Source organism: Mytilus californianus, unplaced genomic scaffold (assembly GCF_021869535.1).
Source record: "Mytilus californianus isolate M0D057914Y unplaced genomic scaffold, xbMytCali1.0.p SCAF_7, whole genome shotgun sequence".
NCBI lineage: Eukaryota > Metazoa > Mollusca > Bivalvia > Mytilida > Mytilidae > Mytilus > Mytilus californianus.
The window spans coordinates 70,888,344-70,949,575 of record NW_026262723.1 but is presented as its reverse complement, the minus strand read 5'-3'; the positions used below and the strand labels follow the sequence as shown (position 1 = coordinate 70,949,575).

The window sequence follows — 61,232 nt, the reverse complement described above, 5'->3', positions numbered from 1 at the left end:
CACCATCTTTAAAATCGTTTGTCTCCTGTACCATCTACCACCATCTACAACATCATTTTTCAACTGTTCCGTATACCACCATCTGTAACATCGTTTGTCATCTGTAACATCTACCACCATGTGTATCATCGTTTATCATCTGTACCATCTAGCACCATCTGTAACATATTCTGTCATCTGTAACATCATTTTTCATCTGTACCATCTACCACCAGCTGTAACATCGTTTATCATTTGTAACATCTACCACCATGTGTATCATCGTTTGTCAACTGTACCATTTACCACCATCTGTAACATATTCTGTCATCTGTACCATCTACCACAATCTGTATCATTGTTTGTCATCTGTACCATCTACCACCGTCTGTATCATCGTTTGTCAACTGTACCATCTACCACCATCTGTCACATCTTCTGCCATCTGTACCATTTACCAACGTCTGTAACATTGTTTGTCATCTGTACCATCTACTACCATCTGTAACATCGTTTGTCATCTCTACCATCTTCCACCGTCTGTATCATCGTTTGTCAACTGTACCATCTACCACCATCTGTATCATCGTTTGTCAACTGTACCATCTACCACCATCTGTCACATCTTCTGCCATATGTATCGTCTACCACCGTCTGTATCATCGTTTGTCGTCTGTACCATCTACCACCATGTGTATCATCGTTTGTCAACTGTACCATCTACCACCATCTGTCACATCTTCTGCCATCTGTATCATCTACCACCGTCTGTATCATCGTTTGTCGTCTGTACCATCTACCACCATGTGTATCATCGTTTGTCATCTGTACCATCTACCACCGTCTGTATCATCGTTTGTCATCTGTACCATCTACCATCATCTGTAACATCGTTTGTCATCTGTACCATCTACAACAGTCTGTATCATCGTTTGTCATCTGTAACATCGTTTATCATCTGTACCATCTACCACCATCAGAAACATCGTTTTTCATCTGTACCATCGTTTGTCTTCTCCACCATCTACCACCATCTGTATCATCTACCAAGATCTGTATCATCGGTTGTCAACTGTACCATCTACCACCATCAGTCACATCTTCTGCCATCTGTATCATCTACCACCGTCTGTATCATCGTTTGTCGTCTGTACCGTCTACCACCATGTGTATCATCGTTTGTCATCTGTATCATCTACCATCATGTGTATCATCGTTTGTCAACTGTACCATTTACCACCATGTGTAACATCATTTGTCATCTGTACCGTCTACCACCATCTGTAACATCGTTTGTCAACTGTACCACCTTCCACCATCTGTATCATCGTTTGTCATCTGTACAATCTACCACCATCTGTAACATCGTTTGTCAACTGTACCATTTACCACCATGTATATCATCGTTTGTCAACTGTACCATCTACCACCATCTGTGACATCGTTTGTCAACTGTACCATCTACCACCATCTGTGACATTGTTTGTCAACTGTATCATCTACCACCATCTGTGACATCGTTTGTCAACTGGACCATCTACCACCATCTGAAACATCATTTGTCATCTGTACCGTCTACCACCATCTGTATCATCGTTTGTCAACTGTATCATCTACCACCATCTGTGACATCGTTTGTCATCTGTACTATCTACCACCGTCTGTAACATCGTTTGTCATCTGTACCATCTACCACCATCTGTAACATCGTTTGTCATCTGTACCATCTACCACCGTCTGTATCATCGTTTGTCATCTGTACCATCTACCACCATGTTTATCATCGTTTGTCATCTGTACCATCTACCACCGTCTGTATCATCGTTTGTCATCTGTACCATCTACCATCATCTGTACCATCTACCACCATCTGTAACATCGTTTTTCATCTGTACCATCGTTTTTCATCTGTACCATCGTTTGTCTTCTGCACCATCTACCACCATCTGTATCATCGTTTGTCAACTGTATCATCTACCCTCTGTATCATCGTTTGTCAACTGTACCATCTACCACCATCTGTCACATCTTCTGCCATCTGTACCATCTACCACCGTCTGTAACATCGTTTGTCTTCTGTACCATCTACCACCGTCTGTATCATCGTTTGTCATCTGTACCATCTACCACCATGTATATTATCGTTTGTCATCTGTACCATCTACCACCATCTGTAACATCATTTGTCATCTGTACCGTCTACCACCATCTGTAACATCGTTTGTCATCTGTACCATCTTCCACCATGTTTATCATCGTTTGTCAACTGTACCATCTACCACCATGTGTAACATCATTTGTCATCTGTACCGTCTACCACCATCTGTAACATCGTTTGTCATCTGTACCATCTTCCACCATGTTTATCATCGTTTGTCAACTGTACCATCTACCACCATGTGTATCATCGTTTGTCAACTGTACCACCTTCCACCATCTGTATCATCGTTTGTCATCTGTACAATCTACCACCATCTGTAACATCGTTTGTCAACTGTACCATTTACCACCATGTATATCATCGTTTGTCAACTGTACCATCTACCACCATCTGTGACATCGTTTGTCAACTGTACCATCTACCACCATCTGTGACATCGTTTGTCAACTGTACCACCTTCCACCATCTGTATCATCGTTTGTCATCTGTATAATCTACCACCATCTGTAACATCGTTTGTCAACTGTACCGTCTACCACCATCTGTATCATCGTTTGTCAACTGTATCATCTACCACCATCTGTGACATCGTTTGTCATCTGTACTATCTACCACCGTCTGTAACATCGTTTGTCATCTGTACCATCTACCACCGTCTGTAACATCGTTTGTCATCTGTACCATCTACCACCATCTGTAACATCGTTTGTCATCTGTACCATCTACCACCGTCTGTATCATCGTTTGTCATCTGTACCATCTACCACCATGTTTATCATCGTTTGTCATCTGTACCATCTACCACCGTCTGTATCATCGTTTGTCATCTGTACCATCTACCATCATCTGTACCATCTACCACCATCTGTAACATCGTTTTTCATCTGTACCATAGTTTTTTATCTGTACCATCGTTTGTCTTCTGCACCTTCTACCACCATCTGTATCATCGTTTGTCAACTGTATCATCTACCCTCTGTATCATCGTTTGTCAACTGTACCATCTACCACCATCTGTCACATCTTCTGCCATCTGTACCATCTACCACCGTCTGTAACATCGTTTGTCTTCTGTACCATCTACCACCGTCTGTATCATCGTTTGTCATCTGTACCATCTACCACCATGTATATTATCGTTTGTCATCTGTACCATCTACCACCATCTGTAACATCATTTGTCATCTGTACCGTCTACCACCATCTGTAACATCGTTTGTCAACTGTACCATCTACCACCATGTTTATCATCGTTTGTCAACTGTACCATCTACCACCATGTGTAACATCATTTGTCATCTGTACCGTCTACTACCATCTGTAACATCGTTTGTCGTCTGTACCACCTACCACTATCTATAACATCGTTTGTCAACTGTACCACCTTCCACCATCTGTATCATCGTTTGCCAACTGTACCATCCACCACTATCTGTAACATCATTTGTCATCTGTACCCTCTACTACCATCTGTAGCATCATATGTCATCTGTACCATCTACCACCATGTGTAACATCGTTTGTCAACTGTTACATCTAACACCATCTGTAACATCATTTTTCAACTGTATCATCTACCGCCATCTGTATCATCGTTTTCATCTGAACCGTCTACCACCATCTGCAACATCTTCGACCATCTGTATCATCGTTTGTCAACTGTACCATCTACCACCATGTGTATCATCGTTTGTCAACTGTACCATCTACCACCATCTGTAACATCATTTGTCATCTGTACCATCTACCACCGTCTGTATCATCGTTTCCATCTACCATCATCTGTAACATCGTTTATCATCTGTACCGTCTACCACTATCTGTAACATTGTTTGTCATCTGAACCGGCTACCACCATCTGTAACATTGTTTCTCAACCGTATCATCTACCACCATCTGTAACATCGTGTTTCAACTGTAACATCTTCCACCATCTGTAACATCGTTTTTCAATTGTATTATCTACCACTATCTGTAACATCGTTTGTCATCTGTACCATCTACCACCATCTGTATCATCGTTTGTCATCTGTACCATCTACCACCATCTGTATCATCGTTTGTCAACTGTTCCATCTACCACTGTCTATCACATCGTTTGTCATCTGCATCATCGGTTGTCAACTGTACCATGTTCTACCGTCTGTCACATCGTTTGTTATCTGTAACATCGTTTGTCATCTGTACCGTCTACCACCATCTGTATCATCGTTTGTCAACTGTACCATCTACCACCGTGTGTCACATCTTCTGCTATCTGAACAATCTACCACCGTCTATAACATCGTTTCTCATCTGTACCATCCTTTTCATCTGTACCATCTACCACCATCTGTATCATCGTTTGTCAATTGTACCATCTGACACCATCTGTCACATCTTCTGCCATCTGTACCATATACCACCGTCTGTAACATCATTTGTCATCTGTACCATCGTTTGTCTTCTGCACCATCTACCACCATGTGTAACATCGTTTGTAAACTGTACCATCTACCACCATGTGTACCATCGTTTGTCAACTGTACCATCTAACACCATCTGGAACATCGTTTGTCAACTGTACCATCTAACACCATCTGGAACATCGTTTTTCAACTGTATCATCTTCCACCATCTGTAACATCATTTTTCAACTGTACCATCTACCACCATGTGTATCATCGTTTCTCAACTGTACCATCTACCACCATGTGTAACATCGTTTGTCAACTGTACCATCTACCACCGTCTGTAGATCGTTTGTCAACTGTACCGTCTACCACCATCTGAATCGTCGTTTGTCAACTGTACCATCTACCACCGTCTGTAACATCGTTTGTCATCTGTACCATCTACCACTATGTGTAACATCGTTTGTCATCTGTAACATCTACCACCATCTGTAACATCGTTTGTCATCTGTAACATATTCTGCCACCTGTAACATAATTTTTCAATTGTACCATCTGCTGCCATCTGTGAGCATTGTTTGTCATCTGTATCATCGTTTGTCAATTTTACCATCTTCCGCATCTGTAACATAGTTTGTCATCTGTACCACCTGCTGTCATCTGTAACATCGAATGTCATCTGTACTATCTACCACAATCTGTAAAATCATTTGTCAAATGTACCATCTGCTAACATCTGTAACATCGTTTGTCAGCTTTACCAATTTACACTTGCCAGCGATCTTTCATCATAGAATTCTGATTGTACCACCTGCTGATGGTTTGTCTAGTATGCCTCTTGCTGGTAGGTGTGCATTTTGTCATTAACTGCTTTCAATGTATGTGAGCTTTACTGCATGTCTTAAGCGTATCGTCTGAATATCATTTGTCATTACTGCGTTTGTCTACTTGTCCAATTGGCATTGAGCTTGGCATTTTACAATCATCTTTTTTCGTTTGTAGTCTGTTTACTTAATATATATATATAGCTACCAGCAATCATGCCATCATGTTTTAAACTGGAACACACTCATAGAAAAATCAACATTCCATCACGAATTGTGTATGTGTGCTTTCCTACGTGTGTTTTTGTACTGTGTGCTTCCTCTGTTTACTCCATTGATGTGTGTGACCAGTGTGTTTTATCTTCCATATTCTGTTTTTACATGTCTTTTATGAACCATGTGCTGTGTGTGGATTTGCTTTAAGCTTGCATGTACTATATTAATGTCTTCATATCGTAGCTTATATTTGTACCAATACAATTGTATCAGCTACTTTGATTTAAAGAAAACTAATTTCTGTTGGAAGTTTTTTTTTTGCTCACCTGACTGCATAGATGAGTCAAATGATCTATTCTCATAACTTGGTGTCCTAGTCCAATATATCTTTTTTCAAAAATCTTCTCTGAAACTGCCAGGCCAAACTTAACCACAGTCATAATTGAGTTACTTAGTTTTTAAAAAAGTGTTTAATTATACCACCTACTAGCCAACATGGCAGACATGGCTAAAATTTCAAAAATAGTAAAATGCAACCTTTGTTATTCATAGTGAAGAAATGATATGAATGTTGAGATCTACGTACTGTCCATTTGGATGACTCATTATAGGAGTAATAGCCCTTAAATAACAGTTTTCCCCAATTCTTTTTTAGGGGCCAAAGAAAACAAATGTTTGAGTACTATATCAAACTTGCACAAAATATTTGGAAATGCAAGAACTTTTAATGATTTGCACAAGACTTTTGAAGTTATAAGGTCATGCATCATATGCACTTTTTTCATGACAATGAAGAATACTGATAACATCTGCCGTTTTCTCATCATTTTTAGCTCACCTTGCCCGAAGGGGCAAGTGATCTTTTCTCATCACTTGGCATCCGTCGTCGTCCATCTTTGTTAACTTTTAAAAAAATCTTCTCCTCTGAAACTACTGGGCCAAATTTAACCAAACTTGGCCACAATCATCATTAAGGTATCTAGTTTAAAAAAATGTGTCCGATAGTCCAGCCCGCCAACCAAGATTACCGACATGGCTAAAAATAGAACATAGGGATAAAATGCAGTTTTTGGCTTATATCTCTGAAACTAAAGCATTTAGAGCAAAATGTTGGTGTTAAAATGTTTATCAAGTTGAGATTTATCCGCCTTCAAATTTTCAGACGAATCAGACAACCTGTTGTTGGGTTGCTGCCCCTGAATTGGTAATTTTAGGAAATTTTGCAGTTTTTGGTTATTATCTTGAATATTATCATAGATAGAAATAAACTGTAAATAGCAATAATGTTCTGCAAAGTAAGATCTACCAAAATTGTCAATCGACTCCTTAAGGAGTTATTGCCCTTTTTTATTAAATTTTTAACAATTTTTCATAAATTTGTAATCTTTTACAAAAATCTTCTCCTCTGAAACTACTGAGACAAATTTAACCAAACTTGGCCATAATCATTCTTAGCGTATTTAGTTTAAAAAAATGTGTCCGATGACCCTGCCTGCCAACCAACATGGCCAACATGGCTAAAAATAGAACATAGGGATAAAATGCAGTTTTTCGCTTATATCTCTGAAAGTAAAGCATTTAGAGCAAATCTGACATGGGGTAAAAATGTTCATCAGGTTTAGATCTATCTGCCCTGAAATTTTCAGACAAATCAGACAACCCGTTGTTGGGTTGCGGCCCCTGAATTGGTAATTTTAAGGAAATTTTGCAGTTTTTGGTTATTATCTTAAATATTATTATAGTATCTAATAATATATAATATCTAATAATCTAAAGTATCTAATACTATTAATTATGATTTTAACCTTATTTTACATGATTTCCAAAATAACAGTAGATACAGGTGAGTAACACAGGCTCTTGAGAGCATCTAGTTTCTTGGTGAAAAGATTGTGTGCAACCAAACAACAAACTAATTTTATAGAAGCTTTATTATAGCTATTGACATAATCTCACCAAATATAAAGTTGTTTTTGGGTGTGCACATTCTTCCATTCAGCTTCTTATTATTAGTATTAATAATACATTGAGATACAGTGATAAATAGGTTGTTCACTTTTGGCTGCTTGCATAACCTTTTGAGACCCCATGAAACCAGAATTATATCTCCTCAGAGTGATAGTATCAGGTTATGGGATTATAAAAACTAAGTCTTAACTCAACACTCATGAGGTCCAAAATCATGAGACAATATATTAATTGATAGATAGATAGTTAATTTATTCTCTCAATCCAATTGACAATGATACAGAGAGCAGAGAGGGAAGCATGAAAATTTAACATACACTAACTAATAAATTAAACAATATGCGACAAAACGATTATCTTGTCAAAGTGAGATACAATTAGTTGGGTGGTACCCAATGATACCCCTGCCTTTGAGCAGCTAATACAGTTACATGTCAATTACTTAAGATTGCAACATTGAACATTTAATTATAAACAAACTGCATAAATAATGCCAATGAATGTAGAAGTTAAAAATTTTATATAACATACACAAAGGAATGGTGGTTTTAACCAGATGAATGATAATTGATTTGAACTTTGCAATAATGAATATTAATTTGCCATATGTGAATTTGCTTGTCTTAACAGTTTTGTTAATGTATCCAAAGAGAGCTTGCCTAGAAATTTTTGAAGGAATTGTAGTTGATTTATCCACCCCTAAAATAAAGAATTCAATATGAAAATTAAACAAAAAATAGGCCAAACTTTTGGGGAAATGTAAAATATATCTGAAAAACTTTTATTTACCAATATCAGGATGTTGTCAATGTAGAATATTTTCATTTAGATATTTGTAGAATGTTGCCTTCAAATAGATTGAATTAAGGTTTTCCTTATTATGCTCTAAGGTGCCTACTGTTTTATTATGTCCTATTGATTTGCATTTTCATCATGTATGTATCCTCATCAGTGGGAGAAGCCTAGGTGGCCTTAAGTGGTCTAAGTAGTCGCACTACTGTATCACTAGCCTGTCAACACTGAAGTTGTGAGTTCAAACCAAGCACTGGGCAGGTGCACTCGACTCCAATCTTAATTGACTAGGATTGTCAGTTTTCCTACCGAAGATCGGTTGTTCTCTGCTTGCACTCTTTCTTCCTCCACCAATAAAAACTGACAGCCACCAAATAGCCCAATAATATTAAAAGTGGCGTTAAACACCAATCAATCAATCAGTGGGATTATCAGTCTTTGGATACCAAATGCATAATAAGAAGGGGTCTTTTGTTTAGTTGTAACCGGCATATTATATGAAATTTTAGCACACGGTGTCCCTTGCTAAAAAGAAATTAGTTTAATTTCAGAGGTTGTCTTCCCTCCTATCTCGAGAGCCTTCATTTCTTAACAGATTTCTTCAAATTTAGGGAGCTACCATTTGATTTTTATGATGAAATTTGAAAAAAAAGGCAGGACAGGAGTTTTGAGTAAAAAAAAAAGGCAGAATGAGACACTTTGCAAAAAAAAAAGGCAGGATGACAATTTATGTAAAAAAAAGTCAGGATAAACTTATAAAAAAAAAGGAACGAATAGAGTGAAAAATAAAAAGGCAGGACAGAGATTACAACTAAAAATAAATGCAGGACAAAATTTTTCATCCATGTCCCCCCCCCCCCCCCCCCCCCCTCCCCAAACATGGATGAGACAGATAATCAGAAATCTGGAAAGGGTCAGCACTTATAAGGAGGCAGACTTGTATAAAGTATCCCATATAAAATTGATCTCGTTACAGGGATAGTTTTTTTTTGTCACATCCTCTTAAAATTTTGATGAAGTTTTCCACTCATCCAAACCTCAGATGAGTTCCAAAATCAAAAAAAATCTGAAATGAAGTTGTATAAAGGTTTCTACCCATAAAAATCTGGAATATTCTTGATTATTTTAAGTCAGACAAAATCTGAAATGCGAATCATTGTTAAGGAGAGGATCTTTATATCAAATATTATTGCAAACCAAATACCTTTCCATAGAGTCATCTCCTATTGCTCAATCTATTTAAACTTTTGTCAATTCTATTGTCCTATTGAATAAATACAAAAAAGTTAAATAACAAAAGTACCGAACTCTGATGAAAATTCAAAACGGAAAGTCTGTAATCAAATGGCAAAATCAAAAGCTCTAACACATCAAACGAATGGATATCAATAGATATTGAATAAATACAATAGATATTGTTCTCTGTGTAGTTTATTCACTGGGACCTTTATACTTCTTCGAACAGAAATTGCACCACACATTGATTAATTTACCTGAGTAAAAATGTTATCTTCTAAAAAGATGGAAATTCATGTTTCAACTCACAAAACTGCATGTGTTGCTGTTGTTATTTAATATCAATAAAATATTTTCAATCTGTTAAATATAAACACTGATTTAATCATAAAAAGTTGATTTCTGATAAAATTTTCGGCATTATACCCATTGAATTTTTTGTTGTTGTGTGTTTGACAATGGGACAAAAGAACTGACCAATAGGAAATGACTCTGTGGGAAAGTTTCATTTGCTTAATATTGATTCTTTTCGCAATCATAGTGACTTCATTTTTGTATTACAGTTTCCACTCATTAAAACCTCAAGTTATTAGGGTTTGATAAGCAGAAATGAGGGACTGTTTTTTTTTTTCTTAGATGATTCTTGTAATAAGATCCTTTATAAATTTCTTCCAGGTAAGAGCCCTCACTTTTCATAGTTCCTCTTTGCTAGGTACATAAAGTTTTGCACTGATCATCAAATGATTTTTTTTTAGAGAGAGAAATCTTTAATTCAATCCTTTTTTGGGAGAGGACGTAAAAATATCCCATATATATGGCTTGTAACATATGTGAGCTATAAACTTACTTAAAAATCTTTCATTTAATAGAATTTGAATAATGGCTTGAAAAATTAGAAGTGAAAAAGTTTCTCAGTGCTTACAGTGATGCAATATATATGATAACACGAATTGGGAAATACACCCAAAACTTGAAATGTAAAAATAAATCCTTATTCTTTTACATTTTTTTAGAAATTTCCCTTTTTCAACTATTAGGAAATTGGCTCTGTATGATACTTACAAAAATGTATAAGTGTAAAAGTATAATGACATGTAACTGGGGGACTCATAGCCATATCACATGGATATAACATTCTGAAGTTGATTTCATTGATCAAATATCAGCTGATATCTATCTTGAGGTAATCATGTATGTCAGTAAGGTATAATTTTAATCATTGATATATAAATATAAACAATATCAGTTTGACAAGTGGATGAGCTTATATGCTGCTGGTTCTAAATGTAATGCACTTGCCATACCATCAATACCCTCATATCCTCCTGCTCACCAACTAAATCCATATTGAAGATTCTTTGTAGGAGTCCACAAATTCCAAAAGGAAAAAAAGTCTTATTTTTAATGATTAATCACTTAGGCCAACCATTTTAAATTTTATGATACTTTATAAAGACTATGCTTTCTAACTGCTGACGCATTCCAATGACTAATATTCATTTTCAGATTTTTAAAAAATATACTTTTTTCACCCAATCTAAATTTTGATTTGTGTTCCCTCTTAAATAAAGTATTATTGTTTCCCTTGAAAACCTACAAAATTCTAAATTGTCTTTTTAGTAAACAAAGGAAATGTGTCATTGTTTTACCAGTGACAGTGAAGCTGTATGACACAATGATTATTTCTGTAATCTTGTGTAATTGTATTTTGTCACACTTTATGTTAACTGCAACTCTATAAAAAACAGCCAGACAAAATTCAATATAACTTTCCTTGATACCTCATAAGGTGTAACACCACTAATTCGGGCCCGGCCTGAAAGCACATACCAGAAAGTAGTACATATTTAACACAAAATAGTTCCTACGCATGGGTGTAACTTTCAAAATATGTAGAATATTTAGGCAATTTTGATATCAAATGAAAGCTGAATGACTGGTGATCATTGTAAAACACTTTTTGACTTATAAATTGTCAGATCTGAAGTACCTATTTTGGTACATCCGAAGTTGTGGGAACCAGTTCTTTCTTATATGCCATTAAAGGTATGCTGATTTTTTCAGTACATTAAGACACCATAAAGTGTTGCTTTGACATGCAATGATTGTCACTTTATTTGAACTTAAAACAAAAGAGCTGTGCCTGCTTCAACCTTGAAATTGAGGAATTTAACATAGTAAGCAATGGGGCCATGAATTAGTGGTGTACTTCCTTTTGCAGAGAATCATCAGAAATTCAATTTTTAGAAGTTTTACCTATTCCAATGAAAATTGGTCATATTTGATGTCAGTAATCATGTTTAATCAACTTTTGTGGATGAACAATTCTGTTTATGCCAAATTTCAGCTCTTAAATTGACACAATAAGGTATTTTAGCCTTTTATGGTCATACAACATGCATGCAGTTAAGACTTGTCACCCCAAGTTCTTATTTTTGCATTATTTGGGATTTAAATCAATAAAACATGTATATTATGACTTGTTTATTGTAAAAAAATAGCTCTTGGTCAAATAATCCAACGATTTTTCAAGTTTTATTGGTTTTCTTATGGTAGCCTTTAATTTACAATCTAGGCAATTAGTATATACTCATATAAGAATTCCAAAATCTCACTGTACATGCAATTTTGAACCAGTTTTGCAAGTTATCCAGCTGAGGGATATATAAATTGCTCTTAATAATCTATATTGTACCACAGAAGTTTGGTTTATACCAAAAATGTCCCTTTTCTAATTTGCAGAAAAAAGGGGGGGGGGGGGACAATATTCTCAATTATGTCTTAGGTTTGGACTAATATATTTTTATTAAATGAACATTCTCTGACAAAAATATGACTATTGGTAAGCACATTGTTTTGGTAGTATAAATTAACAAATAGAACCACGATATTGAGAATAGAAAAATCAAACTGGCCATTGGTAATATCCCTATATGCAGTTTTTTTTGCATAACACATATGTTACTACCAGTCCAATTTGAGCTTAAAATCAGTAAAATAGTGTTTGGACTAAAGCTTTATATGTTTTTTATTGCTTAGAATAGATCATAGAATGAAATTAAGAAATGCTGAAGTCAATATAGCAAGTTTGGTTCTGTTATAGGTGTAACACCACTAATTCGGGCCCGGCCGCAAAGCACATACCAGAAAGTAGTACATATTTAACACAAAAATAGTTCCTACGCATGGGTGTAACTTTCAAAATATGTAGAATATTTAGGCAATTTTGATATCAAATGAAAGCTGAATGACTGGTGATCATTGTAAAACACTTTTTGACTTACAATTTTTAATAATAAAAAAAATTGCATGAAATTTAAAAAAGAGGGTACATTTTGCCTGTTTGTCAGATCTGAAGTACCTATTTTGGTACATCCGAGGTTTTGGGAACCAGTTCTTTCTTATATGCCATTAAAGGTATGCTGATTTTTTCAGTACATTAAGACACCATAAAGTGTTGCTTTGACATGCAATGATTGTCACTTTATTTGAACTTAAAACAAAAGAGCTGTGTCTGCTTGAAATTGAGGAATTTAACATAGCAAGCAATGGGGCCATGAATTAGTGGTGTAGTTCCTATTACAGAGAATCATCAGAAATTCAATTTTTAGAAGTTTTACCTATTCCAATGAAAATTGGTCATATTTGATGTCAGTAATCATGTTTAATCAACTTTTGTGGATGAACAATTCTGTTTATGCCAAATTTCAGCTCTTAAATTGACACAATAAGGTATTTTAGCCTTTTATGGTCATACAACATGCATGCAGTTAAGACTTGTCACCCCAAGTTCTTATTTTTGCATTATTTGGGATTTAAATCAATAAAACATGTATATTATGACTTGTTTATTGTAAAAAAATAGCTCTTGGTCGAATAATCCAATGATTTCTCAAGTTTTATTGGTTTTCTTATGGTAGCCTTTAATTTACAATCTAGGCAATTAGTATATATACTCCTATAAGAATTCCAAAATCTCACTGTACATGCAATTTTGAACCAGTTTTGCATGTTATCCAGCTGAGGGATATATAAATTGCTCTTAATAATCTATATTGTACCACAGAAGTTTGGTTTGTACCAAAAATGTCCCTTTTCTAATTTGAAGAAAAAAGGGGGGACAATATTCTCAATTATGTCTTATAATAATGATATGGTAGGAGATACACACCAAACAGGATGTGTAAATTATTATATAATAAGTATTGTGCAATAGCAAGAAATTTTCAATTGCACAGTATTGCACAATAGCAAGAAATCTTCAATTGCACAGTATTGCGCAATAGCAAGAAATCTTCAATTGCACAGTATTGCGCAATAGCAAGAAATATCCAATAGCACAATATTGCGCAATAGCAAGAAATTGTCAATTGTACAGTATTGCGCAATAGCAAGAAATATTTAATTGCACAGTATTGTGCAAAAGAAGATACTTCATATAAATTGCTTATTTCTTGACCAATTTCAATGGGGTTTTATTCTTGAATTCTTGGGGTTTTTTAATATGCTGAATCATACCGTGCATTAAGTTTTTGGATTTTGGGCCCCGTTTTTAAATTGGTCCACATTGAGGTCCAAAGGTCCAAAATTAAACTTTGTTTGATTTCATCAAAAATTGAATTATTGGGGTTCTTTGATATGCCGAATCAAACCGTGTATTTAGATTCTTAATTTTTGGTTCCGTTTTCAAATTGGTCTACATTAAGGTCCAAAGGGTCCAAAATTAAACTTAGTTTGATTTTAACAAAAATTGAATTCTTGGGGTTCTTTGATATGCTGAATCTAAACATGTATTTAGATTTTTGATTATGGGCCCAGTTTTCAAGTTGGTCCAAATTGGGGTCCAAAATTAAACTTTGTTTGATTTCAACAAAAATTGAATATATGGGGTTCTTTGATATGCTGAATCTAACCATGTATTTAGATTTTTGATTTTTGGGCCCCGTTATCAACTTTGTCCACATTGAGGTCAAAAAGGTCCAAAATTAAACTTTGTTTGATTTCAACAAAAATTGAATTCTTGGGGTTCTTTGATATGCTGAATCTAACCATGTATTTAGATTTTGGATATTGGACCATAATAGGTGAATGTCCAATTTAAAATTTTTAAGTTCTTAGACCACATTCATTCTGTGTAGAAACCTATGCTGTGTCAAATATTTAATCACAATCCAAATGCAAAGCTGTATCAAGCTTGAATGTTGTGTCCATACTTGCCCCAACTGTTCAGGGTTTGACCTCTGCGGTCGTATCAAGCTGCGCCCTGCGGAGCATTTTATTAATTCTATTATAAAATAGATTAAGTTAGCACTATGGTAAATTTAAATGGGTAATTATGGTTGCCAACTCCATTGGAAATTTGAATTGAGATTATGAACATATCTTGAGGGAAAGAATTTTTTGGGGGAAAAAAGGGGGGGGGGGATAAAAAGAAATTGTGGGGGGTCAATTTTTTCTCATTTCAGATTTCAAAAATTAAAAAGAATTATTCTTCAAATATTTTTTTTTTTTTCAAATTTCAAATAATGAAAAATTTCAAGAAGTAATCTTTAATTGCACAGTATGGCGCATTAGATTTGTAAAATCTCTGATCACATTTATTTATTTGTTATGCTGAATCTAACAGTGTATTTAGATTTTAAATTTTGGGTCCAGTTTTCAAATTGGTCTACATTAAGGTCCAAAGGGTCCAAAATTAAACTTTGTTTGATTTTAGCAAAAATTGAATATATGAGGTTCTTTGATATGCTGAATCTAAACATGTATTTAGATTTTTGATTTTTGGCCCAGTTTTCAATGAAAGTTGGTCCAAATTGGGGTCCAAAATTAAACTTTGTTTGATTTCAACAAAAATTGAATATATGGGGTTCTTTGATATGCTGAATCTAACCATGTATTTAGATTTTTTATTTGTGGACCCCGTTATCAAATTGGTTCATATTGAGGTCAAAAGGGTCCAAAATTAAACTTTGTTTGATTTCATCTAAAATTGAATTATTGGGGTTCTTTGATATTCCAAATCTAACCGTGTATTTAGATTTTTAATTTTGGGTCCTGTTTTTTAAATTGGTCTACATTAAGGTCCAAAGGGTCCAAAATTAAACTTAGTTTGATTTTAACAAAAATTGAATTCTTGGGGTTCTTTGATATGCTGAATCTAAACATGTGTTTAGATTTTTGATTATGGGCCCAGTTTTCAAGTTGGTCTAAGATAGGGACCAGTATTAAAACTTTGTTTGATTTAAACAAAAATTGAATATATGGGGTTCTTTGATATGCTGAATCTAAACATGTATTTAGATTTTTGATTATGGGCCCAGTTTTCAAGTTGGTCCAAATTGGGGTCCAAAATTAAACTTTGTTTGATTTTAACAAAAATTGAATATATGGGGTTCTTTGATATGCTGAATCTAACCATGTATTTTGATTTTGGACATTGGACCATAATAGGTAAATTAAAAAAATTCAAGTTCTTAGACCACATTCTTTCTGTGTCAGAAACCTATGCTGTGTCAAATATTTAATAACAATCCAAATTCAGAGCTGTATCAAGCTTGAATGTTGTGTACATACTTGCCCCAACTGTTCAGGGTTCGACCTCTGCGGTCGTATCAAGCTGCGCCCCAGCAAACCATTTTATTCGGTGTTGTATTTGTCAGTCAGATACCATTTTACTCGGATTTACTCATTACTTGTTGGCAATTTTTGGCATGAAGCTAGCGGTTGAACAAAATGAACATTGCTATCATGAATAATAAAGATGAAAATAAATTTTGCGATCGTTTGGGAATTTTACTCCCAAAATTGGGAAAAATGTAGGATAATTGCCATTGGGAATGGGTCGAAAACCGGACCCTGTGGAATGCTAGAAAAATCCATGGTGTTTTGGTCTGTTTTTCAATTACCATAAGCAATAGCTATAGGTCAACTATATTTGGTGTATGAAATAATTGTTAGGTGTACATGTCTGTCTGACAGGACTTATCTAACATTGACCTCATGTGATACAACCTTTATCTTTAAGAATTTTAACATAAAATCAGTGGTCAGTAAAGCAGGCGAGACATTTCAGGGTGTGTACTCTTGTCTTTAGTATTATCAGTTTTATTGCCTGTAACATTCAAATCCCATCGAGGACTGCAAAAGGGAAGTAAAAAAACAATCTGTTCAAACCTAAAATATAAGGTATAAACATGGGGAAATGTTCCTTATAATTAATTTTGTTGAGTTATTTCAATAATATTTATAAAATTGAACCAATTAACAGCCCATTTCATTCAAGAAGTGAGGAAGTAGAAAGACAAATGCAGAAATTCCTTCCTTGTGCTATATGACAGCAGTGGTGCATGATCATATCCCACAGAGTCAGACCTCAAACAAAATGATAAGGATCAGTTAAGCAGTGTGATACTGGTACATGCATTCCGAAATACTACGTTTTATTTGCTGCTGTAAAATTTTGAGGTTTTGATGAATAAGGAATATGAAAAAAAATGTACCATGATAGTGTTTTTGTCGAGCCTTCGACTTTTGTCGAAAAAGCGAGACATAGCGATCCTACATTCCGTCGGCGTCGTCGTCGTCGTCGTCGGCGGCGGCGTCCACAAATATTCACTCTGTGGTTAAAGTTTTTGAAATTTTAATAACTTTCTTAAACTATCCTGGATTTCTACCAAACTTGGACAGAAGCTTGTTTATGATCATAAGATTATATTCAGAAGTAAATTTTGTAAAAAAAAAATTCCATTTTTTCCGTATTTTACTTATAAGTGGACTTAGTTTTTCTGCCAGGAAACATTACATTCACTCTGTGGTTAAAGTTTTTGAAATTTTAATAACTTTCTTAAACTATCCTGGATTTCTACCAAACTTGGAAAGAAGCTTGTTTATGATCATAAGATAGTATCCAAAGTAAATTTTGTAAAAAAAAAATTCAATTTTTTCCGTATTTTACTTATAAATGGACTTAGTTTTTCTGCCAGTTAACATTACATTCACTCTGTGGTTAAAGTTTTTAAAATTTTAACAACTTTCTTAAACTATCCTGGATTTGTACCACATTTGGACAGAAGCTTGTTTATGATCAAAAGCTAGTATCTAGAAGAAAATTTTGATAAAATTTTGTTCCATTTTTTCTGTATTTTACTTATAAATGGACTTAGTTTTTCTTCCAGTCAACAGTACATACATTCTGCAGTTTAAGTTTTTAAAACATTTATTAGATTCATAAATTATCCTGGATTTTTACCAAACTTGGACAGAAGCTTCTTACAATCAAAAGATAGTATAGAGAGGAATATTTTTATTAATTTTTTTCCTCATTTTTGTTGAGCCTGCGATTAACACCAAAAGTAGGCGAGACACTGGGTTCCGCGGAACCCTTACGAATTTTTTATTTCACTAGATTAGAAACTGCTTACTGATGACTTTGGAAGATACTAACTCCTTAAAATGGATTGTCAGAAAAACACCAATGCATGTTCATGTACCTGTAAATCTGTGACCTAGCTCTGCATGAAAAAGAAATAAAAAAAAAAAAAAAATTTTATTTATAAATTGAAGGAACTGCATTATGTGAGTAGGGACACAGTTCAAAGATCAAATCTCGATTTTAAATATTTTAAGATTTTGAAAGAATCCTGATACACATGTAATATCTGATTTTTTATACCATCTTTTTGATGTGTAAAGAAATTTTAATATTTTATAGGAGTGTTCCTGTTATTGGTAAAGCACAGGTTGATATAGGAGATAAAGCTGTTTCATCTATACCTGATATTGTCTTTCCAGATATTACCAATTCAGACATACATCATTCTAATTTAAAGATATTAGCAGTTTGTGAGGTATATGTTAACTATAGAACTGCAATGGAACTCATTGCAATATGCTTGAAAATGGCTGAATTTGCTGTTTCCCTCAAACACAGATCAAGATCAAATTAGGGTGCCGTCACTTTACTGTTCTCAAGTTCTCCCTTAAGCTTTAAAAACGGGTAAATTGCTGAATTTGCTGTTTCCTCCCTCCAACTTTAATTTGCCTGAACAAATGTTTTCAAAGTTACACACAATGCCATCAAACACAGATCAAGTTTGAATTTGGGTAGCGTCTCTTTCACCTTTCTTGAGTTATGTCCTTTTATGAATGGAAGAAAATGCTAAATTTGCCGTTAATTTACAATTGGGGGCAACTGTTAACCATGGACACATTCTTCTTTTATTTCTTGAATGATTTACGTAGGGTTATTTTTCCCCTTGCACCTTTTATTAAAAGAACTGCATTTTTCCTTACCTTAGTGCATAGTATTTATTTTTGTGTGATCTGAAAACGATTGTAGCACATAAACTTACATAACGTTACATGAAATATATGTAACTATTCATTTGGGAACTCACACCCGCACTAGGAATGGGGACTATCTTGCACTTACTTTGTCCTTCCTGTCACTCATTCATCAAAAATAAATATTATTGTTAGCCATGTCTCATGAACTGCTGAGCAGAATGACTTCAAATTTGGTCAGCAGCTTGAAAGTGACTAATTGTTATATGTGAGCACCTTTGGATCTCTCAAAAACCTTCTTTCTGTTTCCACTACTTTACATTGCGAGTATGCTTAGCATAATGACCCATTCAACTATTTGTAAGAGTAGTTTAATGAATTGATATAGTAATATGACAGTTCTTAACCAAAACATGACTAAAGTTTGAAATTTGAAATTGTCCTCACCAGAGAACATAAATTTAAATCCATGTAATAAATATTTATTGCACCGCGGGTAAATTATGACATTGTGATTGGTTTGACGCCGTCACGTGGTGACCCCCTATGGATATGGGGTTAGACACAAACCAGCTTGTTGTAAATACAGCGGGAACGTAACATATTTCATGTATTATAGTGTAAAGTCTTTGTGACGCTACACTTGTTTACTTGGGCATTCTAGATTGATTACAATTTATAACATGTAGAACATTTTCTTCAAGTATTCTCTTCACAACTAGCCCATGCTTGAAGAACCTCTTCAACAGGCCATTATAATCTATGCAAATTTTTTGAAAAAGCAGCATCTGGTCTGTAGCTACAAAATATATCATGAAGACTGAATATTGAAATTTTTCTTGCTGTATGCTTCATGTGTAAGAGGTAAGGGATCACAGCTGAGGAACACAATCTTAAAACAACCTTTTTATTTGATTGTTTTTCTAGGTTAAGAAAGAATTTAAAGCAAAGGAAGACTTGGTTATTTCCTTACAGTATAGTACAAGGTCAGGGAAAAAGAAAGTAATAGGTAAAGAGCAAGTTATATGGCACCTTGATGATAGATTACAGGGTCAGCATGGAGGAGAGCTATTATTGCATTACCCTTTATCACAGAAGAATGGTCTATTAGGTATCATTGTACAGAAGACACATGTAAGCATTGATCTTTTATTAGTCCCCTACCGACGAAGTCGAAGGGGACTTTAGGTGTGCACTCCGTCCGTCTGTCTGTCTTTCTGTCTGCTTGTCTGTCTGTCAATCCGTCAGTCCAGCAAATCAGTGTTCCACACCTTTTTATACGACCGCAAAAGATTTGTCAAATATTTAATTACAATCCAAATTCAGACCTGTATTAAGAGCGAATATTGTGTCAATTTTTGCCCCAACTGTTCAGGGTTGGACCTCTGCGGTCGTATCCAGCTGTGCTCGGCAAAGCAATTTATTTCTTCATGCTTGAAGATATTGATTTAATATTTGGTGTATTGTTTAATCATGACAAGTAACAGATCAATTTGGAATTTTGTTCCGGTCTGATGATTTTGTGCAGAGTTATGGTCCTTTGACTCAGAAAATTCACTAAAATAATCAGTTTTTCACACTTTTTTTTGTCATTCTTGAAGATATTGATTTGATAACTGGTATGTAGTTTTATCATGACAAGTTACAGTTCAAGTTTGAATTTTGTTCCCGTCTGATGATTTTGTGCAGAGTTATGGTCCTTGGACTTAGAAAATTCACTCAAATAATCAGTTTTCCGCACTTTTTTCCGGCATGCTTGAAGATATTGACTTGATATTTGACGTATTGTTTTATCAAAACAAGTAACAGATCAAGTTTGAATTTTGTTCCGGTCTGATGATTTTGTGCAGAGTTTTGGTCCTTGGACTTAGAAAATTCACTTAAATAATCAGTTTTCAACACTTTTTTTCATCCTGCTTGAAGATATTGACTTGATATTTGTTATATAGTTTACACCATGACAAGTTATAGATCAAGTTAGAATTTTGTTCCAATGCAATGAATTTGTAACCGGTAGGGGACTATGTATTGCCATGCAATACTCACAGAATGCTTGTTTATTATCTAATGACAAAGCTTGATTGATTGATTGTTGATTGCTTTACATCCAGTGCCAAATATTTCATGCATGTTGAGGACAAGACAAATTTACAATTAATACAATCAGTAGGTCCTGTAATAGGGGGTTGACCAGAATGAATTTGGGTGAGGGATTTTAAATGCCTCTGGAAATCTAGGGTAAATTGGATAGGGACAGAAATTTTGCCTTGCAACAGGCCACCTGTAGACCCCCAAAAAGTTGTAGCAAGGGTTCTTAAAACGCAAAGAGAGCAGAAACATCTTTCCATGAGTCATCAGATTTAATGTCCCCATTTTGACTAAACATGACTAAACTTCCATGAATTTATACATCCTGCACAGTTCAATTTTAGTCTCAATTGACCACAGCTAATACCATACCCTTGTATTGCTTCATTGAACAGACATTTTCTTACACAATTCATTACACAACTGTACATGCAATTCTTGACCTGAATAGCATGTTAGTTGTTTGACATTTTGTACATGTACAGAATAGCAACACTTAAGAAAACTGCATCTTTTATTGGTCGACATGTTTCACCAATTAGATCGGCGTCTTCAGGACAAAGTATAAAAAATTAGAACCCCTGAAGTACAAAAAAATGGTATCTAGTATGTGATGTCATAATTGTCTATTGTTGACGTTGCTATAGGATACTATATATGTAATTATGTAATGTTGAACAGAAAATGAATCAAAAATAGTACAATGCAAATTAAGTTACTAAATTCAGAGTTAATCTATTATTGTTGTAATCTTCTTTATCTTAAAAAAAATGTTGTAAACTGTTCTGATAGTAAGTGGCCAGAGGTACTACTTCCAATCATGTCTGGAATGCCGTTAAGTAGTTCACCGTTGCAAAATTTCTTGCAATGTAGGTTTAACTGGAAATCATGTTGGGATGGATTTATGTTGTTTGCATCTTAATTCTTTAAAGTTCAATTTCGGTAGGTTCTAAATACTCCTGGAAATCTATCTTGGCTTTTTTGTGTCATCTCCATTTGCTCCTGAAAGATCCTTTGTATGGTTTCACACGTAAACAATTTTACATTCAATTTTCTGATGGCACGGAACGATGGTACATATACATCTTGATTTATTTGCAGCCCTGTTGTAAGTATGTTATCTCATAAAACATGTTTAACCCCACCGCATTTTTGTGCCTGTCCCAAGTCAGGATCCTCTGGCCTTTGTTAGTCTTGTATGATTTTTAATTTTAGTTCAATTATATGTTTTTGAGTTTAGTATGACGTCCATTTTCACTGAACTAGTACACATTTTTGTTAAGGGGCCAGCTGAAGCCCTTCTCTTGGTGCGGGATTTTCTCGCTGAGTTGAAAACCCATTGGTGGCCTTTGGCTGTTTTTTGCTATTTGCTCGGGTTGTTGTCTCTTTGACACATTCCCCATTTCCATTCTCAATTTTATATATCGAAAAATGCATGGTATAATTGGTTTTCATGGTGTAGTAAAATAGTACTATGAAGTTAAAAGGTAACCATATTTAATATATGTGCAAGGTGACCAGAGGTAACCAAAATCAATATTGACGTAAGGTGACCAGATGTTACCATCGTCAATATCTGTGTAAGATGACCAGAGGTAACCAAAGTCAATATATGTGTAAGATGACAAAACGTAACCAATGTCATTGGTTGCCTTTGGCTGTTTTTTGCTATTTGCTCGGGTTGTTGTCTCTTTGACACATTCCCCATTTCCATTCTCAATTTTATCCTCTGTTTGTTCTTCATACAATTTTCCTTTTGTTTGGTGGTTTTTCGGCAGTAATTGATGGTATCAGTTGATTTTTGGCTTCTTGGAATTCTTCGTTCTTGCTCAGTGTAGAGATGGCCTTGGGGTCGGCGCTGTGTGGTATTAGCGGATCCAGGAATGCAGGGGTTCAGAATATCGAAAATAAATAAAGAGCTGCTGAACCAATGCCTCCTATGTTTTGTGCTGGTAGAGTTCCCTTGAGTTGATACCAGATGGTATGAAGGGTTGTCAAAAATTAAATACCACTAAAATGACAACAACACTTAAGTAAACTTTTTAGACCACTTTGCGGCTGTTTAAATTTCGCGATTTTCAAATTTACTTCATGTATTAAAATAAGATAAGATCAAAGTTTTACAAGTTTTCTAACGATTTATATTCGCGTTATTTTTCTATCCGGGAAAATAGATCCCTCGCAACAATTAGTTGGTTTACAGTAATTTACCTATAATTACGTTTGATCTACACTATATGAAATCATTCTGTTTATTATGTGTCAAAGGTGAATATTTAAGGATTTATAAGACGTCTGTTTTTTCAAAGAAAAGAGGAAAAATAAAATCTGCATGAAGTCATTTATTGAAATTACAATTACCGGTATAATTTGCGTTAAACAGTTAGCAAAATGACTTAACTCTAACTAGAGCATTTTCTGGAAGAAATGTATTTGTTTATTCCCAATTATATTATTATTTAACCGTACAATTTTTTTGAACATGTATATTTAAATACAGGAAATGTATTTTTTCCAATGAGAATGACACCAATTTTTGTCTCGAAAAATGATATACCTCTATTTGAAAATTCCCCTAAAGCATCAATCAACAATTAAATTTAGGATCAAGGTTTGCATAACAAGGAGAAACTTTTTTTAGATGAATCTATTTAGTAATTTCTTTTGTTTCAAAAACTTTTTTGGTTAAGTTTGATTATCTAATTTACTTTTATTTTTAACTTAAACTACTGTATAATATGAAGCATGAACAAATTGAGGTATCTGCAATTTTGTTCAGTTAAGATGTTTATGATTTATTTCAGATTTGTAAATTGAAGTTGCCATTCATTTTGATTTTTTTTTATGCAGGTAACATTTTCCTATTTCCAATGTAACACTGTACAGTTTGAAGAAATAATGACCGGGAACCAGTGTGTTAACAGTCCTGTTGTGTACTATAGCAGACCATATAATTACTTAAAGGCTGCAGATAGAAAAGAATTAATAACACCATTACTTACACTTGGATTTGTTCAGTTTTCTCCATGTTGCATCAGCAGAAAAGAACAGCAGATAGAGAATGTAGACTAAGCAGTATCTACCATATTTTAAGTTTGTTTTGATTGCTTTTATATTTTTGTATAAGTAGCTCAGTTTCTATAAACAGGGCCAGTTTCAATTGATATTTTCAAATACCATATTTGCAAGATATGATTCGTATTAATTTGTTGCTTTTAACCTGCTTCTATGTTCATCAATGCACATATATAGAGTGATTGATAACATTTAGGGTTGACTTGGGTATAGAAATATTGCAATCCATTGACTTTTCCCATCTAGCAGTAAAACCATTCTTAGAGTAAGGTGTCCTTTTGTGAGTAAACTAAAATCATACTTTCAGCTATTATTTATTAAAACCTTTGTTGAAATAAAGCTTATAGCTTAGGGCAATAAATATATTTGTTGTTTAAGGCTTAGGGTTTCCTGACTAACCCTAATTTTTTTTATGTTGATTTTGATATTTTGATGAATTTTTGTATTATTTTTGACAGGAAAAAGAGCAACATCAGACATGTATGAATTTTATCTTGCTCCCTAAACAGTATTTGTTTATATATGTAAATATTTATTTATTTATCCACCATGTTTTACCAATTTGAGTTATTTAAATCTGATATGAAATTAGCTTTCATATGAAATTGTAATTGTAAATGGTCTTCACAAAAGAAATTAATGTAAGCTGAAATTCACTTGATTTTAGCATTAATTAATTTTTTAATTGTTTCACATCAACTTATATAAATTTTTTAAGTTCATCAGTTGTACATACAGCCTTTTTGACAAAGTATTTGCACCTATCCTTCCTTTTAATCAGGTTTCGAATAAATTGTAAGTAATTGTCTAATTTCTTGAAAATAAAAGCAGGGCAAAAATGTCTAGAATAACAAGATTTATCTTCTTTCCATCCCTCCTCCATCCACCCCCCTCCCCCCCCCCCCCCCCAAATTTTCAGTTGCCCATAATTGACAATTTTTACCAATTTCTTGTGTCTTTTGCCTTAATCTTGAAAACTGTTTAAAAAATTTGCTTAATTAGGGTTTTGACTAAGATTTGACAGTTCTGTTGAGCTTAAATCAAGTTTTTCTCTTACTTTGCTTTTTATAAAACAGTTGTATATCTGCTAATGTTTACCAGTAAGTCATTTAGGCTTTAACTAAATTTTGATATAATCTGAATTGCAATTTGTGCCTCCTATTTTATTTTATATGTGAAATAAGGAAGAATCTTGTCTGTAGGAGTACGTTGTGCATATCAATACACCATAAATCTTAATGCAACACTTAATTATTTTGCATATTAAATTGGTTAGAGATAAAATTGGTGTTGTTTTAAAAGTTTCAAAATATTCTGTTTTTATTTGGTGAACAAATTGCAACTACTTGTGTTTTGTTTTGAACACATTTTTTGTTAGATTAGATTGCATCACTAAAGAGACATTAGTTAATGCATATCTGGTGCAGTAAAAATGGAACCCTTAATGTTATGTTATTGCATTTTGACCATATTAAATAATTTTTGTTGATTTTAAAAGCATTTTACCTTAACCTTATTAGTAGATTTTTATTATTCTAGAAGGTTCATATACACATTTATTTATTAAATACATATTTGTTATCCAGATTATGCACATGTTTTGATAGTAAACATGTACAAATGGATGTGTTAATCATTACAATACATAATTTTAAGAAAGGCTACGGGTAAATTATTGTCAATAGCAGATAATTTGTATATGTTTTTTCTGTTGATTTAGAATACACACTGCTTGGCCTATAATTGTTTTGTAAGTATTTTGTAAATTATAAAGTTATTCATTATATTTGGAAGATATTTTGTTATGATTTAAAAAGTATGAACAAGTTAGATTATTGATGTGCATGTTTCAGGATGAGTTTTATCTGTATCTATGATGAGTTTTTACTAAGACATAATATGATAAAATCCATTTAAGGGCACTAATATTGCATAAAAATATTAAATTTATCAGTTCATGTTATGTACATATTATTTATTTTTGTATGTGCTTGTCCAAAGTCATTAGCCTGTACTTCAGTGGTTATTGTTTGTTACTGTATATCAATTTTTGTTTTTTCTGTTGTTTTACACATGAGTTAGGCTGTTCGTTGTCTTGTTTGAATTTTTGTTATGTTTTATCATGTCAGTTACTTTTTTGTCTCGCCTGCAACAAAAGTCACAGCATGCAAGACATAGGGATAACAATGCAACTGCGTCGTAAACTATTTGTATAAAGCTTTTTATATCTGAAGGTAGAAGACCTGGATACATCATACCTTGTATGAAGATTCCATATGTTAAGAAGTTTCTGTCTGTCATATGTTCATTGTCCTTGACAATTGGTTGAATAAAAATAAAACTTTTTTTTTACCACAAAACTCAGATCAAGTACAAATTTGGGCAGCGTCACTTTTACCCTTCTTGAGTTGTGTCCCTTTATAACGTTATATGCAAGCGGGGGCATCATCTGTGTCCCATGGACACATTCCTCATTTATTTGTTATTGAATTTCTCACTCATTATATGAGTACTAGGATAACTATATTTGTTGTATGGGTTCCTTGCAAGGTCTACATGTTTGTCAGACAGGGTTCACCTGACCTTGATTTCATTTCATGGATCAGTGATCAAGGTTAAAGTTACATGATTAGGTCAAGTATATGTGGTGCATGGAATGATTTTAAGGGTACATGTCAGTCTGGCAGCTTTCACCTGACCTTGACCTTATTTTCTTGGTTCATTGGTCAATGTCAAGTGTTTTGGTCTGTTTTGAAGTAATTTAAGCAATATGTCAACTATATTTGGTGTATGGAATGATTGTAAGGTGCACAGGTCATTTTAGCTGGTATCATCGGACCTTGACCTCATTTTTTATGGTTCATTTGGTCAATAAAATTGAGAATGGAAATGGGGAATGTGTCAAAGAGACAACAACCCGAGCAAACAGCAGAAAACAGATGACGGCCACCAATGGGTCTTCAACTCCGCGAGAAAATCCCGCACCCGGAGGCGGGCTTCAGCTGGCCCCTAAGCAAAATGTGTACTAGTTCAATGAAAATGGACGTCACACTAAACTCCAAAACATATAAATGAACTTAAATTAAAAAACATACAAGACTAACAAAGGCCAGATGCTCCTGACTTGGGACAGGCGCAAAAATGCGGCGGGGTTAAACATGTTTTGTGAGATGTCAACCCTCCCCCTGGACCTCTATCCAATGTAGAATAAACAAACACACAGTAATGTTAAGTTTTTGTATTTTGATCTGTTCAAATTACCATATTAAGCAACATGTCAACAATATTTGGTGTATGGAATAATTGCACGGTGAACATGTCTGTCTGACAGGATTTATCTAACCTTGACCTCATTGTCATAGATCTTGAAAAATGTGAAGTTTATGTGATACTATTGTAGTAAAACCTTTATCTTTTTAGACTTTCAACATAAAATCAATGGTCAGTAAAGAAGGCAAGACACTTCAGCGTGTGTACTGTTATAGGTCCGGGAACACAGTTATCGTCCCTTGATTTTGGTGTCTACAAATATAGTCCCTAGTGTGGACAGTGTGTTACTTTCCATTATTTTTATGCACTTTCCAAATTTATTTCTTCATGTTTTATGCCTGAAATATTAAGTAGGGGGATGAAACTACACTGTAAAAAAAGTTTGGGTCATAATTTTAAAGTAAAGTAGTGATTTTGGTCCAGCTAAAAAAGGTTAAAAATTAGTATTTTCGGAAGCTGTCAAAAGAATTCAAGACCCCCTTAACATAAAATTATCCATATTTTGAGTTAGAGCTGAAGAAGTTTTCTATAATATTGATATAATTTGTCCCAAAAGTAGTACACCACACTGTAAAAATATTATCGAGAAAGTGCAGGTTGGATTTTTTTAATTTCCATTTATTGTCTAAGAAGTGCACTAAGAAATAACTGTGTTCTTGGGCCTGTAGTTTGCTATGCAGTAAGGGTTTTGCTCATTGTTGAAAGCTTTATGATGACAAACTGCTTACACCTATGTCATTTTGTATCTGGTCCCTGTTGGATCATTTGCAATAATACCACATCTTCTTATTTCTGTATGTTTAAATATCTGAAGGACGTTATTTAATGGTTTAAAATACTTTGTATTATTCTAATTCATTTGGCCAAAAGTGGTCTTATTATACCCTCTCCATTTATGTGATATATTGTTCATCTACTTGTATTCAAATTAAATTACAAATTTCAGTGATTTCTGTCTTTAAACAATACATTGTATATAAATGTGTATTTATGTTGTATAAAATTGATTCATTATACAAAATTTAATTATGTATATATTTAATAAAATTAAGTGTGCATTTTTTTCTTCAAATATCAGTTTATATGCCAGATAGCAATATAATTTTAAATAGGTGAATATTTTGAATGGGATAGTGTCTGTCTGTTAAATTTATATGTAATTAACATGTAGTAAAAAATGGTAAAACACATTATTGTTCTTTAGGTATCGGTGTTTGTAGATTCAATTGGTCTGTACTTGAGGTACAGTTGATGTGTACCTCTAGTAGACAAAGCCTGTCGAAAGTTGAAGGTAAAAGACATTATTGTTATTTGTGGTCTATACTTGAGGTACAGTTGATTTGTATGACAAAGCCTGTCCAAAGTTGTGCTGGTAAAATATATTAATGATCATTAGGTTTGGGTGGTTTATATTGAATTGGTCTGTACTTGAGATACAGTTGATGTGTATCTCTAGTAGACAAAGCCTGTCGAAAGTTGAAGGTAAAGACATAAATGTTATTTGTTTCGGTTGTAATTAGGTTGAATTTGTCTATACTTGAGGTACAGTTGATATATACGTCAAGTAGACAAAGCCTGTCGAAAGTTGAAGGTAAAAGACATTATTGTTATTTGTGGTCTATACTTGAGGTACAGTTGATTTGTATGACAAAGCCTGTCCAAAGTTGTGCTGGTAAAATATATTAATGATCATTAGGTTTGGGTGGTTTATATTGAATTGGTCTGTACTTGAGATACAGTTGATGTGTATCTCTAGTAGACAAAGCCTGTCGAAAGTTGAAGGTAAAGACATAAATGTTATTTGTTTCGGTTGTAATTAGGTTGAATTTGTCTATACTTGAGGTACAGTTGATATATACGTCAAGTAGACAAAGCCTGTTGAAAGTTGAAGGTAAAAGACATTATTGTTATTTGTTTCGGTTGTATCTAGATTGATTTGGTCTGTACTTGAGGTACAGTTGATTTGTATGTTAAGTAGACAAAGCCTGTCCAAAGTTGTGCTGGTAAGATATATTAATGATCATTAAGTTTGGGTGGTTGTATTTTGAATTGTTCTGTACTTGAGGTACATGTTATTTGTTATGTTACACTGTATGAATTTCATTCGTCTGAAGCGCTTTTATGGATTGATTTTCATCCAGGACGCTCAAAGTCGAATATTTGAAAGCCAAAGATGTATAAGAACAGAAACATTTGAAGAGCTATATGACTGAAAAGGACCTATAAAATAGCCAAATCCACTAAGGTCAACTTTGCCTGAATGAGTTGAAACCTTAATTTCTTTATAATTCTTTTTATAAACGACCATGTTTAATAATTGATTGTTAGTTGCTTAATGTCCAGTGGCAAATATTCCATGTAATTTCAAGGCAGGAAACAATTAACAATTGGAATGAAAGTCGGGAAATTTGGGCTGCCACTGAAATAAGAGTAAATGAGATATGAACAGAAATTTTGCCTTGCAACAGGCCACCTACAGACCTCTTGCAAGCTGTTGCAAGGGTTCTTAACGTGCAGTGAGCGTGGCACTCTGTGCACGTCCCATTCTGGCCGGACGTGGCTGCGTATTTGAACATCCTACACATCCAATCGGACACCCCACTTGGGCAAGGATTTTACTGCCGATTGGGAGAGGACCTAAGTGACTATATTTCTATTTCCAATTCCCCCTTGGAGTTAATCAAATATAGAACGGTTTGTTATAAATCATGTCAGTACCGAAGTACTAACAACTGATCTGATGATAAACTAGGGGACTTATCCAATATATTTAATAAATAACGAAATCAATCTGTAATTAAGCTTTAATACGATCCTTTTCAATCTAATCCGAAATATCATTTTATGCCCCCGCCGTAGCGGTGGGGGCATTAAGTTTTACCCTTGTCCGTCTGTACGTACGTCGGTCCTTACGTCCCAAAATTGGTTTCCGTTCTCTAACTTGAGTTTGCCTCAACAAAATGTTATGAAACTTATACACAATGCTTATTACCACATTACACAGATCAAGTTTGAATTTTGGTGGCGTCACTTAAACTGTTATAGAGTTATGCCCCTTTATAAATGGAAAAATTGATAATTTTTCGTTTCCGTTCTCTAACTTAAGTTTGCCTCAACAAAATATTATGAAACTTATACACAATGCTTATTACCACATAACACAGATCAAGTTTGAATGTTGGTGGCGTCACTTAAACTGTTCTAGAGTTATGCCCCTTTATAAATTGAAAAATTGCAAAATTTTTATTTTCTTCTAAATATCAAGTAATTTTTAAAAATAGAGTTATCTTCCTTTGTCCATGATTATAGTTGAATCAACTACAATCAATGCTTCATACAATGCAATGTTAAATTTTAACTTCCACTGATAAAACACAGATCAAGTTGAATTTGGGTAGTGTCACTTTAACCATTATTGAGTTATGCCCCTTTATAAATCGAAAGATTGCAAAATTTTTAGTTTCCATTCTGTAACTTAAGTTTGCCCCAACCAAACATTATAAAACCTATACACAATATTCATTGCCACAAAACTAAGATCAAGTACAATTTTTTTGTTTCCGTTTTTGTCGAGCCTGCGACTTTTGTCGCAGAAAGCTCGACATAGGGATAGTGATCCGGCGGCGGCGGCGGCGTTAGCTCACTTCTTAAAAGCTTTATATTTTAGAAGGTGGAAGATCTGGATGCTTCATACTTTGTATATGGATGCCTCATGTTACGAAGTTTCTGTCAGTCACATGTCCAATGTCCTTGACCTCATTTTCATGGTTAAGTGACTGCTTGAAAAAAAAGTTAAGATTTTTTGTAATGTTGAATTCTCTCTTATTATAGGTAATAGGATAACTATATTTGGTATGTGCGTACATTGCAAGGTCCTCATGCCCGTCAGACAGTTTTCACTTGACCTCGACCTCATTTCATGGATCAGTGAACAAGGTTAAGTTTTGGTGGTCAAGTCCATATCTCAGATACTATAAGCAATACGTCTAGTATATTCGGTGTATGGAAGGACTGTAAGGTGTACATGTCCAACTGGCAGGTGTCATCTGACCTTGACCTCATTTTCATGGTTCAGTGGTTATAGTTAAGTTTTTGTGTTTTGGTCTGTTTTTCTTATACTGTATGCAATAGGTCTACTATATTTGGTGTATGGAATGATTGTAAGGTGTACATGTCTAGCTGACAGGTGTCATCTGACCTTGACCTCATTTTCATGGTTCAGTGGTCAAAGTTAAGTTTTTGAGTTTTGGTCTTTTTTCTAATACTATATGCAATAGTTCAACTATATTTGGTGTATGGAAATATTTTATAATCTGTATGTCAGTCACGCAGGTTTTATTTGACCTTGGCCTCATTTTCAAGGTTCATTGCTCAGTGTTAAGTTTTTGTGTTTTGGTCTGTTTTTCTTAAACTATAAGCAATATGTCAACTATAATTGTTGTATGGAAGAATTGTTAGCTGTACATGTCTGCCTAGCATGGTTCATCTGACCTTGACCTCATTTTCATGGTTCATTGGTCAATGTTTAGTTTACTTGGTTAATGTTAAGTTTATGTGACAGTTGTAATAAAGCTTCATACTTAGGACTATCAACATAATATCAATGATTAGTAAAGAAGGCGAGACATTTCAGCGTGTGCACTCTTGTCTTACTTTAGTTTGCCTCAACCAAATGTTATGAAACTTATACACAATGCTTATTACTACATAATACAGATTAAGTACGAAATTTGGTGGCGACACTTTTACCATTCTTGAGTTATGTCCCTTTATAAACATAAAAATTGCTGAATTTTTTAGTTTGTCTAAACCAAATGTTATAAAACTTATACGCAACCGTTCTAGAGTTATACGTGTTTACAAATAGAAAAATGCTGAATTTTTAGTTTCTGTTCTCTTCTTAAGTTAGCCTCAACCAAATGTTATGCGACTTACACACAATGCTTATTACCACAAAACTCAGATCAAGTTCAAATTTGGGTAGCGTCACTTTTACCGTTCTTCAGTTATGTCCCTTTATAACTATATGATATACAAGCGGGGGCATCATCTGTGTCCACATGTGGACACTATCCACATTTATTTTTCAAATATTATCGTTCTTGCAAAGTTTCTGAATAAACTAAATCAAAATAACATTAAGAAATATTTCAAATTGAAAGATATTTCTAGGAGAAAAGTAGTTTATGCATTAAAAATTTGAAAAAAAATCATGTTTGTTTACATTTTTATTTCTCTGAAATTTCGAAGAACAATCTGCCTTTTGTGTTTTTGTAAAAATGATGTACTTTTAAGTCTTGATTTTTCTCGGACACTAATCAGAATGTTGAACCTTTTTGACAGACAGTTTTATTTTTCCAATATTTTTCATAATAATTGATTAGATAAGATTATTTACTGACGGAGCATGTGTCTTCTCGATAATATTTCGTTCGCGATCCTATACCAGATCTTTCACGATCTGATCGCAATGCTTGACCACCGTTAGTTATTCTTTCACTATCATTTCTCTCATTAAACCGAATGACACCCTTGATTATGCTATACTTGGTCACATAGAAATAAATCACTATCATAGCTTCATTTCCATCAGAAATTAATAGAATTATATTTGTGAGGTGTATGCATGTTATATGCTCATATCGTGTTTTTTTATTATTTCAAAGGGATCCAATCTAATTAAAATATACATTTCTGTGTTTGTTATACTCAAAAGAGTATACAGAAATCAGACTTAAAATAGATATGAATTTTAACTGAGTAATTGTGAAAGATCGGGTACCGTATTTTGATGATCGTGAAAAGGATCGTGAAAAATGGGTTGTCGCTTATCCGTTATTGCACGAAAACGCTAGAATCTTTCTTTAAACAAATGATTATTTATGCTTGTAATCTGTATATAAACAGATTGGATTTACATGACTTATTCCGCTTCACTTTTGTTTGTGAATAGGGCTATAATGGGTCAATGCCATTGGATTTGATTTTTTTGATAATACCACACCGACTAGTTTTCTTTTAACAAAATGAGGGTGTCTGTTCGTCCTGCATAAGTTTTATTTTGTTTGAAAAGTTAAGATTGTCTCATCTGATTCCCATTAATTTTTATGCATAGTCATATCTGTAAAACAAAGATCCTTGCTGATTTTTGTAAAAATTGCGGAAAAAACATTGTTTAAAACAAAAGAGCAGAAAACATATTCCTGACTTGGCACAGGCATTTTCCTAAGCAAATGGTGGGTTAAATCTGGGTTGCTTGCTTGCTTATACGCCCACTTGTATGACAGTTGTTTAATGTTCCGTAATATTGTCAAATTAGGGGAGCAACACAAACAGAATTAATTGGTCTACGTAGTCATATCTGGCATCCAGCAGCATACATCACAGGCATACAAAAAGGTTTTCCGGGTTAACTTTTTTTCTTAGATAAGCAATAGGTCAACTATATTTGGAATGATTTTAATGTGTACATGTCTGTCTGGCAGGGTTCAAATGACCTTGACTTCATTTTCATGGTTCATTGGTCAATATAGAATTTCCATGGTTTGGTCTGTTTCTTTTATACTATAAGCAATAGGTCATCTATATTCTGTGTATGGAGGGATTGTATTAAAGGTGTACATGTATTTCCGGCTTGGTTTATCTGACCTTGACCTCATTTTCTTGGATCATAAATGTTAATGTGATACTTGTAGTAAAACTTTATATGTAGGACTATCAACATAAAATCAATGGTCAGTATAGTAGGCGAGACATTTCAGCGTGTGCACTCTTGTTGTTATTATCTTGAATATTATTAAAGATAAAGATATACTGTAAACAGCAATAATTTTCAGCAAAGTTAGATCTACAATTGACCCCTGAAGAAGTTATTGTCCTTTATAGTCAATTTGTAACAATTTTTTGTAAACTTTTATAATCTTTTACAAAAATCTTCTCCACTTAATCTACCGGGCCAAATAGAATTAAACTTAGCCACAATTTCAGTTAGGTATTTTGATTGAAAAACTTATCCGATGACCCTGCCATCTAACCAACATAGCTGCCATGGCTAAAAATAGAACATAGAGGTTTACTATATATGGAAGTCAACGGGAAAATTGTTTAAGGGAAAATTCACGATTTTTTACTTATCTTATTATGTTCATAATACCAAACAACATATTCACCAAGTTTTAACGGGATATGAACACGAATAAAGAAGAAAATTGGGAATTATTGATTTTATTTATTTGAACTTCCTGACTTCTGTGACGTAGTTTAAGTCTTTTTGCATGCTGGGAGTGGACTAATCTCATTTTAAGTATTGTTCGTTAATCAACTCATAATGGAATTTAAAGTGCATCGACAACTTTTGGTGTAGCTATTAACCAACTAATAATTCAGAAAGGAAAGTACTCAGTCGTGCAACTTTTAAAATTAAAATGTATGATTTATATTTTAAGGGTTTCCGATATGATTATAGTAAAAAGTTTTTGGACTTTTCCTTTAAAAAACAATTTCAAATGGTCACAACTTGAACACTAATTTAAATAATGATAAGGGGTCTTCAGTAACTATTGTAAGACTAAACTTGGATGACCTGCTTTTGATTTAACTACTGGGCCAAATTAAACCAAACTTGGTCTCAATCATTATTGGGGTATTTAATACTATTTATTATGATTTAACCTTATTTACATGATTTCCAAAACCACAGTAGATACAGGTGAGCGACACAGGCTCTTGAGAGCCTCTATCAAGAGCCTCTAGTTGTAGTTTTCAGACAATAACTAGTGTGACTGTGTAAGTGAACGGATCTCTCTGACATTGTACCACAAGGTTCCATTATTCTGTAAGTTCAGAAATTATTGCGATTTTGTCATTTAAGACTAAATTGTGATTTTAATTTTTGCGATGTTGAGAAAAATCCTGTAATTTCAAAATGCCAGTTTAAACTATTGCGATTACAATGTATAACTCTGTCTCATTTTTCGCAATAATAAAAACATCACAATAATTTCTGAATATACAGTATCACAAAGTGAATGATGGGATTTAGTTTGGAGGTAATTGCCACAAACATGCAGGTATTAAGAACCAAAAAATAGAGTTTCCAGACAATAACTTGTGTTTAAGTGTATGAATCTCTCTAAAATTTTACTTTAAAGAGAAGGCTGGGATTGAGGTTGGGGGTAATTGCTCCAAAGGTGGGGGGGGGGGGGGGGGGGGGAGTTCAAAAGTGAGGGGATTCTATTTTCAATTTTTTTTAGGGAATCATATTTTTTTTCAAAATTTTTCAAATTTCAAATTTTTTGAAAAGTTTCAAGAAGAAATCTTCAATAATTCAGACAGCATCAAGCTTGAATACTGTGTCCAAATTTGTGCCAACTCTTCGGGGTTCGACCTCTGTGGTCGTATCAAGCTGCGCTCAGTGAAGCACATGTTTAAATAAATCAAAAATATTGTATGCAAACTATTCTGTTAATGCAAATGCTTTACTGTACCTTAAATTCAATATCTATACCCAAATCAAATCAATAAATGCAGTAATCCTGCAAACATATCATGCTCACATGCAAAATTTGTGTGTTTACATTTGTTGGGAGCAGTGTGCTATTTAGCGGGAAAATATGGGAAATCCCTAAATAAATGAATAGCTGAATCTTGTTAATTATAGCCAGCAAAGAATTCAAATCTCATTAACAGCTGAAATTGGAGTGCCATTTAAATTTATTTAAATGATGATTACTATCTGGCATAAAAATAGATTCATCTAAAAAAAGTTTCTCCTTGTTATGCAAACCTTGATCCTAAATTTAATTGTTGATTGATGCTTTAGGGGAATTTTCAAATAGAGGTATATCATTTTTCGAGACAAAAATTGGTGTCATTCTCATTGGAAAAAATACATTTCCTGTATTTAAATATACATGTTCAAAAAAATTGTACGGTTAAATAATAATATAATTGGGAATAAACAAATACATTTCTTGCAGAAAATGCTCTAGTTAGAGTTAAGTCATTTTGCTAACTGTTTAACGCAAATTATACCGGTAATTGTAATTTCAATAAATGACTTCATGCAGATTTTATTTTTCCTCTTTTCTTTGAAAAAACAGACGTCTTATAAATCCTTAAATATTCACCTTTGACACATAATAAACAGAATGATTTCATATAGTGTAGATCAAACGTAATTATAGGTAAATTACTGTAAACCAACTAATTGTTGCGAGCGATCTATTTTCCCGGATAGAAAAATAACGCAAATATAAATCGTCAGAAAACTTGTAAAACTTTGATCTTATCTTATTTTAATACATGAAGTAAATTTGAAAATCGCGAAATTTAAACAGCCGCAAAGTGGTCTAAAAAGTTTACTTAAGTGTTGTTGTCATTTTAGTGGTATTTAATTTTTGACAACCCTTCATACCATCTGGTATCAACTCAAGGGAACTCTACCAGCACAAAACATAGGAGGCATTGGTTCAGCAGCTCTTTATTTATTTTCGATATTCTGAACCCCTGCATTCCCGGATCCGCCTATACCACACAGCGCCGACCCCATGGCCATCTCTACACTGAGCAAGAACGAAGAATTCCAAGAAGCCAAAAATCAACTGATACCATCAATTACTGCCGAAAAACCACCAAACAAAAGGAAAATTGTATGAAGAACAAACAGAGGATAAAATTGAGAATGGAAATGGGGAATGTGTCAAAGAGACAACAACCCGAGCAAATAGCAAAAAACAGCCAAAGGCAACCAATGACATTGGTTACTTTTTGTCATCTTACACATATATTGACTTTGGTTACCTCTGGTCATCTTACACAGATATTGACGATGGTAACATCTGGTCACCTTACGTCAATACTGATTTTGGTTACCTCTGGTCACCTTGCACATATATTAAATATGGTTACCTTTTAACTTCATAGTACTATTTTACTACACCATGAAAACCAATTATACCATGCATTTTTCGATATATAAAATTGAGAATGGAAATGGGGAATGTGTCAAAGAGACAACAACCCGAGCAAATAGCAAAAAACAGCCAAAGGCCACCAATGGGTTTTCAACTCAGCGAGAAAATCCCGCACCAAGAGAAGGGCTTCAGCTGGCCCCTTAACAAAAATGTGTACTAGTTCAGTGAAAATGGACGTCATACTAAACTCAAAAACATATAATTGAACTAAAATTAAAAATCATACAAGACTAACAAAGGCCAGAGGATCCTGACTTGGGACAGGCACAAAAATGCGGTGGGGTTAAACATGTTTTATGAGATAACATACTTACAACAGGGCTGCAAATAAATCAAGATGTATATGTACCATCGTTCCGTGCCATCAGAAAATTGAATGTAAAATTGTTTACGTGTGAAACCATACAAAGGATCTTTCAGGAGCAAATGGAGTTGACACAAAAAAGCCAAGATAGATTTCCAGGAGTATTTAGAACCTACCGAAATTGAACTTTAAAGAATTAAGATGCAAACAACATAAATCCATCCCAACATGATTTTACAGTTAAACCTACATTGCAAGAAATTTTGCAACGGTGAACTACTTAACGGCATTCCAGACATGATTGGAAGTAGTACCTCTGGCCACTTACTATCAGAACAGTTTACAACATTTTTTTTAAGATAAAGAAGATTACAACAATAATAGATTAACTCTGAATTTAGTAACTTAATTTGCATTGTACTATTTTTGATTCATTTTCTGTTCAACATTACATAATTACATATAGTATCCTATAGCAACGTCAACAATAGACAATTATGACATCACATACTAGATACCATTTCTTTGTACTTCAGGGGTTCTAATTTTTTATACTTTGTCCTGAAGACGCCGATCTAATTGGTGAAACATGTCGACCAATAAAAGATGCAGTTTTCTTAAGTGTTGCTATTCTGTACATGTACAAAATGGCAAACAACTAACATGCTATTCAGGTCAAGAATTGCATGTACAGTTGTGTAATGAATTGTGTAAGAAATTGTCTGTTCAATGAAGCAATACAAGGGTATGGTATTAGCTGTGGTCAATTCAGACTAAAATTGAACTGTGCAGGATGTATAAATTCATGGAAATTTAGTCATGTTTAGTCAAAATGGGGACATTAAATCTGATGACTCATGCAAAGATGTTTCTGCTCTCTTTGCGTTTTAAGAACCCTTGCTACAACTTTTTGGGGGTCTACAGGTGGCCTGTTGCAAGGCAAAATTTCTGTCCCTATCCAATTTACCCTAGATTTCCAGAGGCACTTAAAATCCCTCACCCAAATTCATTCTGGTCAACCCCCTATTACAGGACCTACTGATTGTATTAATTGTAAATTTGTCTTGTCCTCAACATGCATGAAATATTTGGCACTGGATGTAAAGCAATCAACAATCAATCAATCAAGCTTTGTCATTAGATAATAAACAAGCATTCTGTGAGTATTGCATAGCAATACATAGTCCCCTACCGGTTACAAATTCATTGCATTGGAATAAAATTCTAACTTGATCTATAACTTGTCATGGTGTAAACTATATAACAAATATCAAGTCAATATCTTCAAGCAGGATGAAAAAAAGTGTTGAAAACTGATTATTTAAGTGAATTTTCTAAGTCCAAGGACCAAAACTCTGCACAAAATCATCAGACCGGAACAAAATTCAAACTTGATCTGTTACTTGTTTTGATAAAACAATTCGTCAAATATCAAGTCAATATCTTCAAGCATGCCGGAAAAAAGTGCGGAAAACTGATTATTTGAGTGAATTTTCTAAGTCCAAGGACCATAACTCTGCACAAAATCATCAGACGGGAACAAAATTCAAACTTGAACTGTAACTTGTCATGATAAAACTACATACCAGTTATCAAATCAATATCTTCAAGAATGACAAAAAAAAGTGTGAAAAACTGATTATTTTAGTGAATTTTCTGAGTCAAAGGACCATAACTCTGCACAAAATCATCAGACCGGAACAAAATTCCAAATTGATCTGTTACTTGTCATGATTAAACAATACACCAAATATTAAATCAATATCTTCAAGCATGAAGAAATAAATTGCTTTGCCGAGCGCAGCTGGATACGACCGCAGAGGTCCAACCCTGAACAGTTGGGGCAAAAATTGACACAATATTCGCTCTTAATACAGGTCTGAATTTGGATTGTAATTAAATATTTGACAAATCTTTTGCGGTCGTATAAAAAGGTGTGGAACACTGATTTGCTGGACTGACGGATTGACAGACAGACAAGCAGACAGAAAGACAGACAGACGGACGGAGTGCACACCTAAAGTCCCCTTCGACTTCGTCGGTAGGGGACTAATAAAAGATCAATGCTTACATGTGTCTTCTGTACAATGATACCTAATAGACCATTCTTCTGTGATAAAGGGTAATGCAATAATAGCTCTCCTCCATGCTGACCCTGTAATCTATCATCAAGGTGCCATATAACTTGCTCTTTACCTATTACTTTCTTTTTCCCTGACCTTGTACTATACTGTAAGGAAATAACCAAGTCTTCCTTTGCTTTAAATTCTTTCTTAACCTAGAAAAACAATCAAATAAAAAGGTTGTTTTAAGATTGTGTTCCTCAGCTGTGATCCCTTACCTCTTACACATGAAGCATACAGCAAGAAAAATTTCAATATTCAGTCTTCATGATATATTTTGTAGCTACAGACCAGATGCTGCTTTTTCAAAAAATTTGCATAGATTATAATGGCCTGTTGAAGAGGTTCTTCAAGCATGGGCTAGTTGTGAAGAGAATACTTGAAGAAAATGTTCTACATGTTATAAATTGTAATCAATCTAGAATGCCCAAGTAAACAAGTGTAGCGTCACAAAGACTTTACACTATAATACATGAAATATGTTACGTTCCCGCTGTATTTACAACAAGCTGGTTTGTGTCTAACCCCATATCCATAGGGGGTCACCACGTGACGGCGTCAAACCAATCACAATGTCATAATTTACCCGCGGTGCAATAAATATTTATTACATGGATTTAAATTTATGTTCTCTGGTGAGGACAATTTCAAATTTCAAACTTTAGTCATGTTTTGGTTAAGAACTGTCATATTACTATATCAATTCATTAAACTACTCTTACAAATAGTTGAATGGGTCATTATGCTAAGCATACTCGCAATGTAAAGTAGTGGAAACAGAAAGAAGGTTTTTGAGAGATCCAAATGTGCTCACATATAACAATTAGTCACTTTCAAGCTGCTGACCAAATTTGAAGTCATTCTGCTCAGCAGTTCATGAGACATTTCTAACAATAATATTTATTTTTGATGAATGAGTGACAGGAAGGACAAAGTAAGTGCAAGATAGTCCCCATTCCTAGTGCGGGTGTGAGTTCCCAAATGAATAGTTACATATATTTCATGTAACGTTATGTAAGTTTATGTGCTACAATCGTTTTCAGATCACACAAATATAAATACTATGCACTAAGGTAAGGAAAAATGCAGTTCTTTTAATAAAAGGCGCAAGGGGAAAAATAACCCTACGTAAATCATTCAAGAAATAAAAGAAGAATGTGTCCATGGTTAACAGTTGCCCCCAATTGTAAACTAACGGCAAATTTAGCATTTTCTTCCATTCATAAAAGGACATAACTCAAGAAAGGTGAAAGAGACGCTACCCAAATTCAAACTTGATCTGTGTTTGATGGCATTGTGTGTAACTTTGAAAACATTTGTTCAGGCAAATTAAAGTTGGAGGGAGGAAACAGCAAATTCAGCAATTTACCCGTTTTTAAAGCTTAAGGGAGAACTTGAGAACAGTAAAGTGACGGCACCCTAATTTGATCTTGATCTGTGTTTGAGGGAAACAGCAAATTCAACCATTTTTAAGCATATTGCAATGAGTTCCATTGCAGTTCTATAGTTAACATATACCTCACAAACTGCTAATATCTTTAAATTAGAATGATGTATGTCTGAATTGGTAATATCTGGAAAGACAATATCAGGTATAGATGAAACAGCTTTATCTCCTATATCAACCTGTGCTTTACCAATAACAGGAACACTCCTATAAAATATTAAAATTTCTTTACACATCAAAAAGATGGTATAAAAATTCAGATATTACATGTGTATCAGGATTCTTTCAAAATCTTAAAATATTTAAAATCGAGATTTGATCTTTGAAATGTGTCCCTACTCACATAATGCAGTTCCTTCAATTTATAAATAAAATTTTTTTTTTTTTTTTTTATTTCTTTTTCATGCAGAGCTAGGTCACAGATTTACAGGTACATGAACATGCATTGGTGTTTTTCTGACAATCCATTTTAAGGAGTTAGTATCTTCCAAAGTCATCAGTAAGCAGTTTCTAATCTGGTGAAATAAAAAACTCTATGGTACATTTTTTTTCATATTCCTTATTCATCAACACCTCAAAATTTTACAGCAGCAAATAAAACGTAGTATTTCGGAATGCATGTACCAGTATCACACTGCTTAACTGATCCTTATCATTTTGTTTGAGGTCTGACTCTGTGGGATATGATCATGCACCACTGCTGTCATATAGCACAAGGAAGGAATTTCTGCATTTTTCTTTCTACTTCCTCACTTCTTGAATGAAATGGGCTGTTAATTGGTTCAATTTTATAAATATTATTGAAATAACTCAACAAAATTAATTATAAGGAACATTTGCCCATGTTTATACCTTATATTTTAGGTTTGCACAGATTGTTTTTTTACTTCCCTTTTGCAGTCCTTGATGGGATTTGAATGTTACCGGCAATAAAACTGATAATACTAAAGACAAGAGTACACACCCTGAAATGACTCGCCTGCTTTACTGACCACTGATTTTATGTTAAAATTCTTAAAGATAAAGGTTGTATCACATGAGGTCAATGTTAGATAAGTCCTGTCAGACAGACATGTACACCTAACAATTATTTCATACACCAAATATAGTTGACCTATAGCTATTGCTTATGGTAATTGAAAAACAGACCAAAACACCATGGATTTTTCTAGCATTCCACAGGGTCCGGTATTCGACCCATTCCCAATGGCAATTATCCTACATTTTTCCCAATTTTGGGAGTAAAATTCCCAAACGATCGCAAAATTTATTTTCATCTTTATTATTCATGATAGCGATGTTCATTTTGTTCAACCGCTAGCTTTATGCCAAAAATTGCCAACAAGTAATGAGTAAATCCGAGTAAAATGGTATCTGACTGACAAATACAACACTGAATAAAATGCTTCGCTGGGGCGCAGCTTGATACGACCGCAGAGGTCGAACCCTGAACAGTTGGGGCAAGTATGGACACAACATTCAAGCTTGATACAGCTCTGAATTTGGATTGTTATTAAATATTTGACACAGCATAGGTTTCTGACACAGAAAGAATGTGGTCTAAGAACTTGAATTTTTTTAATTTACCTATTATGGTCCAATGTCCAAAATCAAAATACATGGTTAGATTCAGCATATCAAAGAACCCCATATATTCAATTTTTGTTAAAATCAAACAAAGTTTAATTTTGGACCCCAACTTGGACAAACTTGAAAACTGGGCCCATAATCAATAAACTGCTTCGCTGAGCGCAGCTGGATACACCCGCAGAGGTCCAACCCTGAACAGTTGGGGCAAAAATTGACACAATATTCAAGCTTGATACAGGTCTGAATTTGGATTGTAATTAAATATTTGACATATTATAGGTTTCTGAATAATTGTAGTCAAAGAACTTGAAATTGGTTATATGAATTGAATTTATATTCAATTAAAGATTTCTTGCTGTTGTGCAATACACTGTGCTGTTGCACAATACTTAGTAAATCTGTTGTCAGACTATAAACAAATAAAGTTCAATTAATTCTCAATGTCATATTAGAAATTTATGAAAATCAAAAAGGAGCTTACATCAATAGATATAAACAATTCACCAAAGTTTCATGAGAATTGCTGACAGCATTTTTGAGTTATTGACCGAAAAACTGGAAAATCCCCCCCTTTTTAATGAATAAAACTCAATAACTCAGAAATGTAAAAGTAAAAATTATAAAATTCTAAAAGGAATTTACATCAATAGATATAAACAATTCACCAAAGTTTCATAAGAACTGCTGAAAGCATTTTTGAGTTTTTGTCTGAAAACTGGAAAGTCCACCTTTTTTTATGAATAAAACCCTGTAACTCGGAAACGTCAAATCTAAAATTTATAAAAACCGAAAGGGAGCTTATGTCAATAGATATAAACAATTCACCACAATTTCTTGCAAGTTGGTGAAAGCATTCTTGAGTTATTGTCCGAAAACTGGAAAATCCCCCTTTTTTTAATGAATAAAACCCCATAACTCGGAAACGTAAAATCTAAAATTTATAAAAAACGAAAGGGAGCTCACGTCAATAGATATAAACAATTCACCAAAGTTTTATGCAAATTGGTAAAAGCATTTTTGAGTTAATGTCCGACATGTTGACGATGGACGGACAGACGGACAGACGGACAACGGTATACCATAATACGTCCCGTAAACGGGCGTATAAAAATCTAAACACATGTTTAGATTCAGCATATCAAAGAACCCCAAGAATTCAATTTTTGCTAAAATCAAACTAAGTTTAATTTTGGACCCTTTGGACCTTAATGTAGACCAATTTAAAAAACGGGACTTAAAATTCAAAATCTAAATACACGGTTAGATTTGGAATATCAAAGAACCCCAATAATTCAATTTTTGATGATATCAAACAAAGTTTAATTTTGGACCCTTTAGACCTCAATATGAACCAATTTGATAGCGGGGCCCACAAATAAAAAATCTAAATTCATGGTTAGATTCAGCATATCAAAGAACCCCATATATTCAATTTTTGTTGAAATCAAAAAAAAGTTTAATTTTGGACCCCAACTTAGACCAACTTGAAAACTGGGCCCATAATCAAAAATCTAAACACATGTTTAAATTCAGCATATCAAAGAACCCCAAGAATTCAATTTTTGTTAAAATCAAACTAAGTTTAATTTTGGACCCTTTGGACCTCAATGAAGACCAATTTAAAAAACGGGACCCAAATTAAAATTCTAAAAACACGGTTAGATTTGGCATATCAAAGAACCCCAATAATTCAATTTTTGATGAAATCAAACAAAGTTTAATTTTGGACTTTTTTTTACATCAATATGAACCAATTTGATAGCGGGGCCCACAAATAAAAAATCTAAATACATGGTTAGATTCAGCATATCAAAGAACCTCATATATTCAATTTTTGTTGAAATCAAACAAAGTTTAATTTTGGACCCCAATTTGGACCAACTTGAAAACTGGGCCCATAATCAAAAATCTAAATACATGTTTAGATTCAGCATATCAAAGAACCCCATATATTCAATTTTTGTTTAAATCAAACAAAGTTTTAATACTGGTCCCTATCTTAGACCAACTTGAAAACTGGGCCCAAAATCAAAAATCTAAACACATGTTTAGATTCAGCATATCAAAGAACCCCAAGAATTCAATTTTTGCTAAAATCAAACTAAGTTTAATTTTGGACCCTTTGGACCTTAATGTAGACCAATTTAAAAAACAGGACCCAAGATTAAAAATCTAAATACACGGTTAGATTTGGAATATCAAAGAACCCCAATAATTCAATTTTAGATTAAATCAAACAAAGTTTAATTTTGGACCCTTTTGACCTCAATATGAACCAATTTGATAACGGGGTCCACAAATAAAAAATCTAAATACATGGTTAGATTCAGCATATCAAAGAACCCCATATATTCAATTTTTGTTGAAATCAAACAAAGTTTAATTTTGGACCCCAATTTGGACCAACTTGAAAACTGGGCCACAAATCAAAAATCTAAATACATGTTTAGATTCAGCATATCAAAGAACCTCATATATTCAATTTTTGCTAAAATCAAACAAAGTTTAATTTTGGACCCTTTGGACCTTAATGTAGACCAATTTGAAAACTGGACCCAAAATTTAAAATCTAAATACACTGTTAGATTCAGCATAACAAATAAATAAATGTGTTTACAAATCTAATGCGCCATACTGTGCAATTAAAGATTACTTCTTGAAATTTTTCATTATTTGAAATTTGAAAAAAAAAAAAAATATTTGAAGAATAATTCTTTTTAAATTTTGAAATCTGAAATGAGAAAAAATTGACCCCCCACAATTTCTTTTTATCCCCCCCCCCCCCCCTTTTTTCCCCCAAAAAAATTCTTTCCCTCAAGATATGTTCATAATCTCAATTCAAATTTCCAATGGAGCTGGCAACCATAATTACCCATTTAAATTTACCATAGTGCTAACTTAATCTATTTTATAATAGAATTAAAAATATAGTGTCAAATCTTTCATATGGATTTTTTTGTAAAAAAAAAAGATGCAACATTTGCAGATATTTTTACTGGTCTTCCTTTAGAAATATGCATTTCTTTAAACATAATTTAAAAACAGTGTAAGGGAAGTAACCAAAACGTTGTATTTGGATTACTTCCCTTACACTGTTTTAAATTATCTTTATTGTTCATTAACCATTACTTTATACATAATTTAAAAGCAGTGTAAGGGAGATAATTTCAATGATGTATTTGATTTATCTCCCTTACACTGCTTTAAATTATGTTTTGTACTAAAGTATTTGTCCATTAACCAGGACAACCTTGTTTTTCCCCCTTTTTTGCCCCTAATTCCTAAACGGTTTGAGCCATAACCCCCCAAAGCAAATCCTAACCATCCCTTTGTGGTATGGAAACTTGTAGTATAATTTCAGAGATATGAAGATTGAACCTTGTGGTAAAATTTCAAAAAGATCCATTCACTTAAACTAAAGTTAGAGTGCGAAAACCAATGTGTCTTCGGACGACGACGCCGGACGACGACGACGACGACCCCAACGTCATACCAATATACGACCACAAAATTTTTTTGCGGTCGTATAAAAACAATGGATGCCATAAACAGGAAATGGAGACAATTACAATACCCGGATCAGATTCCGGGGGTGGATAAGGGTAATTTCGGGTTTGCCGATCAAATACAATAAAAAAATAATAGTTCCAGGCAGGTGACAAAATACATCTATGATGATGAAATATAAACTCTAGAATTGAAAACTAAAAGATATATGGAAAAGAAAGATAAAGCAGGAAATATTTTATACAGAAATTCAAAAATACTTTAAGTTCACAAATTTTCATGTCAAAATCCTATAAAATGTGACAGTAATTTTCTTTATCATTAATAAATGTTGATATTACATGTAGATGTTTTTATAGCTAGTGTAAACATATTACTTCAATTCCAAGAGGTAATTTCTTCTCAATTTTGAAGGGCCAGTAAAAATCTGGAAGTTTCTTACTTTATTTTCACAATAAAAGATAAACTTTTAATGAACTAAACACACTAAAACTCACATCTGGTATATTTGCTGTTTTCCCAGTTTCACTGAAAAGCCCGTGAAAAAAATCCCAAAACTGGCCAGGGTCCTTTTTCCCAAAATACACAGAAAAAACCCTGAACACACAACCCACTGTTGACCAATGAACCATAAAAGTGAGGTCAAGGTCAGATTTTACCTGCCAGACAGACATTAACACCTTATAATGATTCCATATACCAAATATAGTTGACCTACTGCTGATAGTACTTGAAAAAACAAATCAAAACACAAAAACTTTACATTGACCAATGTATCACGACAATGAGGTCAAGGTAAGATAATCCTGCCAGACTGACATGTACTCCTTACAATCATTCCACACACCACATATGGTTGATCTACTGTTTTTAGTATCTGAAAAATGGACCTAATCACATAACTTCAACCTTGAGTACTGATCCATGGAATGAGGTCAAGGTCGTGTGAACTCTGTCTGACTGACATGTAATTGTTGCAAGGAGCCCATATTTACCAAATATAGTTATCGTATTACTCATAATAAGTGAGAAATTCACATGACAATAAAAATATAATTTTTTTTCCAAGTAATCACTGAACCATGAAAATGAGGTCAAGGACAATAAATATATGACAGAAGGAAACTTCACAACATAAGGTATATCCATACATGGTATGAAGCATCCAGGTCTTCTACCTTCTGAAATATAAAGCTTTAATTTTTATACCAATAGTTTACATAACAACAACGCCACTGGATAGTAATTCATGTAATTAGAATTGCACAACAAAACAAGAAATGATTGGTCATATTGAAATGCACATTTCTCCATACAAAAATATTCACAAAGTTAAAGAGTTTTTCATATTATTTATAAATGTTTTCCTCAAAATGTTTACCGTTTAAGTCAAGTAAAAACGAACACATCTGGAAAGCCAATATTGAACTAAGGCTGTTCTGTGATCTTATTCATTCAATCCTAGCTTACATTCATTAAAAAGATTGCCTCTGGCGTCCCATTTATTTCTGTCTGATTAGAAACAACATAATAATCATGTGAGACACATGAGATAGCATTCCACATACATTTTGTATAATTCCTGCTAAGTGGTTTCAGGGAAGATGAATATGTTAAATGTTTACAGACCAAAGAGGATTTGACTACCATGACTACAACAATGGCTGCCAGGTGACAGCATTAGCTCATATGGCCTTTCAAACCAGATACAATGTAAGATACAAGATTACACCTAAATCCATTTCTTTTAAGCTGTATTAATATGCACTTACAAACTCATTAATCCAAACTGTGCAGCAAATTCTTGAAACAAACTCTGATACATTGCTTCTGTCAAGTTCTGGGTTGTCTTAATCATACTCATATTTATCAACTGCTGGACAAAGAGTTCCCCATGAACTCGAAACCTAAAAAATAATGACAAATTGTTAATGCGTCTTATTCTATAGCAAAGTATCCCTACAACCATGAATGCAACATTAAAATGGGACAATTTATTCTTAATCAAAGTGATCTGAAATCACTGATGGAAAGATTGGCGAAATTGTGTGTATAATTTCAATCATATATTACTTTACCATTTCAGTAATAGTGGACAAGAACAACTTGCTATAGCACTATTGCTTATTTGTTAGTTACATTACTGCAGATTTTAGGAAAGATCTGCAATTTTTCAGTGGATAGAATAGCTTGCACTAGCCACAAGGTCATGTTTTTCTCTTACTGTTTATGACGTCTTTAAACTAAATCCATTGGATGTTGGATGTGTACTGATTGATAATTAAGTCATAGATGCATCATTTTTTTATTAGTTGTTATTGGCTTTGAACAAGTCATTAACTGCAAGTACTCTCAGATCTGTACTTAAGTGTCTTTTTGTTGTTGGGATGTACAATTACCTAGCCACGTCCACTCTTTGTTTTTGTTAGATGTATTTCTATTTGTATCCATCTGATGAGTTAAGCCTTTTTCAACTGATTTTTATAGTTTGTTCTTATGTTGTACCGTTACACCACTATCTCAGGTTAGGGCGCCTGCTAACATGTTCAACCCCGCCACATTCTATATGTGCCTGTCCTAAGTCAGGAGCCTGTAATTGAGTGGTTGTTGTTTTTTGCTGTTGATCATGTGCGTTGTTTGTTTGTTATTTTGTGCAGTTCTTGTGTTGTTCTATTGTGCCGCTGACCCAGGATTAGGTGAGGGTTGGAAGCCCACTAACATGTTTAACCCCGCCACATTCTGTATATATATGCCTTTCCCAAGTCAGGAGTCTGCAATTCAGTGGTTGTCGTTTGTTGCTGTGTTACATAATTGTTTTTCATTCAATATTTTGTATATAAATTAGGCCGTTAGTTTTCTCGTTTGAATTGTTTTACATTTGTCATTTCGGGGCCTTTTATAGCTGACTATGTGGTATGGGCTTTGCTCATTGTTGAAGGCCGTACGGTGACCTAAAGTTGTTAATATCTGTGTCATTTGGTCTCTTGTGAAGAGTTGTCTCATTGGCAATCATACCACATCTTCATTTTCATAATAGAAATCAGTGTCTGTAGGCCATTAAATTTGCATAATAACTTCTTTTAACTTTTCATTTTAATAATTCTATTTTTTAAACAGAGGAAATTACCAAATAAAAAAAAATATCAATCATTGTAGTTTTTCAGTAAACCTGGGACCAATGGATAAAGAAACTTGAAATGAAGTCCTTTTAAGAATGGCCAAGTGAGCTTTTCTCATCACTTAGCGTCCTTTGTAGTTGTCCGTCATCGCTGTAAGAATCTTTGCTAGCCAAGTGTTACGATCCAGTCCCCTCCTCTCCACTCTGGGCAAATTAAGCCAACATTATTTTGTGATTACAATGCTGCGTCATCTAACAGTAGATAAAAGTCATGCCCATTCCGACTATATCATTCATGACCAATGGCAGCACTTGAACTTTCTTCAGTGTGAAGGTGTTAAAATGGTTGTGTCTGGGTAGTTTTTACAAATTTCATGAAGCAGGGACCAAAATATACATGATATATGTTGGTTTTTCAACATTTCAACTAGAAAGATATCAAGGAACTTAAATTAGTTGATTAAGAACTTTAAAATTGTCATTTGTTGCACAAAAAGCATGTGGCATGTGGCAATTGTTTATTGACATTTTCTACATTTACACATGATCATTTTAAAGGCGCTTTTTGATTGAATGCAGCAACTTATAACTGTGACCAATGGAAATCATTACCTCATCCACCCGAAATTCTATCTTAACCCGCTAAGGGTGGACAGGAGCGGACTGGATCCTAACCCTTGGCTAGCAAAGATGGTTGTCCATTATCTTTTACAAAAATCTTCTCCTCTGAATCTACTGGACCAAATTTAACCAAACTTGACAACAATCATCATTGGGGTATCTAGATTAAAAAATGTGTCAGATAACCCGCCTGCTAACCAAGATGGCTGACATTGCTAAAAATAGAACATACAAATGTAGGGGTAAAATGTAAGTTTTGTCTATTGTTTTGAAAACTGTTATAAATAGAAAATCTGACAAGGGCAGAAATGTTCAGAATGTTGAGATCCACCAATTGTCCATTTAAGTCAAAACTGTCAGGCGACGTCTTATACATGTTATAGGAGTTATTGCCCTTAAATGAAAATGTTTTCCATTTTTTTCATTTTTGCCTATTAACTTGAAAAATATAATGGAAAGAGAGAAACTTTAAGTTGTTAAAATGATCAGCAAGACAAGATCTACAAATAGATGCTACATTTATGTTTCAGCCAATTGCTGCCATTATCTCTAAAAAAAGCTTTTGCCAAATTAGGTTTCATAAAATTCTATGAAGGTTTCACAAAGTAATAAATGTGTAACAAACTTCAACACCAGACATGTACAGTATCTATTTGTTTACTGTTAAAAAACACTAAACCCATTTACCATGTTAACCAGTAAAATACAGAAAAAATTTGCTCTGGATACTGTATGTCATTCAGTAACAAGCTTCTGGCCAAATTTCATAAAATTCCATGAAGGTTTGGCAAAGTTATTGAAAACTGAAAAACTTCAACCTCAGACCGAATCTGAATGTTAACTGTAAAAAAAAATTTAGTCCATTTATCAGTAAAATACAGAAAAAATGAAAATAAAAAATTCTGGTCTGAATACGGTACTGTATTTTGGTCATGTTGGTCATATACAAGCTTCTGTCCTAATTTCATAAAATTCCATGAAAGTTTGACAAAGTTATTGATGTCTATAGTAAAACTTTAACCACAGACTGAACCTACATATGTAACTAACCTAAATGACGGAATCTAGGAATAGGAACACTATGTCTTCATGGTCTTGTTTTCGCAATGTTCAAAAACATGATAAATGTCGCAGGCTTGACAAAAACCTAATAAGTTGTCAAATTGGTGCAGTTGTATGCCAGTTTTAAATGGCCCAAATAAAACATTTAATTTTCAAAATGTAGTGGCACAAAAGCATTTTTTGACAAAATAGACCTGTGGTGCAAATGCATGCATTTTTGTCAGGAATAAATATTGGTCGTAAACACCTACCCTATGTTATCTACATGTACGTTTTGATTTTATTAGGAGAAAATTTATGATTTCATGTACTTTTTAAAGAACGGACACAAGATTCTTGCTATTTTCTAAGCCAAAATGGTGATTTTATCTTGTTACTTTATTTTCTACCAGATTTCTAACAATTTATTGTGATTTTTTTTTTCTCTTCACCTACATTGTAGTACATTTACACACATATATATATATATCAAAATATAGCTGCATGTATAAGTACATACATGTAGTTGCTTTTTATCTATTCATCATTGTTCATTGTACTACGCATACACACAATGTATAATCATAAACTGTTAACACAGAGATATGTCTCGCCTATATGTTATTTTGATAATGCAAATGTTAAAATTAAAATAGCAATACTTTAACATGTAAGTTATGCAAATATTCAAAGTCAATGAACCATGACTGTAGGTACAGGGCTAAACAATCACCATGGAAATGAGATGTGCCAATGCTAATACAACTGCAAATCAAATACCATTGACTTTTCATAAGTCGTTCCCTTTAAACAAACCTAAACACAAACATTAACTTGTAAACTATGTAAAAGTTTCAAAGTCAATGAACCATAATTAGGGGGTGGGGTTATATAATCTCCATGGAAATGAAACTTACCGAATATCATTGACTTAACATTAGTGGTTCATCTTGAACTGACCTAATCACAAACCAATACATGTAAACCAAGCAAAAGTTTCAAAGTCAATAGACCATGACTGAGGGGTAAGGACCAAATATTCTCCATGGAAATGAGATGTGCTAATGCTTATACAACTGCATACCAATTATCATTGACCTACCACTAACAGTTACCCTTAAACTGACCTAATCACAAACTAATACATGAAAACTAAGCAAAAGTTTCAAAGTCAATAGACCATGAATGAGGCGGTGGGCCAAATAATCTCCATGGAAATGAGATATGCTAATGCTTATACAACTGCATACCAAATATCATTGACCTACCACTAGTGGTTCCCCATAAACTGACCTAATCACAAACTAATACATGTAAATTACATGTAAGCAAAGTTTCAAAGTCAATAGACCTTGACTGAGGGGGCAGGGCTAAATAATCTCCATGGTAATGAGATGTTCCAATGTTAATACAACTGCATGCCACATATCATTGACCTACCACTAGTGGTTCCCCATAAACTGACCTTATCACAAACTAATACATGTAAACTAAGCGAACATTTTACTCTTAACAATAACCACAATAAACCTATTTCTCGTATCAAACATAAACTAAAAGAACTAGCCAAGGAATTTGTTTTTGTCCCGGCCGATAAAGCTGCTAATAATATTATTATTGTTTGACGTAAATTTTACATTGAGGTTCTGAAAAAAGAAATCACCAATTCACCAACATTCCAACTGACTCCATTTTCAGAAAACGACATCTGTAACAAACATAAACTTTTAGCTACCGCTTTACAAGCAGAACCAAATACAATGAAAGTCCCAACTATGTATTGGCTTCCGAAGCTACACAAAATACCTTACAAATATAGATTCATTTCGTCTTCAAGCCATTGTTCCACTACTAAATTGTCTATTCTTCTTACCAGTACACTTGGTACAATCAAAAACCTGATAATAAATTGTTCAAATAAGGCCTTCGAAAATAGTGGAATTAATTACTTTTGGAGTGTCAAGAACTCGTTGGAAGTACTTGATAAATTGCATGCATATATTGGTGATTTTGAATCTGTTCAAAGTTTTGATTTTTCTACCCTATATACCACATTGCCTCACATTCTCATTAAGAAAAAATTCACACACCTAATTAAATGGGTATTTAAAAAGTCAGAATGTGAATATATATGTTCAAACTCTTTTAGGTCATTTTTTAGTAGCAATAAACAAAAAAACTATGTCAATTGGACATGCTTTGATACTATATATGCCCTTGAAGTTTTACTAGATAACATTTTTGTTCGCTTTGGAGATTCCGTATATCGTCAGGTTATCGGAATTCCAATGGGGACTAACTGTGCACCACTTATTGCGGACCTTTTTTTGTATTGCTATGAGTTACAATTTATGACAAAAATCAGTAAAGACCCATCGAAACAACATCTGATACACAAATTTAATAATACTTTTAGATATTTGGATGATATTTTGGCTCTCAATAATGACGACTTCAGTATGTATACTAAAGAAATTTATCCTGTTGAACTTACTTTAAATAAAGCTAATACTAACAATGACCACTGCCCTTTCCTCGATCTTGATATCTATATCATTAACGGAAAGCTTAATACTAAAATATATGATAAAAGAGATGATTTTTCATTTCCTATCGTTAATTATCCATTTTTAGATGGTGACGTTCCCTTGTCACCATCTTACGGTGTTTATATATCTCAACTTGTACGATTCGCTCGTGTATGTAACAATGTTTTAGATTTTAACGAGAGAAATTTATGTATTACTGAAAAATTATTACACCAGGGTTTTCGATATCACAAACTAGTCAAAACATTTACTAAATTTTATCATCGGTATAAGGACATCATTCGTAAATATAGCTCAACATGCAGACTTCTTATACGTTCAGGTATTTCACATCCAATTTTTTATGGAAATATTCTTTATAAAGCACAAAAATATCAGTATTCACCTCTGAAACTAACAAAACCTTTAAATAGACTTATCAAGAAGGGATATAGTTACGATACTGTTGTCAGGTCATTAAAGATTGCATATTTTGGCGTTAATATTGATTCACTTATAGGGTCTTTGCATCGGCACTAAACACATTTATTTAAAAACCAGTTGTTGGCATGACACGGGTTATGTTCTTCTCATATATGTTATGATGGTATGATACTAAACCCCTAACGGGAAGGATTGTGCCTGATATTCATATGATGAAGACATAATCTTTCAATCAGTTTAATTGAAGTCTGGAGCTGGCATGTCAGTTAACTGCTAGTAGTCTGTTGTTATTTATGTATTATTGTCATTTTGTTTATTTTCTTTGGTTACATCTTCTGACATCAGACTCGGACTTCTCTTGAACTGAATTTTAATGTGCGTATTGTTATGCGTTTACTTTTCTACATTGGCTAGAGGTATAGGGGGAGGGTTGAGATCTCATAAACATGTTTAACCCCGCCGCATTTTTGCGCCTGTCCCAAGTCAGGAGCCTCTAGCCTTTGTTAGTCTTGTATTATTTTTAATTTTAGTTTCTTGTGTACAATTTGGAGTTTAGTATGGCGTTCATTATCACTGAACTAGTATATATATTTGTTTAGGGGCCAGCTGAAGGACGCCTCCGGGTGCGGGAATTTCTCGCTGCATTGAAGACCTGTTGGTGACCTTCTGCTGTTGTCTGTTCTATGGTCGGGTTGTTGTCTCTTTGACACATTCCCCATTTCCATTCTCAATTTTAAAGTTTCAAAGTCAATAGACCTTGACTGAGGGAGCAGGGCCAAATAATCTCCATGGTAATGAGATGTGCCAATGCTAATACAACTGCATACCAAATATCATTGACCTACCACTAGTGGTTCATTATGAACTAGACCTAATCACAAACTAATACATTGTTGATGCCGCCGCCGGAAACAGCATACCTATGTCTCGCTTTTTGACTCTGTCAAGGCGAGACAAAAATCTAGAAGTCTTAACGAATTGTTTTCCTATCTTTGAAATAATTCTCTTGATTTACTATAGGAAAACTCCCCACTAAAAAGCCACTGACTTAAGGGGGAGTTTCCCTATACATTCATGATATTTTGACAATTTAAGAAGAAAAGTTTTACATTTATTATATACATGTATGTATATCTTTACTGGGTATTATTTAGCTGACAAACTGTTGACAGAGAGGAGCCAGACTTCAGATTTAAGCTGAGGTACACCATACATTTGTTGTATTTAGGCTGTACACATCATGCACATGTAGGACAAAAAAGTCATTTTACAATTTTGATCTACACAAAAAAAATGTATCAGCCATTTCTGCAAAATTTTGACATCAAGAGAAAATGTTAGACTCCACAAAAGAAAATTGATTGTATAACACCAATAGTTCAAGTGTTGCAAAATCTAGGATCAAGTATCAAACTGTCAAAGATTCCCAAATAGTAGTATGAATTATTGATTCTGAAAAGAAAATGGGACTCTGGAAAACGTGCTTACTACCTAAAGGTGGTATCAGGTCCGTTCGCCCCCTAGGTCCGTTCGCACCCTACACATTCGCACCCAATTTTTATTCAAATTCAAGTTGAATTATTAGATATTTTTTTATATGTATATACCAAAAAAAATATATTTTCCTGTATATAAATTGGGGAATTATTATATGAATGTTTTTTGGGTTTTTTTTTTTATCAATTTGATGATTAATTATTAAATGTTAATTACATGTACATTGTATGTACAAATGTATGATTACTGCTAATTGGTATTTATACACAGCTAAATTTGGTATTATTGTTGTGTGTTTGAAAATCATGATTGTTGTTATAACTTGCTTTTAAATACTGCATGTATTTAGCTTGGTATGAGTAAAACATTGAAGATTTTAAAAGGAAAGCACGAAAGATAATTGGCCCCTTTGATCTCACTTTATTTTGAAACAATGAAAATTTTTTTTATATCACTGCACTAACCAAAACATAATTTAAGATTTATTCAGCACAAAAAAAAAAAACCGTCAGAATCTAACTTTATTTTGAAACAATGAAAACATAAATTTATAGCAATACACTAACCAAAAGATGATTAAGATTTATTCAACACAAAATAAAAACAAACGATGTCAGAATCTCACTTTATTTAGAAAAAATGATTTTTTTTTATAGCAATACACTAAGTAAACCAAACCATGATTAAGATTTATTCAACACAAAAAAATGATGTCCGAATCTCACTTTATTTTGAAACAATGAAAAAAAATATTTACAGCAATACACTTACCAAAACTCAATTACAAAATAATTAAACACAAAACCAATAAAAAGGGTGCGAACGGACTTTGGGTTTGAATGTGTAGGGTGCGAAAGTGAAAGGGGTCGAACATGTTTTTTGGCGAACGGACCCGGATTCCCTTAAGGTGAACAGAATGTTGCTGTTATAGTGCAAAATGCAAGTTGGATTGAGGTGTTAGAATATATATAACTGTCCAGGGATTCTTTTGGCACCAACTTAGAAAATTTGCTTTAGACTCCCAAAAGTAATTATAAGAATAATACGTGTACTGAGATGAAAGAATGAAACATATAAACTTTTCTGTTACTGGAACTTTGGGACCTTGTGTCATGTTTGTTTTAAACAATATATATATATATAATACATATAAATTACTTCTGGAATAATCTAATGTCTAGCTTATCATTTATATCAGGAGGCTGTATATTCCATATACCAACATCATGATGCCATCTACTTTTGTATTCTACTGCCATCATTTCAAAGGCTGAAGAAGATTCAATGTTTTCAATATCATCAATGTCCAAAACATTATATGGATGTCTTTTGTGTTCAGTTCCGAAAATTTCATGGTTTTTGTCTACCTGAGGTACATATCAACTGTACCTCAAATACAGACCAATTCAATCTACATACACCTCACTTTGATGAATATTGATGTGTATTACCATCAAAACTTTCAAAAGCTTTGTCTGCTTGAAGTACAAATCAACTGTACCTCAAGGGCAGACCTATTCAATGTAATTACAACCAACTTTGATGTATAGTGATGTGTATTACCGTCCAAACGTTCAACAAGCTTTGTCTACTGGTGGTACAAATCAACTGTACCTCACGTACAGACCAATTCCATCTACATACACCTCCCTTTGATGAATACTGATGTGTATTACCACCAAACTTACGACATCATCTGTACCTCAAGTGCAGACAAATGCAACTTACATACACCTCACTTTGATGAATGTTGATGTGTATTTCCATCAAAAATTTTGACAGGCTTTGTCTACCTGAGGTACGCATAAACTTAACCTCAAGTACAGACCAATATAACCTACATACACCTCAGTTTGATTATTATTGATGTGTATTACCATCAAAACTTTTGAAAGCTTTGTCTACTTGAAGTACACATCAACTGTACCTCAGGTACAGACATATGCAACTTACATACACCTCACTTTGATGAACATTGATGTGTATTACCATCAAAACATTCAACAGGCTTTGTCTACTTCAGGCACGCATCAACTGTACTTCAAGTACAGACCAATGCAAGTTACATACACCCAACTCTGATGACTATTGATGTGTATTACCATCAAAACTTTCGACAGGCTTTGTCTACCTGAGGTACACATCAACTGTACCTCAAATGCAGACCAATTCAATTTACATAAACCTCACTTTGATGAATATTGATGTGTTTTACCATCAAAACAATTGACAGGCTTTGTCTGCTTGAAGTACGCATCAAATGTACCTTAAGTACAGACCAATGCAACTTACATACACACAACATTGATGAATATTGATGTGTATTACCATCCAAGCGTTCGACAGGCTTTGTCTACCTGAAGTACACATCAATTGTACCTCAAATACAGACCAATGCAACTTACATACACCTCACTTTGATGAATATTGATGTGTTTTACCATCAAAACTTTCGAAAGCTTTTTGTCTACTTGAAGTACAAATCAACTGTACCTCAAGTGCATACCTACTCAATCTACATACACCCAACTCTGATGTAAGTGATGTGCATTACCATCAAAACATTCGACAGGCTTTGTCTACTTCAGCTACGCATCAACTGTACCTCAAGTACAGACCAATGCAGCTTACATAAACCCAACTCTGATGAATATTGATGTGTATTACCATCAAAACTTTCGAAAGCTTTGTCTACCTGAGGTACACATCAACTGTACCTCAAATACAGAGCAATTCAATCTACATACATCCAACTCTGATGAATATTGATATGAATTACCATCAACACTTTCGAAAGGCTTTGTATATCTGAGGTTCACATCAACTGTACCTCCAATAAAGATAGATATAACCTACATGCACCTCACACTGTTGTATATTGATGTGTATTACCATCAAAACTTTCGAAAGCTTTGTCTGCTTGAAGTACAAATCAACTGTACCTCAAGTACAGACCTACTCAATCTACATACATCCAATTCTGATGTTAGTGATGTGTATTGCCATCAAAATATTCAGCAGGCTTTGTCTACTTCAGGTACGCATCAAATGTACCTCAAGTACAGACCAATGCAACTTACATACACCCAACTCTGATGAATATTGATGTGTATTACCATCAAAACTTTCGGTAGGCTTTGTCTACCTGAGGTACACATCAACTGCACTTCAAGTACAGACCAATGCAACTTACAAACATCTCACTTTGATGACTATTGATGTGTATTACCATCAACAATTTCGACAGGCTTTGTCTACCTGAGGTACACATCAATTGTACCTCTGATACAGACCAAAATAACCTACATACACCTCCTTTTGATGAATATTGATGTGTATTACCATCAAAACATTCAACAGGCTTTGTCTACAGGTACGCATCAACTGTACCTCAAGTGCAGATCAATGCAATTAAGATACACCCAACTCTCATGAGTATTGATGAGATTCTCATCAAAACTTTTAACAGGCTAAGTCTACTTCAGGTACGCATCAACTGTACCTCAAGTACAGACCAATGCAACTTACATACACCCAACTCTGATGAATATTGATGTGTATAACAATCAAAACATTCGACAGGCTTTGTCTACCTGAGGTACATATCAACTGTACCTCAAATACAGACCAATTCAATCTACATACACCTCACTTTGATGAATATTGATGTGTATTACCATCAAAACTTTCAAAAGCTTTGTCTGCTTGAAGAACAAATCAACTGTACCTCAAGGGCAGACCTATTCCATGTAATTACAACCAACTTTGATGTATAGTGATGTGTATTACCGTCCAAACGTTCAACAGGCTTTGTCTACTGGTGGTACAAATCAACTGTACCTCACGTACAGACCAATTCCATCTACATACACCTCCCTTTGATGAATACTGATGTTTGTTACCACCAAACTTACGACATCATCTGTACCTCAAGTGCAGACAAATGCAACTTACACACACCTCACTTTGATGAATGTTGATGTGTATTTCCATCAAATATTTTGACAGGCTTTGTCTACCTGAGGTACGCATAAACTGTACCTCAAGTACAGACCAATGAAACTTACGTACACCTCACTTTGATGACTATTGATGTATATTTTCATCAAAATTTTCGACAGGCATTGTCTACCTGAGGTACACATCAACTGTACCTCTAATACAGACCAATATAACCTACATACACCTCAGCTTGATTATTTTTGATGTGTACTACCATCAAAACTTTCGAAAGCTTTGTCTACTTGAAGTACACATCAACTGTACCTCAGGTACAGACATATGCAACTTACATACACCTCACTTTGATGAACATTGATGTGTATTACCATCAAAACATTCAACAGGCTTTGTCTACTTCAGGCACGCATCAACTGTACTTCAAGTAAAGACCAATGCAAGTTACATACACCCAACTCTGATGACTATTGATGTGTATTACCATCAAAACTTTCGACAGGCTTTGTCTACCTGAGGTACACATCAACTGTACCACAAATGCAGACCAATTCAATTTACATAAACCTCACTTTGATGAATATTGATGTGTTTTACCATCAAAACAATTGACAGGCTTTGTCTGCTTGAAGTACGCATCAAATGTACCTTAAGTACAGACCAATGCAACTTACATACACACAACATTGATGAATATTGATGTGTATTACCATCCAAGCGTTCGATAGGCTTTGTCTACCTGAAGTACACATCAATTGTACCTCAAATACAGACCAATGCAACTTACATACACCTCACTTTGATGAATCTTGATGTGTTTTACCATCAAAACTTTCGAAAGCTTTTTGTCTACTTGAAGTACAAATCAACTGTACCTCAAGTGCATACCTACTCAATCTACATACACCCAACTCTGATGTAAGTGATGTGCATTACCATCAAAACATTCGACAGTCTTTGTCTACTTCAGCTACGCATCAACTGTACCTCAAGTACAGACCAATGCAGCTTACATAAACCCAACTCTGATTAATATTGATGTGTATTACACATCAACTGTACCTCAAATACAGACCAATTCAATCCACATATATACAACTCTGATGATTATTGATGTGTATTACCATCAAAACTTTCGAAAGGCTTTGTCTACCTGAGGTACACATCAACTTTACCTCAAATACAGACCAATTCAATCTACATACACCTCACTTTGATGAATATTGATGTGTATTACCATCAAAACTTTCGAAAGGCTTTGTCTACCTGAGGTACACATCAACTTTACCTCAAATACAGACCAATTCAATCTACATACACCTCACTTTGATGAATATTGATGTGTATTACCAGCAAAACTTTCGAAAGCTTTGTCTGCTTGAAGTACAAATCAACTGTACCTCAAGTACAGGCCAATGCAATTTACATACACCCAACTCTGATGAATATTAATGTATATTTTCATCCAAACTTTAGAAGGCTCTATCTACTTCAGGTACACATCAACTGCACCTCAGGTACAGACCAATGCAACTTGCATACAACTCACCTTGATGACTATTGATATGTATTACCATAAACACTTTCGACAGGCTTTGTCTACCTGAGGTACGCATCAACTGTACCTCAAATACAGACCGATTCAATTTACATACACCTCACTTTGATGAATATTGATTGTTTTACCATCAAAGCTTTCAAAAGCTTTGTCTATTTGAAGTACAAATCAACTGTACCTCAAGTGCATACCTATTCAATCTACATACACCCAACTTTGATGAAAGTGATGTGTATTAC

At 33.9% G+C, this 61,232-nt stretch overlaps 2 protein-coding genes across 2 annotated transcripts; one reads left to right on the top strand and one right to left on the bottom strand.

The window, feature by feature from the left end:
* The first annotated feature begins 16,924 nt into the window (after positions 1-16,924).
* On the top strand, positions 16,925-24,917 carry LOC127710136 (uncharacterized). The gene is made up of 3 exons (XM_052215885.1): positions 16,925-18,415; positions 19,779-19,985; positions 23,790-24,917. Exons 1-3 carry the CDS (start codon positions 18,251-18,253, stop codon positions 24,009-24,011), a joined length of 594 nt encoding a protein of 197 aa, XP_052071845.1. The 5' UTR covers positions 16,925-18,250; the 3' UTR covers positions 24,012-24,917.
* Positions 24,918-39,554: 14,637 nt separating this feature from the next.
* Positions 39,555-56,737, bottom strand: LOC127709516 (uncharacterized). Its single transcript, XM_052215121.1, has 4 exons — positions 56,637-56,737; positions 48,002-48,136; positions 41,204-41,339; positions 39,555-39,840 (listed from the first exon to the last, which is right to left on the bottom strand). Exons 1-4 carry the CDS (start codon positions 56,735-56,737, stop codon positions 39,580-39,582), a joined length of 633 nt encoding a protein of 210 aa, XP_052071081.1. The 3' UTR covers positions 39,555-39,579.
* Between the last annotated feature and the right edge of the window lie 4,495 nt (positions 56,738-61,232).

Bases quoted from the DNA above. Each gene is read 5' to 3' on its own strand.
- LOC127710136 (XM_052215885.1), top strand. From the start codon at position 18,251: ATGTGTAAAGAAATTTTAATATTTTATAGGAGTGTTCCTGTTATTGGT. The intron at 18,416-19,778 runs GTATATGTTAAC...TTGTTTTTCTAG, and splicing joins AGATATTAGCAGTTTGTGAG to GTTAAGAAAGAATTTAAAGC. The intron at 19,986-23,789 runs GTAAGCATTGAT...TTTTTTATGCAG, and splicing joins TCATTGTACAGAAGACACAT to GTAACATTTTCCTATTTCCA.
- LOC127709516 (XM_052215121.1), bottom strand. From the start codon at position 56,737: ATGGCAGTAGAATACAAAAGTAGATGGCATCATGATGTTGGTATATGG. The intron at 48,137-56,636 runs GTAATTTATATG...ATTATTTTTTAG, and splicing joins GACATTAGATTATTCCAGAA to GTTTCGAGTTCATGGGGAAC. The intron at 41,340-48,001 runs GTAAGTGCATAT...AATATTTTATAG, and splicing joins CAGTTTGGATTAATGAGTTT to GAGTGTTCCTGTTATTGGTA.